The sequence below is a fragment of the Paramormyrops kingsleyae genome, chromosome 11, assembly GCF_048594095.1.
Source record: "Paramormyrops kingsleyae isolate MSU_618 chromosome 11, PKINGS_0.4, whole genome shotgun sequence".
In the NCBI taxonomy this organism is placed as follows: Eukaryota; Metazoa; Chordata; class Actinopteri; order Osteoglossiformes; family Mormyridae; genus Paramormyrops; species Paramormyrops kingsleyae.
Window position 1 is genome coordinate 30,410,471 of NC_132807.1, and position 72,089 is coordinate 30,482,559.

The following is a 72,089-nucleotide window of genomic DNA, read 5'->3' on the forward strand; positions in this document are numbered from 1 at the left end:
ATATCTCCTTTGCAGAGGCAGCCCAGACTGGGACTTAAAGAAAGCTGCAGTCATCCTACAACTGCGCTTTGTCAAAGGAAGAAAAAAAAAAAAAAACAGAGCTGGTTTTCTCCGACAGAGCGCCAGACTCAAACTTCTTGCACATCATAACAAATCAACGCATTGTGCCATTAAGCGGTCTCTATAGCTGTTGATTACTATGTCCCGGATCTCTGAGCATCACTTGGAATTGCTTGCAAGAGTCCCTTGTTTGCACACTATAATTACTCATGCTCAAAAATAAAAAACATACTGTAAGAATGAAATGAAAGTATATAGTGTGGCAGGATGAGATACTCATGAGAGGCAGGGGGGCCTCAGCGTGAGACACTTTATTGATGACAAAAGAAAACACAACGAAGTATTCAAAATAAGGCAGGGTGCTTGGCTTTCCACCCAGCGGATCCTCTTCCTCCTGTCTATCTCCTCATGGTCTGAACAGGGCCGCAACTAGATGGCTTAATTCGTTGCCTGCCATGGAAATTTACTGTGTGGCAATGCTGAGCCTGTTGTTTCTTGCGGGCACCAATGAGATGCCCGTACAGCCATGCTGTGACTTTATGTGCACGCTTCCCGCATTATTAGATACACCTAGTTAATACCAGCTAGGACTCCTGGTTCTGTCTAGAACCATGTCAAGGGTAAATGAGAGCAGAAGATTTAACTGAATGGTTTATGTTCATCACACCTTTCTCTGTAAACTCTAGACACTGTAGTACTTTGAGACACCCAGACGGCTGGCTATTTCTGAGATGCTGGAACCACCATGAATGGCACCAATAATAACACCACATTCAAAATCATTTAGATGAAGTGTTTTTAGTCCGAGTACATAGAGAACGCCTCGACCCTGTCTGCGTGTTCATTTGGAGCCTCATGATTCACTGTTTGGAGGAACAGGCTGTTTACATTAAACTGACCAGTGAGTGTGTTTAGTGAATATGTTCTGAAACCAAACCAGCACTTAAAGTACAATTCAATTTTTTTTATTGTTTTCTATTGAAGAGCCGGAACTTACTTTTCTGGCCATAAACATTTATGACACATTGGCCTAAAGAACAAACAAGACATTACATATTGTAAACAAGTTATTTAAATCTAAAGAAAAAGAGAGAAACAGCCATAATAATAAGCAAATTATGTGACAGAAGATTGATCTAAAAGAAAATGGGAATTTAATAACGCAGCTCCTGGATTCAGACCAGATGAATTCTTAAATTGTGTCCACAGAAACAAGAGTGTTTCTGTGGCTTCCTGTGCCTCAGTCTTATGAATAATTTTGCACAAGTTGTGCTGCTAGAGCACATTGCTAATCCCTATCACGTCACTGAGTGATTATTATGCATGTACCTTTTTCAACGCAGCAGAAGTAAGCTTGTCTTACACACCCCTGGGAGCTGATATATTTTTTTATTGCTCTGCTTATAAATCAGGCAGCGTGAGTGAACCAGAGAGCAAGTGAAGGATGGAGACAGAGAAACAGGATACTTCAGTGGTGGCAGGTGATTGTGTGTATATAATGCCCAGCGCTCATTCATACAGAAGCTCTCCTCCATACACACTTAACAGTGCACACGTGTACACACACACACACACACACACACACACACACACACACACACACACACACACACACACACACACACGGAACAAATGGATTCATGTATTTATGCTTCTTCTCCTAGATGGGAGTACCTGTCCACATGGGTGGGGCCACTTCGCTGTTCTCCCTCTGTTGGTGAGCGTCTGCAAGCAGTGATTAGGGGTGGCGGCGGATGGACAGAATTCCTTGCTAATCGTATCAATGGGAATGCCGGGGGGGGGGGCACATTGCACTCTGTTTCGCTCTTTGACTTGGCACGTAAGGGTGAGATTTATTGCACTTCATTGACATTTTTGCAGTTTTCCTCACTCCAGTCATCAGCTCAGAAACAGACATATGGAAGGTACAAACATGCACCAAACTTCCACATCCACACTCCCCCAACTAGAGCCCCAGCACTGCAGATCTATGTAGGAAAGTATAGATGACATCATGACATAATAAAGACTAAAACGGCCATCCCATACCTATCGTAAAATGGACAGGAAGGTAAGCTATGCACTTTCTTCAGGCCTCCACCCATAAATACTGAATGTAGCACCACCCAAATAACTCAGAGATTAGGACTCACAGTGGTCCCCTGTAAAGCAACTAAAAAATTGCAAACTGTATAAATAGGAGGCACATCTCTGTTGGGTCTTCTGAATGGACAACTGTCACTGCACTCAGACCACCAGCAAGAAGGAGTATGCAAAAAAAATGCTTTCCAATGTACCTGTTCCCATACCTTTACAAATGGTAAATAAAGCTTCTTTTCATTTTAGTAATTGTACATATTCCACAAAGACAAGATGGTTCTTACACAGTGAGAAATTCATGACCGAGACAGGAGTCTCATTCATATACCATTTATATACCATATATATACTGTAGCATATATATCATCTTAACCTGCGGTTTTCAAGGGAAATTTCCGAGGTGAGCTCAGTCGTACGCCCTCACCTGGCATGAGTAGAAATGGCACCCCTATAATACCCCAAGAAGGTGAAAATAGGATCTACATGTTTCTCCATCCCATAATTTCCTCCTCTGTGGTGAACTCTCAGCAAGAGGAATTCCCTAAATATCTCTTTTGGGGGGAATCTTCCAGAAACACAGAAACTTCTTGGTACTGTGCTGGGGGTCACTATGGACACAATTCCATCCCATACATCCATCTTCCAACCACCTATCTTTTGCCTGCTGCCTCCTTAGAGACACCAATTAGCTTAACTGTTCTCTCAACGTGCTCCAGCAACTCATAGACTACTTTCTATGCTCCCCCAACCTTGATCTCACTAGAAGCCTTTTCCCAACTGCGTTGCCCCTAAAACAGGCCACTGTGATTGCATGACTCTCCCTACTGGACTGGCTCTTATTGCTGGAGAATGGCCATGACTGTTCCAGGACACTTGCACATGCAAACATGTCACGCACCATCTCCAAAGACTAATCTTCAGGAGCTGACCAGCCTGTACTGGTCCCTCCAGCAAGGTCTGCCTATTATTTCCTTCTCTATAATTAGTTTATAAATTTATAGCTAATTAATTCTTCATTAGTTTATCTATCCTGAATGTGTGTCATAGGCAGTCACAGCTGTTGATCTTTTGGTTATTAAAATCTGTGCGTCGAGCTCACATGTGTTTCACAAGTGCACTGACTGAACTTTTAGATAATCTGTGAATTATTGGAAAAAGTAACCAAAAGTCACTTCTTGTTTGTTTGACATAACAGGTGGGGGCCCTTTAATTTTCTCCTCACCTTTTCAGTCTTCAGGTAAAACTGAAAATAACTTTATTAACAGTTCATCCTGCCACGGGTGTCCTCTGCCTTTTACCCCTTTCTTCCTACGATAGGCTCCAAGATCACTGCGACCTTGTACTAGATAAGCAGCCGTGGAAAGTGGTTCTATTCATGAATGTACAGATGGACTGAATAATGGATGGATGGATGGACGGATATTAACATTTTATTGAAAATTACCTGCACAATTGATTGTCCATGTAAACGACTGCTGGTGTCAGTCCCAGGCGAGAGTCTGATATTCTTGGGGGGGGGGGGGGGGGTGGGGGGGCGGCGGTTTGGGAGGTGGATGTTAAGGTCTATCTATTGGGGCAACAGGGGGGGTGGGGCATGCAAATGAATCCAAATTAAATACTGGGGGGTACACATCCTCTCCAGTTCCCTCGCCCCTGACTCTGTAGCCAGATTATCCACCTAAGCTCAGTTATTTTTCTTCTTATTATTTTTATTATTATTTTTACCGAGTTCACGTAAGAGAGACTTTTATTCAGACCTTAAGTGTTAGCAGACTTCACTGTGAACTCTGAGTCACCGGGACGCTTGGGTGACGCAGATACCCCATTACAGAGTGAAAGGTGGAAGTGTGTCGGCTATGTGAATTGCCGTGCTATTTCAAATCAGCGCCAATTGCGTTTTTTTTCCCAGCCTGTCCTTCTCACTCTCACAAACACCTGAGTTCCGTGCGTCATCCTCCTAATATTTCTCTCAAGGGCAGATCACTAAGGATCCTATTGTCTTATTAAATCAATGCCCGGATACCCTTTTCCTGGTTTTGACTTAATTAAAGCAGAAGCCATTGCAGGCCACGTACATTGGAAAAAAATGTCCTTTCTCATTTCTTGTGTGATCTTCCATGACCACTGTTCCCACTACACATCGGCGTGACCTTCTGCGTGTGAACAGCATGCATTTTTATTACAGACTGCATCTTCCATAATTCACCATTTATCCCATCACTCCATTTACTCCCAAGGTGTGCCCTGGTTTTATCTTTCAGGGTTGAATGTCTCGTTCATCATTTTCCTTTTCAAAAATGTTAACAAATAATTAATTGTATAGTTGTCCAGTGGAATGTTGCTACCATGTCACCCATGCAATTGCAATGTGTTGTATGTTCCTACTAAATCTGGAGGAGGGTGGTAGCAGAATAGGATGTGACGGCCTTGGGAAAAGAGGAAGATGCTGTTTCTGCCTGAGACCCACCCATTCATTTATGTCCATTCTATCGTTTCACTGATGTTGGGAAACGTATTTATTCCTGTTGTACACTGAAGAGGACATGCTGTGTAATTAAAAATAAAAATGAATTAGAAAAAATCTAAATTGTAAAATGTCTTATTTCCTCCAAAGACAAATAACTTAAAATTGAAGGGAACTTTTTTCCTTGGGGTCTCAGGAGGATATTTCATTTTTATACATGAGAAGCATAAACACTTATCAAAATAAGTTTTCTATCTGAATAAATTCCAAAATTTGTCAAATGTTAAAACTCGGGGAACCAAAGGGCTACGTTCAGAAAAGAATCAGCCTCCCTTAAATAAGGAGGAATTTAAAGACCTCCAAGGCCCATTTCATGATGAGAATGACACAGAAAGGATGTAAACACAGATTCACCTAAAAAAGAAAAAACGTGGTATGGAGCAGAATTGGGAGCGTCTCATGAACGTTTTTTCAAACACTTGAACCTCCTTTATGGATACAGCAGCCTGTGAATCATTCTTCGGTCCCCAGAAGGTCGTCCCTTTGGAGCTGCTAGACTTTGCCCGGGTGCGGTCGCTCCAACTGCATGCGGCTGGAAGGCACTGCTTCACCCACCCAGGACGTGGCTCTGGCTTGTTTTGTTTATTTTCATACGCATATATGGCTGATTTATTCCAGAAAGTCAGCCCACTTCTGTGCTGCACTGTGTGCACAGGTCGCTGCAAAATGGAAGTGTCGTGAACGATTGTTATCATTTCAAGGTTGCAGGATTGATTTCTCATTTGTTCCCGTTCCCATCGTAACTACAGCAATTTAAAAGATCCCAGCCTGATGATAAGCCTCTACGTCAATGATGTTTGTTCCCTTTGTTTTCCTGTCTTTATTCACCCTTGTTAAATTCTATTTAATGCGCAATTGAAAAGACACTTCCTGTAAGTAGCTTATGGACAAGCACTACTTGCTGCTGAATACTTTTGGGCATTGAGGTGACTGCCTCATTGTCTAGAACCGTGTACCATGTTTATCGATAGCTGCAGAGGGGTCCAATTCAGAGTAATGGAATTAAGCTGAAGCATTGCATTGCGTCATAAGGGGGGTGCTGTCCGCCCCGCACTCACCGTTTATTAATTGTGGTGTCAATTTACCTCCAAAGCGCTTATATAATTAACATGAGGCACAGGGGAATTTGGAAATGGATACTGATGACTGCCACAGCTCTGTCGAAATCACACCGATCGTAGCCTTAACCTTCTTCTGATGAATATATAGGCTAAAAAAATAGAAGGTGGAGATTGATCAGTGGTTATATTATCGTGAGGAAATTCCTATGACAGTGTACCCTTTACTAACTGGGGGCTATGCAAAGTGACTCACAGTGAATACAAGATGCTAGTGAAAATATAAATGGAATATAGGCCATCCACCGGACATAATTTTGCCACACAAATAAGTCAGTTTCAATGTCACTAAAATGCAGGGCATTTCTTCACTCTTAAAACGACCGGGTACGCCTAATTTAAACACCAGCTGCACCTAAAAAAGCTGCATGTGCAATTTTGAGAAATCACATGTCTGTTTTGTAAATCTCTGTGGCTTTTAGAAGCGCAGCCCCTAGCTGTGTGTGTATTTGCTTGTTCTCCTTGTTTCTGTGAGCTTTTTCCAGGTACTCTGGTCTCTTCCCGGAATTAACCAACATACCGGTAGGCATGTCGGTGTCTTTAAATTGTCCGTAGCGTGTCTCCGGCAGTGGACTGGCATCCCATGCAGGGTGTCCCCCCACCTCATGCCCTCTGCTTCCTGGGATTGGCTCCAGACCCCCTGTAACCATGTCCTGAATAAGCAGTTATGAAAATTGTTTAAACCACCAGAAAATCCACAATTTTACTATTCTCATCACTTTTCTTGTCTTTTTTTTTTGTTGTACTAATTTCAGCTGTACTCGTTTCAGATGAATCATGGTATCCCAGAGAGAGAGAAAGCAAAAAAAGTTGTATATTTGCCATTTATTAATGAAACCTTTCCTTACACTTGCGTCAGTGTGTGGCAAGCCCCTGCGTGTGCTGCTCGTGGCGACCTCCTTTGTCTTCACCTCATCCATGATTATTTAAGTCTGGAATACAAAAAATAAAAATAAATAAGAGCTTCCCTCACAGATAACAGGCCCCGCACCCTCTTTATGAAATTATGCAAGCACAACATAACGCCTGGGCTCTATATGTAAACCGCGAACAGGCCACAAACAGGAATTTTTAAATAATTCATAACAAATAATATTTTTATTATAAATGACCCCACACGTCTCCTTCAGCCTGGAACAGCCAGGCATGTTACTTTTTAGCAGGTTACAACTAAGCATGGCTGAGAATAGCAAAGTCTGCCACATGCCACTGTGCTGCAAGGCAGCTCCTGGCCACAGCCAGACTGGCTGCTGCTCGGACCAGCTTCACTGCAAACATGGGCATTTTTATATTTTATGTGCAATAAACGCAGGCACGGAAATGCCACGTTTGATTCCTAAAATTTCTCTTTAGCGCTTTGTCCTCCGCCTTTGATACATGTGCTGGCGGATTATCTCAAAACATATCAGAATAAATTAAAGATAAAAATGACATTGAGATGTGCCTCTTCACTCGCATTAGGCCTAACAAATCCTCGTTATGCTCACCATTAGGGCCAGTCTGACAGTGCCGTCTTATTTATTTCACTGGTGTGTTGCTGGAGGATTAGGAGATGTCCATTTGATAGCTTGGGAATGGTTTTCAAGGACCGGTTAACGGGTTTTCATGCAATGCGTTATTGTTTTAAGAAAAGTGCATGGGCACTGTTAATATTTAAAGCAATATCTAGTATAGATTACATTCAGGGTGCACAGCCAGTTTGTCATTCCTGTCCCACAACCCTAAATAAATTAATCCCTTTTTAGATACACTGATGTATTGTATCTATTACTTGTACCTTTATGAAAAATGTAAAATGGTTTGCCTCCAAATCTACAGCAATAGTGGCAATATCCTGGAACACTAAACATATATACAGCAAACCTCATATTTTGAGAATAATACTTCAGCAATTGGGAGAGAGAATTTGTGGTGTGGATTAAAATGTCAGTTTTAGGGTTGATGAGCGATCCAAGATGTGGCTGGCAAATGGACCTTTATATTTTTTTCTTGCTGTAAATATACCAGCTCCATTATTAGCTGATGACTTTGGTATAAACTCTAAAGCATCCATCCATCCATCCATCCATCCACCCATCTGTTGATCCAGTATAAAAATTGTGGTGTGCGGGCATAGAGGATGGGATGCCAGTTCACTGCAGGTCACATGCACACAGTCACACACTATGGGCAATGGAGGTGGGTAAAGTGTATAAAAATGTTACAATGGTCAACATTTGTACTTCTTCATAGTAACATAAACAAATTTAAGGATGGATATAAAAAGATGCAGATTTGACTGGATTCTTTATCACCATCACATTGGGTTTTCCTCATGGTTGGTTTATTATCAAATAAACGTAAATTCAGGCCAATTCAGCATTAGCTCAACAGCAACTTTCATCCTCACTAAATTTGTTATCTTAAAGAGTTGCAGTTACATCATAAACAAGCTTGGGGGGTGAAATACCATTTAGAAGATGGGAAATTAATTGCAAAGACTTGCGTAAATTGGCAATAACGATCCATTTTTATCATGCATTACATCAAAAATGGCACAATTAGAAAATCGATGTTAAATCAACAAGAGTATAGATTACATTTACAGAGAAATCACTGTTAAATGACAACAAATGCATCTTGAATGGTTTAGTAAAGTGTTTCTCCTTAAAAGCTGTGTTTTTAATATTACCCATAAGTCAACAGGTCATGTGCCATGTGCCTCGTTCATTTCTTTTCTCTGTAATTACTTTTTCATTGCTTTTTTATGATACACCCCATCATCCATCTAAATGCTTTTGATCTCTGCTGAAACTCATTTCCCTGCTTTTCTACTTCTTCACAAACATTTTATCCAAATGCATTCTTCTGCTTCCATAATACAAACCATCATTTGAGTATTTAATCTTAGGTAAGATGTAAGACGAAAACAATAACAATCAAAATTGTGTATGAAATAGTTCAAACATGGCCATGTCAGAATGATTTTTAGATACTGCTAAGTTTCATCAGAATCCGAATCCTCAGACAAATGTTCCTGCAGTAATAATGTCATTTCAATCCATTGAGTAACTGCTACTATGTACATCAGACTCTTTGCAAGTATATTCATCAGTCTGTTTTTTGTCTTGTAAAGGGAGAATAATTATAGTCCATTAATGCTACAGTGTTTCAGGCTTCAAATGTTTTTGATAGTTTCAACTGAGCTTTAAAAAAACTGATGCAGTATGTGTAGAGCGGTGATGAGCCGGAAAGTCAAACAGTGTGATAGAGGCAAAGGTGGCTACACATTAAGCCAATGTGCTTCTCTAAAAAGTGTTACTGGTAACACACTGATTCCAAAAACCTACAGAGGTCTCTGAGTCACTCTTAACACTGAAGCAAAAAGTGAAGGGTGTGAAAAGGAAACTGAAAGAACCAGGGCACCAAGGGAATGGAGGAGAATGGATGCGGAAGATGTTCTGATTTTCTGATGCGATTTTTTAAATCATGCAAATCTGCTGTGTTTTGTAAAGATGTCTATATGTTCAGTGGCCTCGTTTTCCTGCTCTGCAACAGTTTTTGATAATTATTATTTGATCAAATCCAGCTAGGTAATTGTTTAATTGTGCACATGAACAATGCAGACATCTATGTCCAAGGACATTGTATTTGTGTGGGATAATGGAGTAATTTCTAGGTTTTCTTATTGACCTGGATAACATGGAGGTGCAGCGGTTAGCATTGTGGCCTCATACCTCTGGGGCCTGGGTTACAGTCTCCACCATGGCTCTGTGTTTGGAGTTTGCATGTTATCTCTGGTGTCATGGGGTTTCCTCCAGCTAGTCTGGTTTCCCCCCCACCCAAAAACATGGTGAGGTTGATTGGTGTTACCACATTGCCCATAGTGTGCCTTATGATGGGTTAGCATCCCATCCTGGGTTGGTCCCTGCCTTATGTCCATAGTCGCTGGACCCCTGCAACCCTGCATAGAACAACTGGTTCCAGAAAATAGGTAGATGTTTTTGACCTGATTTATTGTGGTGCTTGGCTAGGAGCTGCCATAGCTTATATTTTATAGCATGAATATATCCAGGGATTTTAAAAAGTAAAGGTTAAAAGGCATTACTTTAAACAGGAAAATCTCCTGGATGAAGGTATGGAGATGCATAAGACAAAGCTGGCATGAGAGTTTATCTTTGCAAAAGAACCAATGTCCAAAGGTCAATTGATTAGCGATCTATTGTACTATTATACTTATATACTAGGAAGACCGTCTGTTATAGTGGGACAAGCAAACAAACAAGTGCCATCATTTAATTATTCTTGGACGAACAGATACTACAGGACTTCAATGACCAGCCTTTATGTGAACGTATTAGCAGGACAAGCCTATTGTGGACTGGGGGGCAGAGCATAATGCCACTCTTCTAGAAGGCATTTATGTTGTAGTACTAATATTTATTTCTACTTTTGTAATACTTGTATTGCAAGTATTCCACAGTGTGTCTCCCCAAAGCTAATAATTAAAACATAATTAGCCAAACGTAGAGCAACAAATGTCCCCCAGCACAATTTCTTGCCCTTTGCATATGCGAGTCACTTCTTCAGATCAGTGCACATACAGCACCAGGAGCTATTTAGTGCACAAAATCTCCAAAATGATCCACAAACACAGAAAATCAACATCAACGTTGGCCACTCAATTCAATTCACAAATAAAGCTAAAACAGAATCATGTTATTGATCCAAAATGTAAAAAATAAGTGTAGTTTTTGGTTTATTCATATTTTTTCCCCAATTTAGTTCAAATAATGCATAAAATTACATAATCTCATAAAAAATGCAACATAGGTCTCCCAGTACTAGGAAAGCCCCGACACTTTAAGCTATTTTTCGTTTGAAAGAATAATTCTCCCAGAAGATTACTAAACAATGTTAAATTTACCTAGGTGAGCAGATTTCTGAATATGCATATGTACCTATCTTTTTTAGCTAGATACAATTTTTTGCTCAAATATTTTTATTATTGACTTTCACAGCAAAACAAAAGCATAGTACTGAACCCCCTTAAAATGATCAGATTTACCTGAATTGCAAATGATACATATACAGATTCTTCCTGTCAGTACTTTTACTCCGAGCCCATTGTCTCACAGTAAATTGTCACAGGTAAAGGCCTTGTATTGTTGTTGGCAACGGCAAGGCAGCGTATCCCATATGTCTTTGTTCTCTTTCATTTGGAGCTTCCATGCCACTGGGGTTGATTTTGACTTTGAAAATTTACTGTTAGACACTGAGTTTACAGTGGTTAAGGATGTATATGTATCATTTGTAATTCAGGCAAATTAGATCATTTTAAGGGCTGTTCTGTTCAATACTTTTGCAAGGAACTGTATTATAAGAAGCTTCAGTTTGTGGAATTTGTTGTTTCAGAGTTTTGTGCCCTAGTCGCATCGGACATCCAGTACAACACCAGCTTCTGCCATCTGCAGAACTTCTTGGATGACTCCTTCATTGTAGGATATGTCAGCAATGGAGATGAGCCAGAGTACAAAGGACTAGTGGAGGACTACGTGCAACTCGACATCAGCAAAGCAAAGGAGTTTGTGGCAGACTTCCAGCGTGACATTACTTTATTTGTAGGGGGTATTACTGGTTGGCACAAAAAAAATATTTTTAAATGTATGCAAAGTATGGCTGTACTCTCTGAAGCTTACATTCCTACACACACAGCATTACCATACATTCTTAAGGAGTTAATAACTCAAGACAAACAAAACACAGAACTAAAAAACAACAAACCAGTGGTCCTGAATTTAATGTATAATCCAGTTTGTTTTGGTCTATTTCTGAAGACTGGACCATATAGGAACTCAATGACAACTCTAATTTATATACTGCATCAATTAAGCTTAAAAGGCATTACTTTAAACAGGCAACAGGTTAGAGGCCATTGAATCAGGACTAAATCTGCAAGTGGTGCTGTAAAAGGCTTTGGTTTAACATATGCTCCATTTATCATGCAGATAAGAGACTATGCCATTCATCTCACCTTGCTTTCTTTTTGCTCCATTGAGTTGTTTTCACTCTTTTGCATTTGTCCTCCCTGCCCCATTTAAAAGGATTTCTATTTCTATAAAGGTAAAAATGGAGAGCAATCCAAAAGCCGCCACATGCCACGGAATGACAGCAAACCCCTTTGTTCCCCTGCAGGTGACCTTAAAACTGACACCAAAAGCAAAACAAAAACCTTGAGCCTTATTGGTTCTTTCTGCCCCTTTCTATCCATTTTCAAGCGATCGGCAGATGTGTCATTTTCATACCTTAGATCCAAGGGACCACGACTGGTGCCCTGTTTTGACGTCATTGCTGCAAAAGGCTCAGTCTCTTTGATTCCGAGGCAGGGGAAATGGAAGCGAAAGACAGAAGCTTGGCTCGTGTGGCTCAAAGCCCTGCAGCTGCCTCTTGCCACACAGAGCACCAGTAAACACCAGACGTAGTGCAGACAGGATTCACTGGCAGGAACTGCAAACTGGAATATGTCAGGAGACAAACAGCATAGAACAAATTATGAATTATAATATGCTTACCATGTTATAATGCTGGTACATAAATACAGACTGTGGCCATCACCTGAGGACTAGTACAGAAAATAGTGAAGGAAGTATAGAGGGTCCTTAAGTACAATTTTGGTGTCATTGTTCGGTTAAATGAAGCCAGCAAAATTTGATCCTACCTCCTTTTATACATCTAAGTTCTCGCTACAACAAATCAGGTTAAATACCTAGATAAGCAATGGTCCTTCTGGAATTTTAATCAGTAAAGTGAAACCCTGAAAATACCCTGAAACACCTATTATTCAAATCGAGGTCCGAGCACTGCTGAATTTCCAGCCTTCCTTTACCTGTGAGCCAGATGTGAAGCTTCTGACCAATCAGAATCAGTAATTATTAAACTAACTACCTGGGAGAACTGAAAACAAGGCCTGGATTTGGAATCGAGGTCCAGATTTGAAGAGCCCTGATCTATGTTCTACAGATCTCCATAGTTTTACTCTGTAATCAGCTTTTAAATTAGTTGACTGCTGTCTTGTGCTTAAGGTCTTCAGAGCAAAGGAAACTATAATTCTTTTTCTCAACTGCCCCTCAACTGTAGAACTCTAGTGAGAGGTTCTTGTGCACTGTATCGCGCACTGTATTGTGCACTGTATCGCGCACTGTATTGTGCACTGTCGCACAGCTGGTTTGAGGAATTATTCCTATAATTATAATTCTTCTTGTTAATAATAATTTGTAATTTTTGTAATTGAAGGTATTAAAGGAGGGAAAACTTTTTTCTTTTTGGTGTTTGTCCTGTAGGCTGGTTTGAACTGGTTTCCCAATAAGATCTGATTCCTTATGGTTGTTTTTTTCCAGGTTTACAGAAATATGTTTGTCTTGGAAGGGTTGTCATTTAAATGAAGAGCAATAAAAATGTTTATATGTATAAATATGTACAGTAGTAGCAGGAGAAGTGTATATTTTTGCCCTTCTCAGGACTGTACCAGTCAAAATAGTTCTTCCAAAGAACTCTTACGCTGTTGTTTGAGTAGAGGTTGACATTTGGGGGTTGACTCTTAAGGAGAAGGGCTTGGCCTCATCTTTCAAACCCCACTTCTTAGGTTGTTGTAGCTAAGAGGTTGTGCCCCCATTACAGCAACCTTCTATTCGTCTAACCCCCACTGCAGTAAAGGCCTTGGTCGTGATTCACAGTAGAATGTACAATGTTCAGTAACACAGCATGATTGATTCTCCTCTGGACCAAGATTCACCCAGACCCTTGCGGAATCGCTCTGGATATCCAAGGACACCTGCCCTGGTGCCCACAAAGATTATCCAGTGTTTCACGCCAAAACGCCCTCTCTGTCCTCCAAGCCCACACTGCACTGGATCTGCAAAGGTTATACCACTCAAACAAAGGAGCACTGCAAGCCAACCTAGCGCCTTCCCCTCTTCAGAAAAGCAATGGTTTAATTTAATTATCTTGATTTATGTCAGCTTTCTACGCGTTTCCTTTTCTGTCACTTTTCATACTTTATCATTCGCACAATTCCACTCTTGTTCCATTTGGTGTTAGATTTCATATATCACAGTTCTCCAAACTTCTGTATGTCTCTGTCTTATTAATAAATGCTTTTGTTGGTTTTTCTTGTTCCAAACTGGACTCGGAGGATAAATAACTCATAATCAAGATTAATGCTGAATATTATTGTTAGTGTTATTAATATTTTGGACAGGGACTGTTAATTACAAACCTACATAATTGCTGCCCCTTGGGGTGAGTCTCTCTTAGATAAAGTACATAGTTACCAAAAGCCAAAAAAAATTCTCAGGTCTACATTACATCCCAGATACTGCTACACTTGAACACTTATAATTGGCATTATGTACTGTTTCACTGTAACCTTGTACTGGATAGCACTGTAGTGGTATGGAGGATGGGTAACTGGATAGATTATGTACTATTTGCTTAGTTTTTTTAATTTTTATTTTTTGTATTTGTTTCTTATTTAAAATGTGTTCTCTGCAATGGACTGGCATTCTGTTCGGGGAGTTCACTACCTCATGCCGTGAGATTCCCGGGACAGGTGCCAGGCTCACTGTGACCAAGCAAAGATAAATGATTTATTTTTATATCCCATTTATTTATGCATAATCTAAGCAGGTAACTATGGTAAAATTGGTGATAAAGTGCGATACCCAATGTCAGGTATGAGTGTCATAACCAATGTTATTTTGATTTTGTTATTTTGCACTGTATTATTAGCACCTATAAAAGTGGATCAAAATTAAGTATTGGTTTATTTGCGTAGTGCTATAGAAGAGAATTCTGCCTGATCTTCAATTCTTAAAGGTGCTGTCCACTATAAAATAGAAGAGAAAACAGTGTTTCATCCTGTCCCAGAAGAGGAGAGTTCTTCAAAGAACAGCCAACTGGCATAGAAAAGGTAAGATGGGAGAGGTGACTGAGTTTCACACTGATTTCAGATACTCTGGCCTTTGTGTCACCTGCACTGCCAGTGCACCAGGGCTGAAAGCAGTGCTGAGCTATTTAAAATAGATTAAAAAAAATAACAAAAATGCAGAGCCAACTCAAAGTGGAATGCATTTTTGTTAACAAAATTATTTATTCATATATATTTTATATTTTTCCATATTCTCTTGACCTTGTCCTGAATAAGATACTTTAGATATTTAAGTTAAATAACTCTAATAGCCAATTATCTTGCTAATATTAAACAAGCTCATAGAGATTATGAAACATGCTTGTTTTCTTTAATTTCTCCTAAAAACAAATCTAAATCTGAAATTAGATCTGATAACCTATGTTCTGTCTCTTAGCCTTTTCATTCCCTCCATATTTAGCAAAACCAGACAATTGCTTGATTATTTTAGAGAACGCTACTTAAGGAAGGCTTAACAAACAACTGTTTTTTGCCACGGGGCAAAATGATGCATATACAGTATTACTGTGTCTGGTCCAGAGCAGGAACTAATATGTTCTGTATAGGTGGAAATGTAACCTGAGCTGTGCATTTAAGTATCCAGGGGGTCAAATAATAGGAGGGTTGTGTCAGGTGGGAGTGTGGAAGGTGCAAGGGACTTTGTCCCATCACTGTGGTGTAGATGCTCTCTCCTTGTGCAATTCTCACATCCTGCAAAGGCTCCTTCCAAATATTGCTGTTTAACTGGAATGATTAAAAGAATGAGAAGACAAGGAGATGAGCATCCAGCATCATTTACAGCAACTCAAGGGAGAGAGATCCCATCTCACCAATACAGTGTAATTTATATTTTTGTGAACAAAGCTATCTCTAAATGTTGCTTCTAAATATTTAAAAATTTTATTGCAATCTTTGGCATTCTGAGACATAAAGAACTGCATAAAAAATTAAACCTTATTGTTTTTTTCTGGTTTACAAGGGAACAAGACTTGAACTTCATTGCCATGTAAAATATTATAGTGCCGGTGAGATCTGCACGTCCCAGCATGCCTCTTAGCGCATGTAAATAGCCCCGTGTTGTGGTAGCAGTTATGTTTCCCGATTGTGACGTGTATGTTTGCCCATGTCTTATGTGTACCCTGTCTGATCCTCGCGTGTCCTTAGCTCCCACTGTGTGTGCATCTTAAAGTTTAGCATCTGACCACCTTGTGTTTCCACTGTTGTATTTGGGTTCGGTGCTTGTTGGGTGCCAGTTATAGTCCTATTAAGAACTGCAATAAAGGGCATTGTCCATCCATCTATTACCTATACCGCCTAATCCATCTGGGTCACAGGGAAGCAGGAGCCAATCCCAGCATTTTCGGGCGAGAGGCAGGGTACACTCTGGGCAGGTCGCCAGTCCACCACAGGGCCAACACAGACAAACAGCCACACCTATGGGCAATTCAGAGAAGCCAGTTGACCTAATCTGCATGTCTTTAGCCTGTGGGAGGAAACCAGAGCACCCAAAGGAAACCCACGCATGCACAGGAACATGCAAACTCCACACAGAAAGGCACCCTGGGTGACCCAGGAATCAAACCCAGTACCTTCTTGCTGTGAGGCGACAGTGCTAACCACTGCAACACCGTGCCAAAAGGGCATCGTTCTGCCCTAAATAAGCCTCCTCATCATTCGCTGTCCTTCCTGCGATGCCACAGTCTGCCAGTCATCACAATATTATATAAAATGACAAATGTATTCAATAAACTAGGGAATACTGCTTTTACTTTAGCATTTTATGCTTGTCGTGTTATGCTTGTTTATCCGGCGTCTTTGTGTCTGGATGAGCCAGGTCATTTATACAAGTTTTACAAACTGATACCTTCTCAAAAAAAAAGCCAATTCTACCTCCCGTGAGCTTCTTCCTTTTGCAGAAATGTACCATGATTCATTCAGATGATGTCGACAAGGGTGAATCGTTATGGTCTCTCTGAATGACTTCATCATTCATCCGTATCTCCCATTCCTCCGGCATCTTTTGTGGTGATTTATTTTCATTTCAGTGATGCAGTCTTTCCCAGCTAAATCTGAGGACTTTTTTTGTACTATGACTCTCTCATGACTCTAAGTGTGTTCTTCATTTCAGTGGCAAACTGACAAGAGACCAATATTATGAGACTGCATTGTTACATTTGCACACTAAGCTACTATTCAAACTTTGGGTGTTTGGGGGAAAATATTTGACCTTGGGAACCAATTAAACATATGATATGTGAAATAATGGAGAATTAATTTTGCTTATATGAGTTTTCACCTAATGAGCAGCCTTTATGAAGTAAATACGCATAATGACAGATCCCTGTAATCTATGCAATGGTGAAGGGACAGCTTAGACCCAAAAAGCTGCAACTTGCTTACACCAGAGATTCCTTGCAAGGCTGTGGATTATCAGTTTTTTCACACAACAGACCACTGGGTGCAGCATTTCGATGAAGCTGTCACACTGGGTGTGAATCACCATTGAACACCCTGGAATGGCAGAGTGACACTACTGGGTTGAGTTTGAAATGATTTAGGCAAACACATACCTGTACTATAGTCACACTGTCCTGCATCTCTCCTCTATTAATACTCTATGCAGGCTATACCAAGCATCTACAATCTGGGTGAAATGGTGCAGAATGCGGCTACATTTTGCAGAAATATACAGCGACTAAGCCCACCTTAATACAATTTGTAGGGAAACTTTATATATAAATAAGGTCTTTTGGTTGCTATTTATTTACAAGATTCAAAACAATTTCTGGTCAAACATCAAATGAGTAAGATCCAAATTGTTACTTTAAAACTGCCAAGCCTTTTTTACTTCACATTTGTTTTGTTTCATTTGTGTTAATGAATAATTGGTAAAGTTCGTTGAGGGCAGAGTCACATGTTGCAACATCTAAAGCATGTGTTGGATCAAAGTGGTAATTAAGCCAGACTCTCACATCCTGAGAGCATAATTTATCACTTATATAAATATATCACAAACTCAGTTGGCACTCCTTCATTGAATTTGATATAAATAGCATAATTCATTCAATGTTACATAAAAAATACAACACTAATTAATATTTGATAAATATAGTCCATCTATTTGCATTTGTTTTGCAAATTCTAATTAGAGTTGCCAGCCCTGTTGGTGAGTGGTGATCACCTTGCAGGTAAGATCTGACTCCAAAAGACTCTCTCCTTTTATTATTGTGAGATTCTATCCTGACAACACTTCAGCACTTCAGATTCCCTGTCACAATAAAATTTTATGTATTTAATCACAAATGCACTAGGCTCTCAACCCAGTTTACTCATCAATGCCCTCTGCTGGACAGGTAGAAGACTTCCTGTTTTTACATTTACTTTTTGAAAGGGGAGGGGGAAAGATGTTGGGGGCAGGAGAGTAGTTTCTCTGGCTATCGGACCTGGCTCACACTTTGGTATTTTTTTCCCCTTTCATAGTGTTTGGTCACATCTTGTCAATTCTTCAGCTACTAGTGGCTTTAAACATGGAATTTGTTTTATCATTGAAGCAGCATACTGAACTTTTTTGGGCATTCTGACTCTTGTCTTCATTTAGAAGAAATAATGTGCATATTAAAACTACAGAACACACTAAATAAATTGTAGCAAATCCTAAAAGTAAAACTAGACCAATTTTTACAATGTGTTGTAAGAACAATTTAAGCCATTTATTTAATTTATCAAGTTTTTTATTGTACATCATACATTTCTCTTTTTTAGCCAAAAATGCTCTGTGTTTCCAGTTATTTTAATTTAACAGAGAACCAAACAGTGACATATTATGGCAAAATAGCTTCATAAATTGAAAGCAAATGTATGGCACGGGGAGCAGATCCAAGTCAAAGTAATCACACAATTATGAAGTGCTTAAATCTGAAGTGGTCTCCTCAGAGCTGCAGTGCACTACATACTGTACCATCTCAACCTTACCATCCTCTGTGCCACGAGCACAGGCCCAGAGGGACACGTCTGTGAGTGTAATCGCCAGAAAAAATAAGTGCCTAATTGCACTAAAAAGAAGGATTTCTGTGATTGGCACATCCAGAATGAAATTTATATTAGGGTACAGTAGTTTAGCACAGCCCAGAAGTTTGATTTTGTGTTGAGTGCATTGCAAGGATTAGCGTTGTGTGAGGTTGCCCTAATACAAGAGACAGAAAGAAATATTTCCAAGACAATAGTAGATGCTGTGTGTGGCTTGTTTGGGGAGCTCGTAGCAGAGGCACACGGTCACACTATTTTACATGTAGGCAGTTGGCTAATGAGGAGGTGGGGGCCTTTATTTTCAGTTTCTGTGAATAACTTTCTAGGTGGCAAAGTGGATACGCCCAACAGAGGGAGAGGGAGTGATACCCTGTGCAGAGTTGGTCCAGGGGTTACACCCTGACCTCGTCCTAGCTGAACTACAGAGACTGTTGCACCAGGATCCAAGGAAGACATTGACAGCTCTTTGTAATGAAGTCGTGGCATATAGCTAGAGGGGGTGGAACCACTCGGAGCAGCGTCTAGACCGCCAGAGGCTGCAGAGGGAAATTAGTGAGAAAGCCAAGGGGCTTTAAGAGCAAAGGTGATGGCAGAAATAAGGCAGTAAACTTGGTTAATGAGATAAGGCAACAGCTTCAGATGAGCCGGCAATGGATCGACAAACCACATGAGAACTCAATGTGAGCCAACAGCAGCCGTGCCCCAGGCAGGATCGAGGGTTAAGGTGAGACAAGCCGCGCTACCCCATCTGTGCCCAGTGTGGAGAGTCTGGCTATATTCAACAGCATTGCCCCTCCTGTCAACCTTTCTCTCGGTGCTTTGAAACCTCTCCTGCTTTTAGGGGGTATACAATCGAAGGGCACAGACCAATACTCTGGCCCACCCAGTGATGGTTGGCAGGCATTCAGAAGAAAAAATGGCTGTGAGGGGCTGACGCGTCTCCTCTATTTTGGACAATAGATCCTGCGTAACTTTCTTTAGCTCTGTTAAATTTGATATTTTTTGAGGATGTGCTGATATATCCCCCGTCTTCCTGACCTGTCTACCCCCCATAATGTGATGTTTGTATATGTATGGTCGGGTTGATAGCCAGTTTTTCGCTGGTACTTGTGACTAGTGACATGGTGTATTGCAACAGCAATAAAGGTTTCATCATCCTAATGATTTGACATGGATGATTCTGAGTGCAGTGGATGACCTTCAGTAGTCTTATGTGGCCGATGTACACAGTCCTGAACGTTGAGGTGGGGGGGTTGGGGGGACCTGGTAAAGGGTCATTATTGTAGATGACAAGTAACTCAAGTACTTCTCGTTATGAATGCAATTCATTATTGTTGGAAAGCTCCAAGCTTCCAGGGCTCACACCCAGGTTCCTCAGTCTTTAAATCAACTATTAGACTAAAGGCAAGAGTTATGTAGGGAAAAAAAAAACCCTTTACAATCTGTTGGCAGGTGCAAGTGGGGTATTTGTAGGAGTGTTTTAATAGAGTGGCTAAACTCCCTGGCTCCCCGCCTTGTTAGATGTTGGCCCAGTCAGAGACACTAGTCTGGGTCCAAAACAACCAACATGGATGGTTGTGATCTGGTGGAGGATACTGTTGGTGATGAACGAGAATATCATGCAGGAAGAGCCACGTCTGTAATCCTTATAAGTATCCTGTGGAATAACAAGATAAGTAACCCTTGATGAGGATTATGCAGAATAATTATGCAGATTGTTAGAGGTTCGGAATCAAAGGACATTGCACAAAGGTACACATGGGTGGACGTAGTTGAAGTGGGAATCCAGCAGGTGAGTGTGGATCTAATTACCCTGCTTTAAGTGTCCTTTCTGAGGTATGACTTAATAATGGAGCAGCAGACCAGGGTGTTGGATCTCCTGATGGCAAAGGCAGGGGTCACTTACTGGCCGATTACTGCACTGCTCCACCAAATTCTCAGTGCTACTCTGAGACTGCTATAGGCCAGTCCCTGCAAGTCTCTACCCAGAGTCGTGTGCCCTTGCACAAGGGGTGCTGGATAAGAGGGTAATCCTGAGAGAAGTATTCCCTGAGGTGCTCTAATTGTAATAGTGAAGATTGTAGTTGGAGGATTTGCACTGATTTCTGAAAAATCAATGTAGTGATCCATAAGGACACATTCCCAGTGTTCAAGATAGAGAAGCCCTATACAGTACAGTGCGGTATTCCATGCTGGATTTAGTAAGTGGGTATAGCAATGGGAGCTACAAATATTCAACTTTGAAAATATTACATTGAACCATTCCTGTGGGGTTCTAGCAGTTTGCGTGGATCCCTATTAGCCTATGTAATACTCCTGCAACGCTCCAGCACTGGATGCAAAGGTATGTCAGTTCCCAGAGAAATTATTTTCTTGTTATTTGTTTGATATGATTATGTATTCTGCTTCTCAGAGCATCTGCAAGAGATGCTTGATTTCCCTTTTCATCACTTTAGCGCTCCACCGGGAGAAGTGCTCGCTGTTCAATTCTGATTTTGAACTGCCCATACACCTCTGTACAGTCATCTCAGAGCTGTGCTGGCACAAAATACAAGAGAGAAATGAGTGGGTGATTGCCCAAGCAAGCTGCAGTATGGATCTAGCTGAGAAGAATGCTCAGAACTATAGTTCACTGAAACAGGAGCTACGGGCTCTCAAGTGTGGAGACACTGAAAAATTCAAATATTATCAACAGGGGGCAACCTTGAAGGTCTTCACTAATAGATTCCATCAATATGTGGACTTTGCAACGAGAGGGGAAAACACGCTGGATCTTGTTTACACAAACATCCCCGGCGCATATCGGGCAGAGCCCCGCCCCCACCTCGGCTACTCAGACCACATCTCTGTTATGCTAATCCCAGCATACAGACCACTCGTCAGGCGTTCAAAACCGGTTCTGAAGCAGGTGAAAACCTGGCCAGCAGGAGCCATCTCTGCTCTCCAGGACTGTTTTGAGAACACTGACTGGAACATGTTTAGGGTGGCTGCAACTTACGGCGACTTCACCGACTTGGAGGAGTACACGTCATCAGTGACCAGCTACATCAACAAGTGCACCGATGACGTCACTGTCTCCAAGAGCATCATCTCAAGACCCAATCAGAAACCGTGGATTACTGCGGAAGTGCGTGCATTTCTGAGGACCCGAGACTCTGCCTTCAAAGCGGGAGACAAGGTGGCCCTTAGAAGAGCAAGGGCCAAACTTTCTCGGGCCATCAGAGAGGCGAAGCGCGCACACGCCCAGAGAATCCACAACCACTTCATAGACAGCGGTGACACACGGCGCATGTGGCAGGGCTTACAAGCCATCACTCACTACAGGACGACATCACCTGCCTGTGAAGGTGATGGCTCCCTCCCAGATGCACTGAACAACTTTTACGCTCGGTTCGACAGGCAGAACGACGTGGCGGCAAGGAAGTCCACCCCCCCTCCGAACGACCAGGTGCTGTGTCTCACTACAGCTGATGTGAGGAATACTCTACGCAGAGTCAACCCACGTAAAGCTGCTGGACCAGACAACATCCCAGGCAGAGTGCTCAGAGAATGTGCAGAACAGCTGGCAGATGTTCTCACCGACATTTTCAACATCTCTCTGAGCAGCGCTGTTGTTCCCACGTGCTTCAAGGCCACTACCATCGTCCCCGTGCCCAAGAAGTCTACTGTGTCCTGTCTCAATGACTACCGTCCCGTTGCACTTACACCCATCATCATGAAGTGCTTCGAGCGGCTCGTCATGAGACACATCAAGAGCCTGCTGCCCCCCTCACTGGACCCACTGCAATTTGCGTACCGTCCTAACCGCTCAACGGACGACGCCATCTCCACTACACTCCATCTTGCCCTTACACACTTGGACAAGAAGGACACTTACGTTCGAATGCTGTACATAGATTTCAGCTCAGCATTCAACACTATCATCCCCCAACAACTGATCGGGAAGCTGAGCCTGTTGGGCCTGAACACCTCCCTCGGCAACTGGATCCTGGACTTTCTGTCCGGAAGGCCTCAGTCAGTACGGATCGGGAACTGCACCTCCAGCACCACCACACTGAGCACTGGGGCCCCACAAGGCTGTGTGCTCAGTCCCTTGCTGTTCACACTACTGACTCATGACTGTGTAGCAACACACAGTTCGAATCACATCATTAAGTTCGCTGATGACACGACCGTGGTGGGTCTCATTAGCAAGAACGACGAGTCAGCGTACAGGGAGGAAGTGCAGAGGCTAACGGACTGGTGTAAAGACAACAACCTGTCTCTGAATGTTGACAAGACAAAGGAGATGGTTGTTGAGTTTAGGAGGTCACGAGGCGACCATTCTCCGCTGAGCATCAACGGCTCCTCTGTGGAGATCGTCGAGAGCACCAAATTCCTGGGTGTCCTCAGCTGGTCTCTCAACACCAGCTCCCTACACAAGAAAGCCCAACAGCGTCTCTTCTTTCTGAGAAGACTGAGGAGGGCCCAGCTTCCACCACCAATCCTGACCACCTTCTATAGAGGAACTATCGAGAGCATCCTGAGTGGCAGCATCACTGTCTGGTTTGGGAATTGTGCCATATCGGACCGCAAGACCCTACAGCGGATAGTGAGGACAGCAGAGAAGATCATCGGGGTCTCTCTCCCCTCTATTGGAGACATCTACACCACACGCTGCATCCGCAAAGCCACCAGCATTGTGGCTGATCGGACACACCCCTCTCACACACACTTCACACTCCTGCCATCTGGAAAAAGGTACCGAAGCATTCGGGCACACACATCCAGACTGTGTAACAGTTTTTTTCCACAAGCCATCCGTCTTCTCAACAAAAACAGACTGGACTGATAATTGCGCGCACACACACACACACACACACACACACACACACACACACACACAAACATTATCACTCAGCTCACCTCATCTACCTCAAAACATTGGGACTGGACTGACTAATCAACACAAGCGCAAACACACTGACCTACACTACCAAACTATCGTACACACCAACCTGTAAATGCTCTTTAGCACAATATTCAATACTGGATTACTTTTTGCACTAATTCCTAAATTCTTGCTGTTATGTTAAGGAACGTCTACTGTTTCTCCACTACCTCAACTCATCACCTCAACACCATATTATTATGTTATGTTATGTCTTGTTTATCGCACTTTTGTTGTTGCTCTTGTTTGTACATTCGAACGTGCACTTTATTCTATGTTGTAAAATTATGTTGCCAATCTGTCTTGTCTCTGCTAGCCAGCTAACTAGGCCTCTTAGTTAGCTAGTTTTAGTTTTTCTGTTAATTTATGTTGTAAATCTATGTTGCATGTAGCACCTTGGTCCTGGAGGAACGTTGTTTCGTTTCACTGTGTATTACCTGTATATGGTTGAAGTGACAATAAAGCCTACTTGACTTGACTTGACTTAATACTCAGCTTCTAATGCACCTCCAAAACACTAAGCTAGCACTAGTGTAATACAGGTGGGAAGTTCAATTTGCTAACTCCAACTTAAAGTCTATAATAGACCCGGTGCTGACAGTCAGAATCCTGATGCATTATCTTGGATGCCAAGGGAGGTGGAAGTGAGAGGAGTGGAACTGGAGCAGCTGTACTTCCAGGGGAGTTTGAGAAGGTTCTTGGGGAATAGGACTTGGCCCCTTGGCAAGAGGAGGAAGGCTGGGGATCATTGGGGTGGCATGGAGGAGTCCTGGTAAGGAGATGCCAAGAGCTGGAAACAGGGTTAAATCAGCTCCTAGGGGTGGTACCATAGAAATTAAATGGAAGGTGATCATGCATTTCCATAACACCGTAGGCCATGTCAAGTCCAGAGATTAAGTACATTATAAAATTGTGTCTACTGGGAGAATGTGGAAAAAATCTCAAAGTGGGTGGCCCAAAATGTGTAAAAGAAGGACCATGCCATACCACCCATAGGGGAATGGAGCTGGAGAACATTTCAATAAGGTTTTGCTCGGACTTCTGAATATTTTGGATGGGGTATAGAGCTGGAAAGGCGAGTGGAAAGTCTGTCAATGCTTACACTCTATAGAAGTACGTGGCTGGTCCCACATTACAGTATGTGCTGCTTTGCAAGGCTTGCACAGCTGCTGCTTTATCTGGATTTAGGGCCCACAAGATTGAGACAAAGCAGGGATTGGTGCAAAAACATCCCAAGTACAAGAGACAGACCTGGTGCAACATTTTCGACAAGCAAAGGCAGTGCCATTGGTTCCAGGGGAGATAGTGTTTTGCCAGAATTTTGGGCAGAGGAGCAGCGGTAAATTGGACCCCCACTGCTTGCCTGAGTCCAGGGTTATAATGAGGCAGATGATAGCAGGGCACCCAATGTATGTCTTGGGACCAGAAGGTAGACATATGAAGACCCTGAACCACAATAACTTATGGCTAGGTCCAGAGGGATGGGCCACTTGGGGCAAGGTATGAGTGGCCTATAAATTTGACAACTTTTCGGCGGCCAGAGAGGGGACCTGAGGAATGAGTATGTAGGTGGTCCAGCCCAGTGATTCCCAACCCAGTCCTTGTGGAGCCCCAGACAGTCGACATTTTTGCTCCCTCCCAGCTCCCAGCCAATCAAGAACACCAAAAACCTCATATGGGTGCGCTGGGGGCTGGGAGAGAACAAAAATGTTTACTGTCTGGGGGCCCCCGAGGACTGGGTTGGGAAACACTGGTCTAGCCAGCACTATTGAATTCTCAGCCTGTTATAGGAATTGAGTGCTCTTGATGACTCCAATTTTAGTGGGGATGGAAAAGATCTTGTGCTACTATCGGGATTTACTTTTACAATTGTTTGGTGGTGGATGTGCTTTTATGATGAATTTCCCATCTCCTTTCTCTTATTAATAAAACTGATTGAATTTCACATTGGTTTTTTAAAGTGTGCTGGGCTGAAGTGTAGTGGGTCACATGTATTTCTTGTGCCACATGCTTCCCTGTGTCTGTCTGCCTGATTAGTGCAACTTCCCTGCTGAGCTGGGAATATATGCTCCATGTGACTGCTCCTATTGAATATTGAGATGAAACATAATTTAAGCTTTGGTGCATTTATCTTAAAGAACTGTACACCTTGGGCTGCCTGTGTAAACACTGAGGATCCTTATTGTAAATACAGGCTGGGTAGTATTTTAATGCATTTGGTAATGGATTTGTGTGTATAATAATTTAACTCAGCCTCAACAGGTGAATGGCACAGCAAAGATAGATGAGTTTAGTCTAATAATTATTTTGATTGCTTAGTTATATTGCTTCTGTACACCAACATTAAAACGTAGAAGGTTAAAGGAACATCTGTTGTGGCTATTTGCATTGATATTAGTTAATTGTTGCTAATTAATAATGATTTTTGTGTGTGTTTCATCAGGATAGCAGTACTACTCTTTCATTTATACTTACTGGGCCCTATGAAATGTATTTGTTTATCTATATATATATATATATATATATATATATATATATATATATATATATATATATATATATATATATATATATATATACATACAAATGTATTTGTTTACCCACGTAGAATTAAGGCAGTTCTGAAGGCGAAAGGGGGTCAAACACCGTATTAATATGGTGTTCCTAATAATCCTTTAGGTGTGTTTATATATATATATGTGTGTGTGTGTGTGTGTGTGTGTGTGTATGTATGTATGTATGTATGTATGTATGTATGTATGTATGTATGTATGTATGTATGTATGTATGTGTGTGTGTGTGTGTGTGTGTGTGTGTATATATGTGTATATATATATATATATATATATATATATATATGGCGAATTTTGACTTCAGAATCTGTGGAGGGAGCTAAAGATCAGGGTGATGGCAAGGAGACCCTCCAACCTGACAGAGTTGGAGCTCATCACTAAAGATGAATGGGCAAAAACACCAGTGGAGACATGCAAAAGGCTGGTCAGCAATTCTAGGAAGTGTTTGATTGCTATAATAGCCAATAAAGGCTTATCTATTGATTATTGAGAAGGGTATGAATAATTTTGGATTTTTGTTCAAATGTAAGTAAAAGCTGAGAAATATTTTTTTCCACAATGATGCCTCTTGTACGTCGCCTTATCTTCTGGGAGACGCCTGTGTCATTTCCAATCAAGAAGAAACTTGCTGGTTGAATAAAAGTAACTTTAAGTCAAAATTTGAAAGGGGTATGAATAATTCCGGGCTTGACTGTATATATGGGCCACTGCAAAACATTAATGTATATGTATTATATATACCCTCAAATACCCAAATATTTATACATATATACACACATATATACATATTGGGCCCCCCAGTCCAGACCAATCCAGTTATTTACCAGATTTTTTAGGGCCTCTGTCACACCAGGGGCTTTGGAATTGTCTTGACCCCCCCCAAACCCCTTACAGTTCCCATGTATACATATATATGTATGTGTGTGTGTGTGTGTGTACTCATATACACATATATACACAAACACACATACATATACAGTATACTGTATGCATATATATTGACACACATGTGGTGTATGGACTAAAGTATTGGGACACCTGACCATTGCACCTACAGGGACTTTTATGAAATCCCATTCTAAATCCATGCCACACCCTGCTCGTCCAATCCTCCTGTGTGCCACACACCCCTCGTTAACCACCAGCTGTTTCGAGTTGTTTTCATTAGTTCGGTGTATTTAAGTCCACGTCAGAGTATGTTTCCCTAATCCTGTCATGGTATTGTTTTGACGCTCCTGCTTCATATACCTCTCAGTGTGCCCATTAAAACCCTTTTTACCCAAGCCCTCATCTCCTTCTCCTGCTTCCCTGGTCTGAGCTCGCCAGGTCGTGACAATCCATAAGCATCAATTTGGAGTTGGTCCCGCCTTTGCAGCTATAACAGCTGCCACTTTTCTGGGAAGGCTTTCCATAAGATTTTGGAGCATGTCTGTGGGAATTTTTGCCCATTCATCCAAAAGAGCATTTGTGGTCAGGCAAGAATATTGGACGTGAAGTTCTGGCTTGCAATCTCCGTTCTAGTTCCTCCCAAAGATTTTTGATGGGGTTGCGGTCAGGACTTTATGTGGGCCAGTCAAGTTCTTCCACACCAAACTCACCCAACAATGTCTTTATGGACCTTGCTTACACGGAAAAGGGCCTTCCTCAAAATGTTCCCACAAAGTTGGAAGCATAGAATTGTACAAAATGTCATAGTATGCTGAAGCGTTAAGAGTTCCCTTTGCTGGAACTAAGGGGCCTAGCCCAACCGCTGAAAAACAACCCCACACCATTATCCTTCTGCCATCAAACTTTACAGTTGGCACAATGCAGTCAGGCAGGTAACGTTCTCCTGGCATCCGCCAAACCCTGACTCGTCCCTGTGACTGCCAGACAGAGAAGCGTGGTTTCCACTGCTCCAGAGTCCAGTGGCAGCATGCTTTACGCTATTCCATCTGATGTTTGGCACTGCACTTGGTGATGTGATGCATGCATGCAGCTGCTTGGCCATGGAAGCCCATTCTATGAAGCTCTCGGCACACAGTTTTTGTGCTGGGGTTAATGCCAGAGGAAGTTTGGAATTCCATAGTTATGGAGTCAACAGAGCGTTGGTGACATTTATGCACTATTCACCTCAGTACTCAGCGACCCTGCTCTGTTACTTTATGTGATCTGTCTCTTCGTAGGTGAGTTTCTGTTGTTCCTAAACACTTCCACTTTGCAATAATACCACTTACAGTATACCGTGGAAGCTCTAGCAGGGAAGAAATTTCATGAACTGACTTATTGCAAAGGTGGAATCATATGACAGTGCCATGCTAGAATTCACTGAGTGCTTCAGAATGACCCATTCTTTCACAAATGTAAACCTGACTGCATGGCTAGGTGCTTGATGTTATACACCTGTGCCAATGGGTCTGAATGAAACACCTGAATTCAACACCTGAATTCAAGAAGTGTGCCCAATACTTTTTTGTATATTGTATAGGCCTACGCATACCTTATTTGTGCCATCTCTCCCTTTTTTGTCCATTTTACCTCCAGAAACTTCAGGATGTTTATATGTCAACCACCAAGACGAGGTTTCATTCTGAGTGCTGAAATGTACAATTTCTGCATTAAAACATTATTTCTTACTCCATTGTTGTATGATATTGAATTCTTTATGAACGTATTATGGGAGTGTTATCAAGATACATCTTTTAAAAAGATCATGCACATTCTCTAACAGGTCACTTCTCTAGGACTTTGAGAAAGTCTACAAATTATGCAGGGCTGCAAACCCTGCTCCTGAAAATCTAGCATCCTAATTTAACACATCTGATACAGATAATCAGGCCTTTTGGTAGCATCTCAGAATTACAGATTTTGAAATTAAGTTGGCTCTAATACTGAAATGCTACTGAAGTGGCTGACTGAAATGCTACTGACGGACCCGACTGAAATGCTACTGATGGGCCTGACTGTATGCATCAGATGCTCTGTAGGGTGGTAGATCTCCAGGAGCAGAGTTGGGCAGCCCTGAACTACAAAGTGGAATCATGATATGCTCACAAGTGAGGGAATGGATTTGAAATCCAAGGAAAAGATTGGACATCTGTCAAAACCAGACCAAGAAATCTAAGCAAAGGCTACATTTTTTTGGAGAATATATCACTTTGAACTGTAAACAGGGCTGGTTTCATGGAGAAGGCAGCCATGAAGACAGATGGCAGAGCTTCATGTATGAAAGAGGACATCAAAGCTGCCCTAAGGAGGGGAATTCATGAATCAGCATTAGCTGGGAACTAGTAATCAAAATGGACCATTTTACGTACCATTGTTTGCTTCTGTTTTACTGCACAGACCACTTTTGAAAAATGTCTTTGTTACCAGTGCACTTTATTTATTCATTTTTTTGCAGGGATACAGCAGAAAACACGCACATGGAAAACACAGTGATACTCTGAAATAGACATCTGTTCCTCATATCTACGGCATATTTTTATCATGGGTGGGCATGGTGTCAGTTAAAAGTTTTAGGCCATTAATAACTAAAGGAGGGGCAGATGTTTGTCAAATTATGATTCCACGTGTAAGATGATGTTAGGCTATGCTCACACCATGCATAAGTCATTAAGGAGAAGCTGATTCTGGCACCAATAACTAAGCCATCAATAAACAAGAGGCCCTCATGAAGCTGCATTCTGTTTGATGTGAAAACTTCACCTTAGAATGATTCTGAGATACAAGAGTGAAAATGTCTCAGGGTTTTGCATGTACTGCTGTAACATTCACAGTAAAAAAGCATTTTATCATATAAGCTATCAAAGGTCTCTATTTTGAAAGCTGCTTCCGCATAGCAACTACAGGCCAGCATCATCTTGGCAATGCATTTGCTCTTATGTCCACCATGTTGGTCACTAATGATGATATAGCACTTTTTTAGGGGCGTTGGGGGGGGGGGGTAGGGGCGGAGGGGAGGTGAGGGGGCTAGCTGCCGTGTAACCTCAAACTGTCTGGGAGTTACCAAAAAAAATATTCCAATACAGCATTAAAGCTATAGTCAAAATGGAGCCAGTCCACAAAGAAAAATACTGGCAGTATCAAATATGAAAGCAATTTTCTCCTATGAAGAGTTATATTATTTTTTTAAACCACTCATTACATCAATCTTCAGCTCAACAGAATATTGCATAGAGATTAAAATCTATTGAACCTAAGGAAATGTAAATTTTCAATTTACCCATTACCAGTACAATGAATATTCACACCAGTAATACTTTTCTACTCTCCATCAACATTGCCAACACCACCTCAGTTATGCACAACTCTAATTATTTAACATGCTTGTTCTGATTTGCTTCAGTGACAGAACAAGCCATCACTGAGCTAGCAAGGTATGACTTGCACTCAGTCGATATAAATAAAGACTGCACATTCTTGGCAGTCTAAAAACATAATGTTCTATAATTTATTATTTGAGCCAAAGGTACTTTGTGAACAGTCACTGGCACAGGCTACTGGCATCCTCAGTGAAGATAGGAAAGAGTTAATGCACGATAAACCATGCATTATATGTTCTTAAACGCACGGCTGCAGAGGCACGGAACCACCCGACACAGAGCGGTTGCCTCTGTGGCGTGAGTTTAAGAATGTATAATGCACGGAAGTGCTTTAACCCATTTACATCATGGTTCCTACACATTTGGCTTACACTTCTGTACCTAAAGACACGAGTGTCACTATTAGTAGAACTGATTTATTCTGGCATATATTTCTTAGATACGACCCCGGCTTGCCTCGTGTTAATCCTAAATGATTTAGAATTAAATAATATAATAGTGCATTGATTTACTACTGTGATTCACCTACAGTAGCTGCTATTACTTTAGTGGTTCTAGAAAATTAATCAACTCCCTTTTGACCAATCGGATTTAAGAATTCAATACTGACATGGTAAAAGCATGAAATAATTCATAGTAGATGCATTCCCTGATGAAGATACTGAGTATGTAAAAAGGATAGCAGAATCATTAGCTAAACTCAGATCTCAGAACTTCAGGAAAGATTATACCATGCCAAATCTAAGCACTGGTGTTATTCAAAATCACTACAGTATTTAATCTCTTTTGTTATTTATTTTTTGTTACTGCAGCTTTGTTTTGTGGGGCTGCGGTAATAAAAAAATAATATTAAAGCAGAAAGTGACTTTGTAGGCTTAGAGTTGATGCCTTTGGTTGACAAAGGGAAAAATACAAAATTATGGGTGAAAAGTGGTCTAAAGTGGTTAAATGTCTTTTAATAAATGAATCTAAAGTATCAGGGGACATTATGAAGACAAAAGATGAAAATTATTTGGATTATATTTTATTAAATAATATGTTATATTCTGCGATGGGCCCCCCACCCTGGGTTGTTCCCTGCCTCGTACCCGTAGCTTCCAGGATAGGCTCTAGACCCCCCGTGACCGAGAAGGATAAGCGGTTTGGAAAATGAATGAATGAATATGTTATATTATTTAAGACTAATATACTACCAAGTTAAATACGGATACTGATTTTGTTTAATGAAAATTAAAAAAAAATATTAAGTGAATTTAGGACAAAGAATATGATTGTAATTGTGGTTAACTGTTTTAGTCTCTATCATCTATCCATCCATCCATCCATCTATCCATCTATCCATCCATCCATCTATCCATCTATCCATCCATCCATCTATCTATCCATCCAGCCATCCATCCATCTATCTATCCATCCAGCCATCCATCTATCCATCTATCTATCCATCTATCCATCTATCCATCCATCTATCCATCTATAATAGGCTATCCAAATCAGGATCACCTGGAATCTGGAGTCTATTCAAGGAAGCACAGGACACAAGGCAGGGGACACTATGATGGCTTCCATGACAAAATTCAAAGCTGTAAATACACTAAACATTAGCACGGAATTAATTAAACGAATGACCTTCATAATACAGGTTAACCCATCCATCCATCTTGCAGCCAGTTACTTTGTCAGGGTAGCAGAGTTGCCTGGAGCCTATCCCAGGCAGTGTACGGCACAGGGCTGGGATGCCAGTCCATTTCAGGGCACACAGACAACAATTTAACACATACTGTATGAATAGTTTGGTTTTTAGCAGTGGCAATTGTAGAATTTTTCATGTGGGGGCCATAAAAAAGGCCATAATTCATATAGAGGGGCAAGCCTTATAATTAGCTAATGAGTGACAGCAGAGAGGGCAACTCTGGAGGATGACCAACTTTCAGTTGGGGCCAGTGCCCATGTGGCCCCAACCTTGAATACACCCCTGACAACCACGCTGAAGTCATTATATTTATAATGGAAATGGATCTTAAGATTTCCTGCATGCCTGGTCCAAAAACCATTTATTCTGGTTAGGGTGCGCCCTTTCCAATGGAAATAATGAACATCCTGTACAATGAACCACTTTACAAAGTTCTTTTTAAGAGTAAAATCAAAGTAAATATACAGAATTGAGGGTTTATTTCTACTTATTCACAATGATTCAGATAATTCATCACATATTTGTTAAGTTATAGCTTTATTTGTAAAACCAAGGCAAGATGGCAAAACTCCACGTATCAAATTAAAGAAATGGATGCCCCAGGACAATAATAATAATAATAATAATAATTATTATTATTATTATTATTATTGTTGTTGTTGTTATCATTATTAACAATAATGATAATTATTATTATTAGTAGTAGTAGTAATCATAATAATTATTATAATTATTAATATCATCATCATTATGATTATTATTATTATTATTATTATTATTATTATTATATTATTATTATTATTATTATTATTATTATTATTATTATTATTATTGTTGTTGTTATTTAATTAAACTCTCATGACCAACCGGACTCTCAAGACAAGTTGGAGGTCTATAAACAAGTGAAACCAGCTGGGTATGATAAAGTCTGATGGCACAGGGCTGGTTTAGAGTAGCCAGCCAGTAAACATGACCTTGAAGATGACTGGCGGTCACTGAATACGTTATTCATGCAGCCATCATTAACCCTGAGATATACTGGAATTCTGCAATGGAGGGCAGGATAAGATGCCAACCAGAAATAAATGGCCAATGGATTTTCCAGGGAGGGAAAAGTCACCTGATTAAATATGTAAAACAGTTACTTTCCTCTGGCAGTACTGTACATATCACTCTGCAAGCTGGGAATAAGTCTACTACTATTTTTTCAGCATGCAGACATTTGTGCATCCTCTGATAGCAGACTGTAGGTCATTTTCAATATCCAATCACATTGTTCCTGTGCTTTAGGGTGCTTCCTCAAGTTTCTGAATGTGGTCTACCTTTTGTGTATAACCCGTGTGGATCAATACTGTTTGAACCTGTTGCACTGAACAAAAACACAGGCAACCCACACACTCTGGAGCACATAAACACACTTCTACCCACCCAGAACCAAAAAAAATACAAGTGTCAAATTTTCCCCTATCGTGAGGCTTTGTGATTTAAGGTAATCTAATAAAGATTTAACATGAGGCTAAAATGCCTGGTGACTCATAGGTCAGCAGTGGGTGGGAGGTGAGAACATTAGAGCCTTAAGCATTTGGGCCGTAATGGGGCCAGAACTGCTTTCCAGTGCCTAACATTGCAAGTTATTACTTCCTGTAATATTATAGCTCAGAGCCATTTTTGTCAGTTCACAACACCTTCGCTCACTCATTACATTCATGCGGCACAAAGTAAATGGAGAGGACATGAAATATACATCCTTTTCTTTTCTCATTTATTTGGTCGAATTTTGGTAAGGCGACCGGAAGGAATAACCAAGCCTCTCGCAGCCTTATCCTCTTCTTCCTTTGTCCCGTGTCCTGTATCTCAAACGCTACAGCAGGAGCATCTCATCCTCTGGGGATGTGAAAGTTCAAGCACGTCCAAAAAAAAAAAAAACAATAAAAATTCAGACTGCAAGGGGTCTTATGGATCAGCGGAGTGGACAAAGTACGTCCCAGACCGGTGACTGCAGGAGCCCTCAGCAATCAGAGAAAATCAGGGCGGACTGACGGTAGGAGAAATGGCTCATGTGATCTGCTCCATTTTTCATTTATTTAAAAGGCACCTGCTAAGGCAGTTAATGTGTGAATGTAAAATATATCTATTCATGTTGAGAAGCAAAGCCGATTTATCCCCATTGAATAATATTTACATTGTATATACAGTTTTTTTCTTACGGTAATAGGAGAAACCAAGTTATATTGTTGGTCTGTGCTACGCTGCACCCAAAATGTACATGGCTGGGTGCACTGCGAATAAAGGGGTATAAAGTTATGACAGTTTGACATTTTGAATGGAAAATAAAGAAAATACACCTGAAACAGTAATTCTACCATTTGCCTGCTTTGGCTGTGACAAGCATCTAAGCATCTGTGGCCATTTGATCTGTGGCAGATCTTTGATATATTCATTTGCCAAAAGGATAATCATTCTAAAGGATCGTTCTTTGGGAATCATTTTTCTTTAATACTGTGTTACAATATATAAAACAATTATATTGACATACACCAAAACAGTATATGCAATATATCAAAGTGTTAGAAATGTATTACTCCCTGAGAACTGCCAGCTGGATCAAAACAATGATATTTCAATACCCTGCGTACTGTCAGATTTGAGAGGTGATAAATTTCGAATGCTTCAGTAAAACCAGCTTCAGAGGTTTGTCTCCTGGTCAGATGTGCTCATTTCCTGGGAAGCCACCTTCTCTTTCCCACTGCGTAAATCAGGAAAGATTTGTTATGTGGCTGGGAGAGGATGCCTGGTAACCAAGAAACAGCCTCACAACATTGTAAAAGGAGCGTGTCTGGTCTCGGTAGACGGTAGCGGCCACCAGACCTCCACTGCGGGCCTCACTACCACACATATTTGACAGTTCTTAAACATTCCAAAATCAGTCATCAAAGTACAGGTTACTAGGCTTTTCATTAGTTCCCCGTAAACACCATCAAAGGCCTGCATTTCGTCTTTATCCAAGCACCATGCAGGGTTCACACATGTGCATTTCCATTGAAGCCATTATTAAAATTAGTCTTCCACACACTTTAAAAGAAACATAAGTGTGATTGGTGGGAGAGGGAACCAGTGAGAACCACAGCCGACATGTGATTGCACAGACTTGTTTTCCTTAACAAGGATATTTAGCACCCATAATGAAAAAGGATGCTATTCAACATTCTTAGGTTTCCGTGATCCAGTCTGTAAACAGGATCATTGTTATCCCGTGGATTTTAGCTGTGATGTTTACCTGCTGATGAAGACAACATTGTCTATGACCTAAACCACCTATTTTAAGTATGACCTAAATTAGCAGTTATGGGCATTTCATAAGAATGGCACTAAATTGGCAAAATAAAGTTGACATTTTAAGTTAACTCACCACAGGGTGTAATGTGGTAGAGCATCTGGCAAATGTTAGACTGGGAGAAAAATGGGTAAAAGCAGACACGTTTTTCAACTGCTTTATAGTGCATGGGAACGCAAACTGCCGAAGGGTTTCACCAAGCCTTTTCTTTAATTACAATCGCAGCATGGAGCTCTCAATATCGATCTCATCCACCCAGCAAAAATAAAACAAAGTATGGGCCATTCAGACAAGGCTATACACTGATCAGCCATAACATTAAAACTACATGCCTAATATTGTGTTGGTCCCCCTCTGACCTGCTGAGGCATGGACTCCACAAGACCTCTGCAGGTGTCTTGTGGTATCTGGTACTAAGACGTCAGCAGCAGAACTTTTAAGTCCTATAAATTGTGAGATGGGGCCTCCATGGCTTGGTCTTGTTTGTCCAACACATCTCACAGGTGCTCAAGCAGAGTGAGATCTTGGGAATTTGGAGTGCAATAAAAGAGGCCACTGCTATCAGGGAAAACCATTGTTGTGAAAGAGTGTGCTTGTTCTGCAACAATGTTTACATAGGTGGTACATGTCAAAGTAACATCCACATGAGTGCCAGGACCCAAAGTTTCCAGGCAGAACATTACCCAGAGCATCACATTGCCTCCACTGGCCTGTCTTCTTCCCATTGTTTCCTGGGTAAACAACACACATGGACCTGAAAATGCAATTCATCAGACCAGGTCACCTTCATTCATTGGTCTAGTTCTGACACCCACGTACCCATTGTAGGTGTTTTCGGTGTGGACAATGGTCAGCATGGGCACTCTGGGCACTTTGTGTTCTCATATTTTTCTATCATAGCCAGCATGAACTTTTTCACCAATTTCTGCTGCAGTAGCTCTCCTTTGGGATTGGACCAGACAGGCTAGCCTTGGGCACCCATGACCCTGTCTCCGGTTCATCACTTGGCCTTCCTTAGACCACTTTTGGTAGGTACTGACCACTGCATACCAGGAACTCCCCACAAAGCCTGCAGTTTCAGAGATGTTCTGACCCAGTCATCTACCTATCACAATTTGGCCTTTGTCAAAGTCACTTTACGCATGTCCTTTTTTCTGCTTCCAACACATTAACTTCAAGAACTGACTTTTCACTTGCCTAATATATAATGACACCCTTCACAGCTGATATTGTAATGGGATAATCAATGTTATTCACTTCACCTGTCAGCTGTTTTAATGTTAAGGCTGATTGGTGTATATATACTTAGATATATCCATCTCTTCTTTCTCATTAATAACTCTTCAGCCAATCAGTCCTCTAATTAGTAACCTGATTAAAGATTTTAAAACTTGCATAGAAAGTGGCCCTTTCTGGGTAAGGTTGGCCACTACTGCTCTAGTGTTACTTGGATTCATACAGTACCATAATTACTGTTCAGTATTTCATTTTCTATCAGTTTTCATTGATCCTAATCTAAAGATGTGCAAAAAAAGGGACAAAGAAAGTTACCGGCATCTGATCATGAGAAAGGGCATCGCAGATTAACCAGCCTGGGAAAATAAAACCTGCAGCTTTTGTAATTTGTGAGCATGTTGGTGTCCATGGGGAGACTGACACTTTGCATGTAAAAAGATCTCATTCACTAAGATATGTAGCATTTATGGGGAACATGAACAAACCGCATGTCCTGCTGTAGAAAGCATGGATACTCAGCAACTTGGTGCATTCTTATAAGCAGTAGCCGATTCTGTTTATCTGGCGTGAAACGTTCCCAGTGGTCTTCCTCATGCTGAAATTTAGTTAAAACTGGTAAAGAACGTCTGTAGACAGGAGATCTATAGATAGAAGAAAACCATTGGTGGTGTTAAAATAAGAATCCATCAATAGCCTGTTCTCTTATCTGATAAAATTACAAATTATACAACCTATGTGAAGTTGGCCCCCCCATATGTTTCAGGTTTCAACCAAACTGGTGTCAATCGTTGCGGAGTCATCAAACGCTCCACCTTCTGTTAACATGAGAAACACGAGCCTGAGCGATGATCGCTGAACGCCGATCATCTGAATCATAAACTAAGAGGTATAACTCAGAAAAAATAACAGTACGGACAACTTTTAAATGGCACAAACTATTGAGACCGGTTCGGAGGCGAATGGGCGGCTAATTTAACAGTGGAGTGACATGACCATGTAAATAAGCAATATCTGCACTGGAGCAGCACAAAGGACAGTTTTAATGGCACAAGCGATTGTCATCGGTTTGGTCGAAATCAGACACAAATGGGAGGGGGGGCAACAAGCATTAATATCTCAGAAACTAAAGCAGCACAAACTCACACGATTGCGATCGGTCTGGTGGGAATCAGACACAAATGGGGGGCCAACTTCACGCTGATGACGTCACCATGTAAACAAACATTTATATCTCAAACTAAAACAGCACAAACAAAAATTTTAACGGCACAATCCTGCACAAACGCAGCACATACGATTGAGACCAGTTTGGTTGAAATCTGAAACATATGGGGGGGCAACTTCACGCAGGTAATGGACCTAATGATGATTTCTTCCAAAGTTTACCTTTGGACCACAATGGTCCCCAGAGTTTATGAATCAGTAGATGAGTCATCGTCATTTAAAATTAGATTTGGGAACAGGCTTTAAACTTTGTAAAATTAATGTATTAAGCCGCACACTTATTACAATGGAATTTTAATCTCCTGTCATCTTTTGCATTTTGAATACATCTGTAATAATGTTATATATATAAAAAGACACAAAAATGCTTCAGAATGTACAAAATGATGACCAGGATTTTTTTCTTTGATCTAAAGTCATTATGTAATTTACTAGAAGACAAGTAAATACTTTCCAGTAAATAAGTTTTACATGAGTATTAATGTAACATGCTGAATTGAAGCTCAGTTCAAACTACGATCCAAGGGCATCATGGGCATTAAATGAACATCATTATGATGAAAAGCAACTTTGCGTTGTTCAAGAGGTTGCAGGAACTTCAAGTCCCAACTGCATTTACAGAAGGCATAGTTTCTTCATGATGAAATTTCTCCTCATTGCAGACATGCATAGGTGACTAATGGACAGCCCACATCAGATCATCAGTCATACCACTTGCAGTTCAGACCCTGTAATCTTTCTGAAGCTAAGCAGGTTTGGGCTTGGCAAATACTTGGATAGGAGATCAATTAGGAAAGCTGAGTTGCTGCTAGAAGAGGCACTGCAACAGCCAAGACAGGGACCTACTCAGTGGATCCTAATGCCTCACTGTGCTGATGGGAACAGTGTGCTGTCCTTCAGATGAGATGTAAGACTGAGGTCAAAGAACTATCCCCTGGCCTTCTTTTGAAAGAGAAGGGGAGGTACCCCAATACCCTGGCTAAACCTGTCTATCGTGGCCCTTTCTGAACCAGCCTCTTATTTAACCATCCCCTATATGTAATGCCAATTCTGTTCCTTCACCACCTTAGCTACTGAATGGTGAGCATACTGGTGCAGAATGGCTGCCATTGCATCCAGTGGTGGTTCTGTGAAGCATGTTGGGTGTCTTGAAAAGCGCTATTTTAATGTAACATTCATTCATCGTAAGGGACAAGCTAACGAGGGACATACAACATGATCTAAAGTCAGGTAGAGCTTAAGCAAGCTTTGAAAGTGGCCTGCAGCAAAACAATGGACGCTATCAGATGAGAGATTAGTTTCGCTCTCTGTGGTAAATTGGAAGCTTTGAGTCTATATTGAAGGACACACAGCCTTTGGTAGTATAAACGGCCCTTGTAAGTTCACCAAATGTGTGGCCTGATACTCCAGAATGGCGTACCATATAGCCAATTCAGTGTTAAAGATTGAGGAACAAAAAATGTTCTATATTACAGTGTTACTTGGTTGTAAGTAGATGCCCACAGGGAAAGTAACAGGCAATTAAATTGACAAATACCAAACCTTTGTAGGGCAAACAGAATAACAAGTATAGTTTGCACTGCACAATAAACACCTTGTCATTTTAGTTGACAAATACAGTATGTTACATTTTTAATGTGCGTGGGAGGATGAGACTGCCATGATCTGAGCTTCAGCATGCATCTGCATGAAGTTTAGCATGGATGTGTCCCAATCCAGTCCATGGTCCACAGACCAGTCCACAAGTACAATACAGTACCATGTGTAGATACATTAATAATAATAAATAATATTCTGTATTATTATTTTTCCAACTTACGACTTACAGACCATAGACAGTCTATGTTTTTGCTCCCTCCGGGCCAGATAGTCACCATTTTTGCTTCCACCAAGCTCCCATGGAGCCAAACCATGGACTGTCTGTGGGTCCCCGAGGACCAGATTGGGAAACAGTGCCTAGAACCACCCACCCCCACCGCTGGCATCACCTATATTGACACTAATTAATCATTTGACACAAAACTGATGTGAAGGATATGGAGACTGGAGTTGTATGGATTAAGAAGCACTGAGATGCATCCACTAGGGCATTTATGGCAGTGGTGGCTTGATGGTTAGGGTAGCGCACTTGTAATTGAAAGATTGCAGGTTCGAATCCCCCACCAGCAAATCACCACTGAGGTACCCTGAGCAAGGTACCACCCCCAAGCACTGCTCCCCGTGCGCTGAATTAGCTGCCCCCTGCTATGTCACGAAAGTCACATATGGGTCAAATGCAGAGATCACATTTCATTGTTGTGCACTGTGTGCTGTGGTGTGTTGACAATGACCACTGATCACTTAATTCTAAATTCTCACCAGAGAGAAGGTTCCAGATGTGATCTATCTCTGATTCCCAAACCTAAAAACAGTTTGGCCCAGATGTAACGCTGGCAGCCAAGAAAGTGTCAAAGAAATTCTGCTGAGAAAGGGAGGGAGGGACGACCAAGCTGCTAATCGCATCTACATCAGGCCCTCTGTTACCAGAAAAGAACTGATTACATTGTCCGATTATCCATAATCTAATGAACGCTTAGGAAAAATATTGTGCTTCTGTGTCATAACTGTAAAGAACAACACAAACATTTCATAATGAATTGTTTCATTTTTGCCTTATCCCAAAAACCAGTATTACTCCCTAAAACAAAAATATTACTTGAGTAAAAGGTAATTAAACTTAGCTGTTTGTAAGTACAGGCAACCCCAGGCTAAGACAGTCTGACTTACTGATAACTCATATCTACGAACAGACTGCTGTGAAGCCTACAGTATCATCTTAAAGATTTCAGTGAAATACAACGGCTCGTAAAAACGAGCACAAGCACTACTTTGACACTCATGAAAATATTGCATGACTTCAGCAGTTTATTATCTTGAGGTACAGTACTGTACAGCACTGTATGTATTTACTTTTATTATTACTGTATTATTATTATTGGTTTTTATTGTTATTATCATCATATTAGAATTAAGTGATCAGTGGTCATTGTTAACACACCACAGCACACAGTGCGCAACAACGAAATGTGTCCTCTGCATTTAACCCATATGTGACTTTCGTGACATAGCAGAGGGCAGCTAATTCAGTACCTGGGGAGCAGTGCTTGGGGGCGGTACCTTGCTCAGGGTACCTCAGTGGTGCCTTGCTGGTCGGGGATTTGAACCTACAATCTTTCAATTACAAGTGCGCTTCCTTAACCATCAAGCCACCACTGCCTATATACTGTATATAGTATATGGGCAGTATATACTGTATTATAATTTTTCCAACTTTCAGATTACAAATTAGGGAGCGGATCTTGTTTATAACCTGGGTACTTCCTGTACTGAATTGATGGACAGGTTACATGTACAGGTTACCACACATTACCTCAATGCACAGGTATACTCTTAAGGGAAATAGAAGCTTTGCATGCATTAGTGAAGCACAATCCCTGTCCCTTTCCTTCATCCTCTATTCAGCAATATAGAGCCATTCAGTCCTTAGCAGGTGCCATTATCATGAGTGATATGTGCATAAATATGTCTCCTTAAATTACTTTCCAAGAACCTGGAGTAAATCAAATAAATGTAATTTTTACATTGACCTTCATAATAAAAAACCTACATACTCATGTCTGTACATAGAAGAGTGATGGGTTATCATAAAAATATCAGAAAAAATGGAGCAATTTGTAGTCTCAATACCTTTAAAAAGCAATATCAAAGGCTTAGCTTTTATGCACTTTCAATTTAAACCACGTTATTTCCAGGATGACGCCTTCCCAAGTTCCATTGGGATGAGCTCCTCTATTTTTCTGAATGAAGTGCTAAAAATACATTGCCTTTTTTATGAATGAAACACTGAAAATACAACTCACATTCATCTCTCCCTCTCTCGCTCTCTCTCTTTTCTAAAACCATACTCGAGTGAGCCCAGATCCAAAGAATGACAATCATGTAGCTCAGCTCGGTCATACAAATTTCCTGGGCTGAGACACGAAATGTCAGTATACATTAACACCTGATCCATTAAAACAATGCAGAGACCGTTTTGTGAGTATTAGTCACCGAGTCCAGGGAATGCAGTTGTGAATTTCCAGTACCACCTTGTGTCTGGACAGCCAGTCGTACGTGTACAGAATTAAATGGTCTATCTTTATTCTGGCTGGAGGACTGGCTTTTACCTCACAGCTTTGACTTGACCGTTGCTCCTCAGTGACAGAAAGAAGCTACACAAGGGAAAGAGGCCTGAATGTAAACTCATCATTATTCATATTTTAGACAGTGTGGATTTCTGTTCAGTGCCAAATTTTAATAGAATGATAATATGGTACTAGATCAAACAATAAGATTAGGATAGTTAGCTGGATTGTAACAGGATTGGTAAACAATGCCAGATGTCTATTTCTAATCTTTTGGATAAAGATGAGAGGTTTTTCGAAAATATTTTTGTGAAAAAATGGAAACAATCACTGATTGATCAATGAGGCCCCCACAGTGTTACCCGTTTTTCTGTGACATAAACCAATCTGCGGCCATCAAAAGGTTGGGGACACCTAGTTTATAATCACTAAACTTAATTGGTCAAATATTTGGCAATGTATTACAGTACATTAGCTGCACTTTCATAATGCATTTACACTCACCTAAAGGATTATTAGGAACACCTGTTCAATTTCTCATTAATGCAATTATCTAATCAACCAATCACATGGCAGTTGCTTCAATGCATTTAGCGGTGTGGTCCTGGTCAAGACAATCTCCTGAACTCCAAACTGAATGTCAGAATGGGAAAGAAAGGTGATTTGAAGCCACAACACGCACAACCTTGAGGCGGATGGGCTACAACAGCAGAAGACCCCACCGGGTACCACTCATCTCCACTACAAATAGGAAAAAGAGGCTACAATTTGCACGAGCTCACCAAAATTGGACAGTTGAAGACTGGAAAAATGTTGCCTGGTCTGATGAGTCTCGATTTCTGTTGAGACATTCAAATGGTAGAGTCAGAATTTGGCGTAAACAGAATGAGAACATGGCCCCTTAGTGCCAATTGGGCATCGCCTACCTGAGCATTGTTTCTGACCATGTCCATCCCTTTATGACCACCATGTACCCATCCTCTGATGGCTACTTCCAGCAGGATAATGCACCATGTCACAAAGCTCGAATCATTTCAAATTGGTTTCTTGAACATGACAATGAGTTCACTGTACTAAAATGCCCCCCACAGTCACCAGATCTCAACCCAATAGAGCATCTTTGGGATGTGGTGGAACGGGAGCTTCGTGCCCTGGATGTGCATCCCACAAATCTCCATCAACTGCAAGATGCTATCCTATCAATATGGGCCAACATTTCTAAAGAATGCTTTCAGCACCTTGTGGAATCAATGCCATGTAGAATTAAGGCAGTTCTGAAGGTGAAAGGGGGTCAAACACCGTATTAGTATGGTGTTCCTAATAATCCTTTAGGTGAGTGTATATTACATTCAGTACACTTTCAGAATGCATTCATTATGCATTCATAGACCATTCATAAGTAGCATGTAAGTATACCATAACATCCTAACATACCTAAGCAGCTTTAATATACATAAATAACAAACATATAATGTTTGTCCTTAATGTATATTAAAGATCTTAAGGTATTTTAGGACGCTGCTTATAAAATATTCTATGAATGCATATCAGATGCAGTTAATGTTACCAAATATTTTGTGTGGGAAAGTACATGGTTGAAGATAAATTTATGGTGAATTTGTACCTGTTCAGTCTTTTGTAGAATTAGAATGGCAAATTCAAAATGTTACATTGTTGCCTCGTTGAGAGGTTTGTATCCTACATTTTCTGTGTGGAGTCTGTTGAATTTCTAGGAGCATTCTGGTGTACTCCCACAGTCTAAAACACAGTTAGGCTAAGCGGTGTCTCTAAACTGCCAGTAGTGTGTGGCTGTGTGGGGTTAACCCTGTGATGGCCTGGCATCCCATACAGGGAGTACCCCTGCATTACACCATATGCGATGTATGTATGTGCACTTAAGCAAAAGTGCATAAAGTACGGTTTACTAACCAAAACAGGATACAAAATGGGAAAACCACTAAATAAAGTTACCATGAGGGGTTAAGAACAAAACAAAGAAAAAAAAGAATTAGCTAAAAGAACCACAAAGTAACACACTAGGGAACAAAGCAAAATTGGAACACAATCATCGCTACAAACACACAGCAGCAACTACAATGACTGACTGAGGAAATGAACAAAGGCAGGCAATCAAATACACTGATCACAAGGACTAACAAGGGGCAGGTGTGGGCTATAAGGAACTAGGGCAACAAGGAGCAGATGAGGTCAATTAACAGCAGGTTTAAACACCAAGAGAAACCAAAACAAGGAAAATGAACATAATACAACCAGGGAGCAGGGAACAAACACAAGGAACTATAACCAGAATACAACCACATAATAAACCAAGAGAACATAAAATAACTAATATTAAGCAAAAAACATCCAAAGCTTACAGCATCTTTAGGGGCTTGTTTTAGTCATACTGTACTTGTTTATTGTACTGTTAATATACGGGACCAATAGGACTTAGGCTGTAATGCCACATTTTTTATTATTTTCTCAACATTTATTTCATTCTAAATTTTTTTACTCCTCAATTTCCCCCCATTACATATATTTTAAAGAACACTTTTTTTACATATGAATGACTATGAAAGGCTCACATTTTTGTGTTGATTTTAAAGTGTGGAAATTGAATAAAATGACAAACTGTAATGGTTTTGCATAAAGGTGTGATAATCTATTTGTGATATACTGTACCTGCAACAGGGTAATCTAAAGGTGGGAGGTTGTTTACTACCAATCAAACTCTTCCTGTTCTTTAAAACAAGAACAGAGATCAAGCTGAAATGTGTTAGTGATAAACAAGACTTGCATTATGTAGCACAGGAATGTTGTCATGCAATGTGGAGTAAGAAGCATGACTGTAGAGCATAGCATTAGCATAGCATTTCAAGGTTTTATCGAAGTTCTGCTCTTTCCATATGTATGAATGAAGTTTCCATTCCCTGTAATGGTGTACAGGGTAAAGGCTGTGTTCTCTGATATTAGTAAATATCACATGCAGTTTGGCTGAGGGTGAGAGCTTACTTATAAGACAATTCAGAACCTTAGAAACATTTCAGAATGTGCTTTTTGAGGTTTCCCAGAATTTGCAGTTACAGGATAACAATGCACTCTTCACATTTCTATAACTTCTCGTTACTGTGTCACAGTGTTATAGAGGAAAGAGCAATGAATTATGTTTCCTCTGCCAAGTGCCTATACCGCTCTCTTCATTGCTCTTCTCTATTTGTTAAGTCTGAGGCAATTCTGGCACAACATGGTATGTAAATATTATAGCAGATCCTGTCAGGGTGGATCTTTTAGTCATTTGTACCTTCACACAAGTATGGTGGAGCCTGGATCAAATGTTTACATTTTTTTCTCTTGGGTACTTTCCTAAATAAGGCTTTTGACTACATGCAAAGCCAAGGGGAACATCTTAAACAGTCACATATACTGCTTTATGCAGTTACTGGCTTTACATTGTTATCAAACTAATCAGCAACTGTTATTAGACTGTTAAAAGCCAGACAATTAGTAGACATCAATCTGCCATGCTAGTCTGAAACACAAGTTTTGCTGAAGAGATGCTGAAATTTTGTTTGTTTCTGGCTTAGGTGGTTTGAGCAAGTGTTTGACTCTTTATTGGTTAATTAACTTGACATTTTCAGCCCCGTGGTCAAGTTAAGTCCATCTGTGGCATTTAGGTAAAGGTCAGAAAAGAGAATGATGGGCAATTACGTTACAGTTGTTTAACTCTCATTCAAAGAAAACTATTGCAATACAATCATTTTGGAAGCTTTATCTGATTAGTTAAACATTCCATTAAGTAAGCTATGGGTGTGGTTAATGTTATTACTATTATTATTATTAGTGTTTATACTACTTGAAGACTAAAACACTTGTCATTCACGTCACCCAGGAAGTGAAATGATCTACTGTATGTCAAGCAGCACAGGCTGAACATTCTGACTCATACATTCCCAAGTACCCAAGAAGTCTTTAACTTTCTAAAAAATAAACATAAAAGTTACGGTTCTAAGCAGGGGAGTAGCTAGACATTCTGGGCCCCCTGACAAAATGTCACCCTTACATTATATGATTTTATAATTTTACGTATTCAAGGGCCCCTGTAATGTGCTGAAACCTCTGTATCTGTCAGGCCATCCAAGTCCCTCCGACTCTCCTGCTTCTAGGTGATTTTAATGTCTGGTGCATTGTAACATGGGAACCTTCTATTTACATTATTGTACCATGAGCCTCAACATTACCAGTAGATTTGATGAGATGAGATGAGATAATAGAACCCGTTATTAATCCCACAGTTTGGGAAATTTGCATTGTTACAGCAGCCAAAAGGACACAAAAGGAGGAATAAACGCAGCATAACTATATACTCAATATAATTAAAGAATGAGCCGATATAACACATCAAAATGTATTACATGTCATATTACTGGTTTAAGGTGACATTTAACAGAAATATAAAGAAAAAGTCAAGGTGCACTGCCATGGTCTGTTGCCTATTGTTCAGATGTTGCCAGCTTGAGTTTTAATATGAGATAATCAGTTAGCACTGCAGTCACCTCCCTTCCTCCTAAAGAGCTCCTATTCATTTGCCCTATACTGTATGTCAAAGTCATTCGTCCAGAAATATAGTTCAGATGCTGGTTTGACTGAATGAAACACTTTGAAGAACCACATGATATGATCAGCCTGGTGTCAGCTTTGACACTGTGCTAACTATTCTGAAGAGAATTAATCAGCAAAACAAAATATATATATATATATATATATATATATATATATATATTACACTCACCTAAAGGATTATTAGGAACACCATACTAATACTGTGTTTGTCCCCCTTTCGCCTTCAGAACTGCCTTAATTCTACATGGCATTGATTCAACAAGGTGCTGAAAGCATTCTTTAGAAATGTTGGCCCATATTGATAGGATAGCATCTTGCAGTTGATGGAGATTTGTGGGATGCACATCCAGGGCACGAAGCTCCCGTTCCACCACATCCCAAAGATGCTCTATTGGGTTGAGATCTGGTGACTGTGGGGGCCATTTTAGTACAGTGAACTCATTGTAACGTTCAAGAAACCAATTTGAAATGATTCGAGCTTTGTGACATGGTGCATTATCCTGCTGGAAGTAGCCATCAGAGGATGGGTACATGGTGGTCATAAAGGGATGGACATGGTCAGAAACAATGCTCAGGTAGGCCGTGGCATTTAAACTATGCCCAATTGGCACTAAGGGGCCTAAAGTGTGCCAAGAAAACATCCCCCACACCATTACTGTACACCACCACCACCAGCCTGCACAATGGTAACAAGGCATGATGGATCCATGTTCTTATTCTGTTTACGCCAAATTCTGACTCTACCATTTGAATGTCTCAACAGAAATCGAGACTCATCAGACCAGGCAACATTTTTCCAGTCTTCAACTGTCCAATTTTGGTGAGCTCGTGCAAATTGTAGCCTCTTTTTCCTATTTGTAGTGGAGATGAGTGGTACCCGGTGGGGTCTTCTGCTGTTGTAGCCCATCTGCCTCAAGGTTGTGCGTGTTGTGACTTCACAAATGCTTTGCTGCATACCTCGGTTGTAACGAGTGGTTATTTCAGTCAAAGTTGCTCTTCTATCAGCTTGAATCAGTCGGCCAATTTTCCTCTGACCTCTAGCATCAACAAGGCATTTTCGCCCACAGGACTTCTGCATACTGGATGTTTTTCCCTTTGCACACCATTCTTTGTAAACCCTAGAAATGGTTGTGCGTGAAAATCCCAGTAACTGAGCAGATTGTGAAATACTCAGACCGGCCCGTCTGGCACCAACAACCATGCCACGCTCAGAATTGCTTAAATCACCTTTCTTTTCCATTCTGACATTCAGTTTGGAGTTCAGGAGATTGTCTTGACCAGGACCACACCCCTAAATGCATTCAAGCAACTGCCATGTGATTGGTTGATTAGATAATTGCATTAATGAGAAATTGAACAGGTGTGTTAATAGATTGTTATAGACATGGAAATAGAAAGTGTTACTTCTTTAATCATAAATCAAAGAGTGAAATAAAATATTGCAAATTAAACTCTGAAAAGGTGTAGAAAATCCATTTACCAAGACATGGTTCTGTTACCTTCACAACTGTGTCATCTAACAGAAATCATGCAGACATAAACAGACACGAAACTTTAAGCATTAAACAAAAGGATTTTCAAGTATTTCCAAGTAATCCCAAAATATACACTAAGTTACTCGATTTTGTACAGATTTGTACCCCAAGACAGAATGCAAACTGACGAACCGAAATAACTGTCGTTTGACGTCAATATGCTATTTATAGACCATAATATTTATATTTGGGGGGGGGGGGGGGGGGGGCGATCTGAATCTGACATGAAAATGCACTTGCATACTAGTACACTAGCACACACACTCACACGCACCACAAAAAAGGTACTCACCTCACAAAAGGTGGAACAGCTCTGTGGATTTACTAAAGACCTACACTAACAACATGTTTTATATTTTGGGCACATACATAATAATACTTATAAAAGAAAAGCATAATCGTGTTTATTTATTTGTGTGTTCAGCTATTTATTTATTCAGTTATTTCTGTATTATATTTATTTTTTAGCTTATTTAATCTTATTTAAGATTAGTTATTCAGTTACGTATGCCAGAATTATATTTAATGTTTTGACCTTTTGAAGTAAGGTTACTTCAAGCTTAATTTTTCAAAACATGCTACACTGTAGGTAAATATACCTTTTAAGGTACAGAAATGACCTCTGAGGAACGTTTTTGTATCATTGGGGGTACATTAATGTTATTTGTACCTTAGGGTACAAAACTGTACCAGGGCTGACAGTGTAGTGACAATTCCTGAAGAGACCCATCAATAAAAAAACAACCAGCACAAGCATCCTGTTGGTGGAACAGAGCAGTTGATAATAGATAATAGATTTCCTGCAAAGAGAATGGAATCAATTCTAAAGCCTTTCCCATGTTATTAATTAGGACAAATTCATTCCTCATCCATTTATGTGTTTTGTCTGCATGTACAACAACTGATGGACATCTAGGATACTCAGGCTTGCATCCTCTTTTTGATGATTGTAAACCACTAAGCCATACATCATGGCCTGTTCCTGACACATGAAATTGCTTTGTTATGAGTACAGTGGGATCGGAATCCAAAATGCACTCAGGCACACTCTGTCTCATTTTCTCTCTCTGACAGTTTATGTAGGAATGGCTTTCAGGCATTAGACAAGGTTTGTCAAATGCCACCTAACCCCTTTATCTTGGGCAAATGAGCTCTGATTTTAGATTAAAAACACTGTCAAAATCAAAATACCTAGCATAGAACTATCATTGTTTCATAAGCAATATCAACAATTTTATTCATATGAATACTTTATCTATATGAATAATTCAGTATGATATACTGTAAACATATTACAGTTAATAAACAGTTAATTCCAAAAGAGGAATGAAGCTTGCATTCTGTTATTCAGTGTTTGCAGTTTTTAAATATGGTGTTTTCTGGTACAATCCATTCATCTTCTAACCACTTAACCTGTTTGGGGGGGGGGATGCAGGAGGATATCCTAGGCCCAAGTCTGAGATACACCCCAAGTGGGATGTAATGGTGTACGAGAGTGTTTTTGAGATTGGCGGGGGGGGAGACCTAACTTAATTTAAATACAGGTCTGTCTATTGGGGGGATGAATGAAGCCAAACCAAATATTTAGGGGGGGGGGGGGGGGACGCCGCCATCCCCCCTGGTTCCTACAATCCTGATAGGATGCCATTCCATAGAGCACGCACACACACAATAATACTCTATGGGCAATTTAGAGACACCAATTTTCTGCCCAACTCCTATAATGCCAGTAAGTTCCATTCAATTTTCATATTCATATGCAATAGTTAATTTGTAACATATTAGAGGAGTCTGCAGCTCAGGTCCAAACACATGAACTGATTATCCGATTTTGAGTCATCACGTGGCACACCAGAACTATGCATCATTCAGTATATGTATTAAAGACTAATGCAGCAGTGAAGCCTGCATTGAAAGAACAACGCAGAGAGGTTGAAAAGAACTTCCTTCCTCATTAATGATACACATGGGCACACAGATACATAATCAAAGTTCAGTCGAGGACTGACAATGAAACTTTTTCAAAACTGTTGCAGCACAACAGAGCTGACCTTACCTCAAGAGGTATTTGACGTCTCTCCATAGCTCCTCTCAGAGTCTGTGCTGACGTCATTCACAAACTAATCAATGTCACTCCACAAGCGAAAGCCTCGACCCTCAGACGAACACTTCAAAGCCCATCCGGGACACACTGTACATAAAACCAGCTATTTCTGCTGTGTGTTTACCACCTAAGATTTATTCACCAGCATCTACCTGAAAAAAAGTAATTTTAAACCTTGTAAGTACATAGCTTGCCATTAAAATAACAAGTAATGTTTTATTTTTTTTGTCCCCCTGTACTATTTAAATATGATATAATTTTATTAATACAAATATAACCTCAACCCTCCCAAGAAACACACACCTTTGTTTTATTATACATTTTATCTTAACAGTAAAATTTGGGAATTTATGTTCAGATGAGTTAATGTCTTGTATTAGCTTTAAGGTACATCACAGTGACAAGAAACACAATACAACGTAATAATTTCTTCAAATGAAACAGTCCAAAGTACCATCTTTGGTCAGCAGGGGGAGAAAACACCACACCCTAGGGAATTATCCTATTCATTTTAACATAAATATTTTGGGGAATAATATCTTACTACAAGTGGCATTGTGAGCATTAACGTAAAAGCTAAAAACATTATATGCTACCTACCCTTCACGTTACCATTAACAATAAACCAACCAATCAGCAGGATGTTGTTTGTTTCTGTTCCTGGTTTTCCCAGAACATTGTCTGAACCCACCATTTGCCATTTTATTTTGAAAGTAGTTAAATATTCCCTGCACCCTATCGCTGTTGTTACACAGTTGTATAGTAATCAGTTTTGCTTAAAGTAATACATCCCGAACATTTCAAGAGGTTATTTTAAGTTTCCTAGATGTGGCATATGTGTGACGGCACTTGCTAGGTAGTCTTCTCCTGTAATCCATCCATTCATCCATCCACTTTCTAAACCTGCTTGTTCAACGCAGGGGCATGGAAATCCGGAACCCATTCCAGAAGCTATTGGTCCAAGGCTTTTTGCCATAATGTAAATGTTAAATGCAAAGACTGAAAGATGTCTTAATTATATATAATTCACATTTTGCAGTATTTGACTGCCCTAGGAAATGCATTAATAGGAATGCTAAAATCATTTCTTTGGAAATCTACATTTTCCTTCGAGCCAGCTGCTATATGAACATCTTACATGAGAACATCTTACAAGCCGAGATATGAGATGCAAGACTTTGCAGCCCACACAGGGTGGCAAATACTGCATGCCGTCAGTCGTGTTTGAACCAACGGTAACAAGAAAACTGACCAATGAAAAGTGGGTTACACCTGCCATTCGCTGCCAGAATGACAATTCCAATGGGAGTCAAAGTTACAATTTTCCCATCACTATGTTCAACATTCAGAAATGTACCCAAAATGTTCAAGAACCCGCTGAATGACAAAAATGAGATCAGCTAATGAAGACCCAATTGCTTGTATGGACTGTGTGTGTGTGTGTATTGTGTATGAATGTATGTATGTGTGTGTGTGTGTGTGTGTGTGTGTGTATATACATATATACAGACATACACACACACACATACAATATCTGCAGTCAGTAGTGAATTCAGTAATTCAGTGAATTCATTAATTCAGATGTAGGTATTCAACTTAGGTGACATATGACATTGCTGCAAATCCAAAGTAGGTTGGAAATTCATATGGAAATATACATTTGTTAAATTTCACAATGAAAATTCTTGTTTTACAAGCAGTTTAGGGCAGCATCTTATCAGAGGTGATGGAGTTTGTTGTTTCCAGTTACATATACATCTCCATGACTGATGTATTCACCACAATGTATTTATAATATTAATTGTACAATGGGTGAACAGCACAGCATCTGGTAATTGACTCATTATTTCCATACTTATGACTGGCAGCAATATCATGTGTCAGCTAAGCTAAATACCTATATTTGAAATAATGACTGAAGATGACTCTGCAAGCTTGTGCAGAAGACATTACTCTGATATTAGCAAAGGCACTACATGAGATAACTCTAGGTGAAGCATGTTAGTAGGTGTTTACTCCACGATAATTTTAATTTTAACAAGCTGTTACACTTTTGTATTTTTTGTATTTCTATTGTGATCTATTATGATTGCCGTAAGTACATACATGTCACAATGACCATTAGAGTGTCAGTAGAGCACCAAATGAAATTGGCAGAGCTTGTGTGTTTCAACTTCAGTCACTTCCTTACAACCCTTTCCTTTATCTCCCAGTACCCATGTACCAGTAAAGTACCCCACCATTATCTCATTACTTTGTCAGTGTCATGCAGTGGGTAGTCTCGTGGTGGCTGTCAGGCATCTCTCTAAGCAGTGATGCTGTGAAGCACGTATGTGCCTTCTCAGCCAGTAGAAACCTAGCGTCAGGTAGTCATTATAACAAAACAGCCCCCCCACCCACCTTGCCCCGGTTTAAAGTCAGCTGGAAATGAGAATTAGCCGATAAATTTGCAACAGGTTTAAAAGGGCTAATAACCATTCTGATTCAGGATAACTTGAATGATATTTAGAAAATGAAAGTTAGAATCAGCACACTTATACTTTCAGTGACACTTTTGTAAAGGAATAATCTATTGGTTCAGTATGCTTACAAAAGTGCGTCAAATTTATAACATCAGAGTGCATCTCTGGTAACACGTTGGAACCAAATTGGATCATTATCATAATCATAAGGACTAACAATGAAACAATAGTTCAAGATAAGTTAACTGCTGTTTTATTTACAATATTTTAAATAGTTATATTTTATAATCAGTTAAATGTTAACACACTCCAAACATGTGTCCATGCTTTGGGTGTGTTCTTTTGTATTGCTTAAAATGTTATGATCCATAAAGACTCATTTATATTCTTAATAATTGCATCCTTTTTATTAAGTACAGCGCAAAACAATAATGAATCCTTTCTGAGCATCACGTTCTTTCTGCATCGCTTATGAGCAGTTTCAGTTTGGTTAAAATGAATGGCGGTTTAGCTCTGTGACTAATTCAGCGTTTGCATGTGTGCACAACGATGACAAGCGCAGTCTCTGCCAGCAGGGATTGTGCAGTAAACCTTTCACTATAACCCTCAGTATAAAATCAGGAAGTAGTGAAGGAAGAGCAGTCAGAGGATATACGGCTTTCCTATTTTTAGCTCCTTATACGGGTACCACTTAGTTTTATCCTCTATGTAAGATAAATGGTGGTCTTTTTGTTGTACAACTGATTCGGCTGGCCGATGTTGGTCTTAGGTATGCTAACATCTGCTAATGTTCTGAAGAACCCTTCTTGAATCCAAATAGAGCCATGGTCAGGCTGACACAGCCAAGGTAAGCTAAGGCTTAGCTGCATATGCTACTGAGCTTGCGGCTTTGACTCCCATTCTCACTTCCAAGCGAGGCTCTCTTCTTCTCACTCATCTATGAGCTTTGGTGAGCTGAACTGTGCTTCCAGGTGCTGGTTCTGCTAGACAGTCAATGTGCTAAGACCATAGATTACAGCTGCTTGGTTGTCTCACCCTACATCAAGCCACAATTACCACTCAAGATGAGGTGCTGTGGTGTTTATTGCTTTGCACATCCTAATGCAAGGCTGTGTGACTTTTCAGAATACAAATCACAGAACATTAATTTCCAGCTAACACATAGTAACCTCACTGTGCCTAATATACAGGTAACACTACACTATCATACTAATTGACACTGATTCATTGGCATCAGTTTCTGAATCATAACATTGTTGTCTGAATCCTTTACTGGCTAAACATATGCAGTACACTTTCCAGTAAATATTTTAAATGAAGGATGCATTGTCATCTCACCTGATACATAACACTCATTTCAAATTTTTCTCATTTACAGCATAGATGTGACCCAATGTTTGAAATACACCCAATGTGCAGCAATTTACAGGCAGCCCGAGTCGACCAAAGGAGACACGTACACTCAGACCTGCCACCCTGCCCCCCCCCCCCCCCCCACATAGCCAGTGTTTTGCATTTTAATTGTCTCACTATTTGAAGTAACTCAAAGTGAATATACGATTTGTCAGTTGATCCTTTTTCTTCCAGGCTATGAATAAAATGCTTTAATTATTGATGCACTGACGTCATACGGCTGTTTAAATGTTCTGTGTGGTTAGACTTATGTCTCACGGCGTGTTTTCACCCTGCCTCCCCTCTCAGCAGAGGTTATTAATGCAGCCGCGCTCTTACGTGGCTCCCGCTCGTAGGGTGCAGCCGTCCAATGGAAAGCGGCGTCTCTGTATGAAATCCGTGCCCCTGTGCACAAGCTGAGACACACACGAATGCGCTCTGCTTTTGTTTGTCTTCTGCTCTTACTGTGCTGCCAGAATGATTTCGAAGACAGTTTGTCAGTTAAATGCTTTCCATAATTTAATACCACAACATGCTGTTTGGAAGCATCAGCTGAAATGTTTTAACTGCATAAATCTGGAATTCATACTTTTTTTCTAGATTAATCACCCAGTGTCATAATTAACCTCAAGTGTTTAGTCTGATGTAGGTAATCAAGTACTCAAGGTTCTCATTATCTTATTATTAATTGTCACAATAATTATTTATTATTTCATTTCTACTAAAAACTAATGAAAAACACTGCAAATGATTTAATAAATGACCTGCGTGTTTTGGCAGAAAAAAATATTGGAAAGTGCTTTAAGTAATTATATAGGCAAAAAACGAGAGGCATTGTTAAATGAATGTCTTTGGACTGTGTGTCTGAATTTATGGTCTGTGTGTGGCTGACACTGGGTGATGCTGACAGATTCATATCTACTGGCTCAATCTGCCTGTTTGTCTGAATCCTGATACACACTTAACCCTGTTGAAGTTTCATATACTCTGATATATATATAGCAATGTATTTTAATTTTTATTGGTAAGGATAAATTTTCAACAACTCAATTTTAAACTGCTAGTGGAAAAAGCGGCCAGCTATTTCAGATCCACTTGGGATTTTTGCCACAAGTTGTCATATATTTTGGCATAAATGGTTGCTTTTACTTAAGGGATATGGATTTATAGCAATGTAACTCAAAATCCAGAGGGGGTGCTGCACACTGCTTGCGCGACAGTGTATTTTAAGCATAATAGAGCACCTAGCTAGTTAGTCATGTCATTCATGAATATTTTAGCCTGTTTGTCGCTTCTATTAGCTTTAATAATATGCAGCTAGTGGTAGGTGCTGAACTTTGCTTAATACAGAATCCTGGGTTTTGTGTTGTGTTAAATGACAAGAGAACAGAGAACCACATGTAGAATGTAGAACATAGACTCACGGTGAAGTCATTGACATAATCCTAGTCTTTGAGGCTTCCACCCCATGCCTATTGTTGTTTGCATATGGATTTAGTTACATAAACGTACTAATAACATATGGCCACATTCGAAAGAATTTTATTGTCATGAAACTTACAGAACTGGCTTCTAGCCATGTTAATTGGAGCATGTTGGTTGTAAAACAGTTGATTTTTTTTTGGTTATATTTTGGTTGCCTGAATGGTCTCTGTGCATGTATGGCCCCAAAGTTATATATTGGATCATATTTCTTGTACTGGGACTAACAGCTATTTCCAGCACCCTCGGTCCCCAAAACAGTCGCATTTGTTTTTTTTAATGATCTTTGAACCTTTTAAGTTTTCCAAAAGCAACATTGCAAGTTCTTTCAGTAGTGTGTGTGCTGTGAGAGCTGGCTCTTGTTTCTGTTGTTTTGTTGGTTCCATGGCCTTGTCATCCCATCATCCTGCTTTTCACATCATCCTGCTTTTCACATCACCCTGCTTTTCATTTCATTTGCGAATGCATGCGCTGGGCTTCTGGCTTTAAAGATAGGCAAGGACAATAACTGACACATAAAAACAGCACTTAGAAAGCATTCTTTGCCCTTCATGGCTCAGGTCTATCTGAGGAAGGGTTGGCTCAGCTCAACTCCAAAGTCAGGACCATTACTGACACCAGATTAGCATCTGACAAAGGCAGAGTAGGGGAGACAGACCAGATTGACGAGGACTCTCTCAGGATAGGCTGGAAGCCATGTGGGGTATGAAGGAAAAGGAGAGGGCGGGGAAAGTAAGTTTTACAAGAGACAGCCGGAAAAGATGATGAATACTGAAGCTGTCACCAGGCTCAGTCTGGAACATGCGGCCAGCAGGTTACTCATAAATAATTGATGAAGTGAAACATTAGCCTCTTCTGCTTGGCCAAGTTTCCTCGCAAGGAGCAGGTACCTGACAAGTCATCCAGTTACAGGAAGTACAAAAATGGCATTTTGCCACATCTTCCTGATGTCCACTATAGCAAAACAGATCTATACTATAATTAAAATAACCATTGTTCCAACCACTTCTATCACTGCTTTTGTAGGTATGCAATCCAGATAGGTATTAATGAACATACTGCATCCAAAAGAAATGAACTGGGATTCGATTGGCTATACCGCTACCACTGTTTTGATGAAGCAGTTGAGTCAGGCCACATGTGAACTGAAAATGAGGTCCCAACCCGATCCTTTGGGACCCATAGCCGGTCCATGTTTTTGCTCCCTCTGAGCTCCCGGCCAGACAGTCCACATTTTTCCTCCCTGCTAGCTCCCTACTGGGGGTCTGTCTGTGGGTCCCCAAGGACCGGATTGGGGAACACTGCTTCAGACTGGGCAGTGAGCTTTGCTTAGGGCTCAGCATCACTGATCTTGGAGAGAATGATTTTAGTGTTCAGCTTGGCTCAATTTGGAATCCTGTTTCTGGGCTTCCATTGCTGGTTTTATTTGTTAACATTATGTCTCCAGGTTTCTGTCATGTTTGCCAACATCTTGTTTCCAGGGTCGCGGTCGTAGTTAGTCAGAATACCACAGCTGTGGTGTCAATTTGCCAGGGACTTATTTTTAGGTTTGTATTAGTGTTTTGCGGGGGTGGATTAACTTATCTGGGGACCTGAGTTGACATCAACATGGACACTCAGGTGCTGCTGATTTAACTGAGAGTTCCATTTCTCCCAAGGCAGGGCAGGGCAGGACCCTGACGATTGCCGGGGCGCTGGGCTGTAGCCTAGGATAGCCTATGCATTAATCTGCCCCGGTTGTTCTGGTTTTCTTGTTTTAATTCATTTCTCCAAATCTGTCTCTGCCATTTCTAAGTCCAGTGTTCTCATAGGACAACCCCAGCAAAATACCCTGGCAGTGATGTCGACAGTGTAGCTCGGGGTATTTCCTGTCATACTTTGTCCAGTATATTTTGTTGTGACTCATCCAGATGTGGTGTTTTTGCTTAAATATTGGGGCATTCTGGTTTTAATAAATCTGGACCTGGAAGAAGGTTTGTGTGTGAAGGTTTTTTCCCTGTGTGTGGATAAAATGTTTCTGTAGAGCATTTTGTTTTGAACAAATGTAATCAAGCGAAACTTTAGTAAATTCAGTCATTATAATGGATAATATGTTGTATCAGCATATGAGAGATTTTTCGTATTTTATTATTCAGAAATAATGCATGCTTATCCAATACTGAACTTTTGTGTTTAGGCAAGTTTATTTATTTGTTTAATTGTTTATTGGCAACCAGGTTTAGTTTTTGGCCAGTATTATTTGTAACATTAAAAAAGTAAGGACAGCAAAAAGGAGGTGTCATTTACCTGTTATAATGACCTGAATTCACAGAAAATCTGAAAACTGTATACCTGCACTTTGTGTGTTTAATATTGATAGTGACAGTTTAGCAATAAGGGAATTGATAAAACCAGAGTGCAGAACTGAGTGCAGAGTGAGTCTCCTAGCTCAAAACTTTCATAAGTCACTCACACACCAGTCACTCACACACCAGTCACTCACACACCATTCACTCACACACCAGTCACTGACACACCATTCACTCACACACCAGTCACTGACACACCATTCACTCGCACACCAGTCACTCGCACACCAGTCACTCGCACACCAGTCACTCACGCATGCACATCTAAAACAACACATGCATATAATGTAATTACATTATAAGGTTATCAAGCATGTAAAGAATACAGAGTGTGCTTCAAAAAATTCAGCCCTCCACATGACAAAATGGGAGCAGCACAAAAGTCATAGATTAAAACTGCAAAGAAAGGGTCTAGCAGCTTCACTAGTCACAGTTAAACAAAATTAGTCTAGAATAATGATGCAGTAAAAATATTTATACATGTACATGAGGAAGGATCTTATAAAGATGGACTTTCTCATTTTAGTTATTTAAATTCAGACCACTCATTATGTGCCTCTTCGTCAGAGCAGCGCTGATAAAAGTGAGGTCATCCCTGTAACCCGTTCAGATTTAAAATCCAATTTAAATGCAAAATAGTTTTTCAATAATAAACATCTGGAATAAAATGAAACTACATGAAGAGTGTTGGCCTCCACTAAACATGCATCATAAATGTGGCAAAGGGGGGAAGCAAAACGTATAATATCATAAAACTAAAATAGCAAAGAAATCCAAGCTCAAGCTGGTGAAGATGGAAAGAATTATTAGCATGAATTGCTACACAACATTCGACATTCTCTGTAAGCTGTTTCTGCATTCAAAAAATTAATGTTTGATGTGTAAACAAGCTAAATCAGAAGTGTAAACTTCACAGCACCTAAGTGGGCAATTATGATGTGTATTACTTGGAAAATAACTTGTCTTCTGCACATAATAAATTCATATAAACTTAGAGTGTGCTACTGTCATGACATATATTCAAGGAACTGTTGCAACATAACATAATGTCAACCATTATTAAGACAAAAAGAATTTTCCAGCATGCATGACAGAAAATCTTTCAGATGGCCATATGGATGTGCATTGCGATTGTACAACAGCCGACACAGCTACAGATTTCCTTCAGACATGTAGGAGAAATTAACCTGACAAAGTGCCTGTTGCCTCCCCACATCAATAAATCTGCCCGATTTTTCTGTCGACACCATTCCCCCCATTGGTAAGTTTCATCTTCTGCCCTCCCAGTTAGTAAGTTTGGTAGTACTTTACTTGAAGGGGCACAAATATTTAGTAATAACTCAGTTACTACTGAAGTACAAATTCTGAACAAATCATGAACAAATATAGTTACTACTCAAGATAAAAGATGTTACGATTCATTGATGATGAAGCAACAGGTCCAGTATTTCACTTGTTATTTATTACTAGTTTCTTCAATAGTCCCTTAGTAATTCTTTCAGTAGTTTCTTCAGCAGTTCATAAAGGTTTACAGAATTATCAAATGTAGTAATAAATACAGTAACTGTGTGGGATACAGGATGCATCATAGATTCATAATGTTGAACGATATCAGTTTTCAACTTATTATTCATGACTTCTTCCTTCAGTAGTTCCTCATTAGTTCACAAAGGTTTACAGAATTAAGATACAGTAACAAATATAGTAACTGCATGAGATAAAACATGCATTGCTATTCATCAATGGTGAATTAACATCATTAAGATCACTCAATTCTGACCTTAAAGTCAGCTGCTGGTGTTTTCAAGCTGACTAGACCAATTCAATAGAAGCATAGTAAAGAAAAGCCCTTCCCAGTACTCAAACAGCCTATCTTTAACAACTGCACTCCCTGCAGTCAGCTACCACTAGAAATATTAACCAGTTCATAGAAATGTAATGACAAATTGATGATAGGAAAGATCTTCAATCATTCATTTCACAGAACTACTTTTAATGCGTGTTAAGCGTTTGTTAACATTGTGGTGATTGCAGTACGCATGAAGCAGATGACCTGACAAACCCCCTGTGAGCAATAAGAACACCAGCTTCACAAACAGATGAGGCTGAAATTGAACCCACAATTCTGAAATGCAAAAGAAGAGCAAAGAAAGAGCAAAGACAGAGCATGCATAATGTAATGACTTATGTAGTGTTGATGCAGCCGCTAATCTGCACAGTCCTGATTGAGGAATATTTGTAACAGGAGCAGTGAATATAAAGCATTTTTTGTGAGCACAAGAGAAGCCAGATGTCTGAGAAGGGAAAACAGAGGTGGGGTGTTCCATTAGAGGTAGGGTAGTGAGGAGACAAAGAGTCTCCCCAGTAGGCTTGGTTAGCGGTAATGGCAAAGGGAGAGAACAGAACAAGGGTAGGACCAAAGAATTCAAGATAAGCTGGGACTGAAAGGGGGATTGAGTGCGGCCTACAATATCAAAAAACATCAAGAAGACCTTAGACAAAGCAAAGAGCAGCAACATAAGTGGAGAGAAGAGACTCGATTACAGGTGTAGAACCTCTTTTCTCATATAAGAGAGGAACAAAGTCCAGACTATGAACAATCAGGGAAAAAGAGCCAGTCAATGAGCGGAGATCCGATGACAGACAGCTCATTCAGAGTCTTTTGGAAAAAAGGTAAGAGAGAGGGCAATGTGCTGGTTTTAAAGGTGTGGTTTCATTGAAAAAGTAGACCTAACTTGTGCTTCTTGTATTAACTGTTATGCTGAAAAAGACAAGAGCAGAAAGGCTAACTACAACATAAATCTCTTGCAGGCAGGGGGCCGAAAAAAATAGAAAGATTGTCAGTCAGGAAGCTGCTGGGGCCTCACTTGCAGCAAGAGACCCATGATCATGCTATGAGACAGAGTCTGGATGTGTTCCAGAGAAATCTGCCATTGTTATTTGCAATAGATTCATTTTTAAGTAAAATCGTTTATTCTTGTACAAAACAGTGTATCTGCATATACTAACAAATTCTGTGCCATGGTACAAAAAAGAAAAACTGACTCCCCCTACATTTACAGTAAATCTTATCTGTATGTGTGAGTAACAGTAAGGTTCAAAATATTCACACCCACAACTGTGTATCCATAGATGCAGAAAACACCCCGCAAATCTTAACACTATTGCATTAACTGTGTATCTAAAAGCGATAAGGCAGATTTCTTTATGACAAACTTATGGAATGACTTACATATATTTCCTCTGGGGCCTCTATGGTGTCGGTCATGCCCAGTGAGAACTAAAAATTTAGCCAATCACCTGAAATGAGAATACAGCTGGACGGTTCTAGAAAGAAAGCGAAAAAGCACAGACACGATGATGACCCCGAAATAAATAATGCAGACGGCCAGATGCTAATCAGATTAATATATTATGTTATAGAATATATCTACCTGTTCTTTAATCATTTACCCAGTACTATGTGTCTCTGGACCATGAGAGGAAATCAGCAGAACATGTAAAAAAACACATTCAATGTTACCCACTGTGCCACTATGGATATAAAGTACAACTAATTGCGAAGCTCCACTCATGACATAACGACAAAAAATATGCATATAGTGGGAACAATATATTAAAACGTGGGCACATTTCACAAATTCATTCCCTTGTTTTAATTAAAGCACGGCCACATTTTTCTCAAATGAAATTATTAGTAAAAGGTGCCTACAATTTACCTAAAACAAGGGAATGAATTAATAAAATGTGCCTATGTTTTAACTAAAATGAGGGAAACAATTAGTAAAACATGTCCACGGTTTAATTAATCGCAGGAATGATTTAGTAAAATGCGGCCACGATTCACATAATTTTTATTATGTGATGAGAAGGGCTCCGTAATATACCAATGTGTTAATCTTAATTTGAGTTTGTAAAGCTTTCTTCATAATATAAATAATACAAGTGCATTTTTATGTATTTTTCATCTCCTTTAACTGATGTGCCCTGCTACTCTTTGTAGCTATGTAGGGGGGGGTTATATGACACCTTGGATGCACTGTCACATTCATACACAATATGGCCACTTTGAAACACAAATCCAGCAAACTATACAAATGATATAATCATCCATTTGTCCTTCCATCCATCTTCTAAACCACTCTTCATATAATAAAGCATTGTGACCAGGTGACATGGTGGCCCCCACCTGTGGAGCTTGGGTTCAAATTCCATGGTGTGTGGAATTTACATGTTCTCCTTACAGACAATGGCCAATTTAACTTTATCTTCTGGGATAGGCTCTGAATCCCTGCTACCCTGCATAGGATGGATAGATTTCTGCTTGAAATTCAGTAATACCTATCATTTAAAACATTACATTTCAAATACACAAATCACTATCAGGTGAAAATGGGAACAAATATTAGAATCACATTTTCTTCTTTCACAATTTTTAAAAGAAATAATTATTCAAAACTTTTTTCAGTGGTCTGTATAAAGATTTATGCAGCAGCCTGTCAGAATTCATCTGGAAACTACCGACACCAACTGGCAGCTTGTTTGGTTGTAGAATATAAACAAAACTAAATGGTTGTCAGAGGTCTTTTTGCCTAAAAATCTGTTCCAGCTTTTTACAGTTTTATATTATATTTATATATTTTTATACATGTATATTTCATATATTATTATTTCATGTTTATCTGGAATTGGTACTAAAAGAGCAGCAATGGTTACGCTATACAAAGGACATTATACTGTATAATTAAATACAAATTTTATTTAATAGTTAATTTTATACAGCACCTTTCTCAGTATGGTTGAACGAAAGCACTTACTGTACCATAGAATCAAATAGCAGTTCCTGACATACAGTACCACAGCTTAGCGTAACAATAGAGTAAATGAATAACAAAGGAAAGCCAGAAGAAAATGGAGGTAAGGAAACAAAACTCCATAGATTGCTAGGAGAAAAATAAAATTCTGGGAGTCCAAGGTCAACCGGCTGCCCAAGCCCCCGGGCATGCTAACATTAAATAGGACAGGAAGTAGTGTGTGTGTTATTGTGTAGTGCTGTCCTCTGCTACACTGTCTGTGGGTCAGCATGCCATCTGTAGGTCAGCACTCTCTTTGGACTTGTACAGGAAAGCCTGCAGTCCTCTGCTGACCAGCAGCTGTGTCTGTGGTCTGCTATGTCTATGACATGAACTCAGTTGGTGTCCAATGGGGTAGGCTAAGCTAAAGTAATAGGTCTTCTGTCTGGATTTAAAAAGTGAGACACAATATATACCAAATTAAGAGAAGGCTGTCATTAGTTAATCTTAGTTTACCTTGTGGATTGTACATCTAGCTAATTCAGTAAGGGCATTGTGTACACACACACACACGTATGTTTGTATTCATATCTTTGTGGGGACCGTCCATTCACGTCTATGGGAAAAACCCTACAGTAGTTCCAAACTTTTTAAATTTCCTATATGTTGCATATATTTGACGATATAATACTTAGCCTGTTTTAAAGCCTTATCCTAAGAATAGTGAAATTTTTATCAGAATATGACTTCAGATTTTGAAAATATGAAAAATATATCCATTGATCCATTAATTTTCCATACCTGCTTAGCCTGTGCAGTGTTGCAGGGGTCCGGAGATATTTTGGTGTATTTTGGTCACTATAACTGGATTAGAATTAATGCATCAATTTTCAGCGCTGTTACTAAATTAGAAAAAAATTTTGATATAAAAACTTCTTAAAAAGGAAGGAGGTTCATGCTTATGTTAACATGACTTCAATGCCTAGTCTATGCAGGCGGAGTTGATACACTTAAGTTTAAATTTCAGGACTGTACTTGCCCCCAATGATTAGTGTCATATATGTGAAGCATAATCTTGTGACATATATTAAACATTAGGCACAGAGGAAAAAATGCTTTGAGAAAGATTGATGGAAAATGTTTCCACTGTTTGTGACCTTGCCTAACCACTTCTCAACTGGCTGATTAACAAATTCACTTAGTGCGTCTCAGTTGAGCGCAAATGTCAGCTGTAATGGCATTTGCTACATGAATGTCAGGACAGGCAATTAATTGCCATGTAATAATTCCCATTTCAGGTGGTCACAATGTGTTTTGTGATGTAAGCATTTTGTCCTGTTATTTATATTTTAAAAAATCCATTAACAAACTCAATTCAAGTGGAAACTCAAAGATCTGATTTTTTTTCCCACCTCACAACTAAATTGATGGTGTTTGTTTAACACGGAGAGTGATTGCAGAAGTCCTGCATTGAGATTGTTTATTAAACAATGTATACTTTTGCTTTATATGGCATATGGTTATGTATGTATATCTCTGCACTTTACCAGGAGTAGTCAGAATTTCACATGCATGATGCCATTTCCAGGGATATTATGTAGTGTGAAGGGCATCCAAAGGGTGGCCAGAATGTGGTAACTCGCTGGTCTCAGATACAACAAAATGAGCAGATCCAGAATTTAGCACTGTGGATCCTCCAGTTGGGGGCAACACAGTGGTTTGTACAGCCTTACACCTCTGGGACCTGGGTTCCGTGTATGTGGAGTTTGCACGTTCTCCCCCTGTCATCATGGGGTTTCCTCCAGGTACTCCGGTTTCCTCCGACATTCCAAAAACCTGCTGAGGGTAATTTGGAGTTACAAAACTGCCCATAGATGTGCATGCGTGAGTGACTGGGGTGTGAGTGTGCCCTGCGATGGGTTGGCGCCTCATCCTGGGTTGTTCCCTGCCTCGCGCACGTAGCCTCTGGGATAGGGGTGAATGGATGGATCCTCCGGTTGGATCATTGGGAATGGACTTTCAAAGTGTAAGTAATATTCCATAGGTTCCATGGTAAGACTGCACATATTTTAATATAATAAATTACAATGAAATTATATTTTTAAAAGTATATATTCATATATTTTTATTTTCTCATTGCAGCAAACAACTGTTAAGTACCACAAATATTTATTATTGACACAATACATCTTTACTGTTGAGATATTATTATTATTATTATTATTATTACTACTATTGATATTCTATCCATCTGTAACATATAAAAGTTACACAAAATGCAGCTCTGAAAATAGACATCTTACTGGTAAGTGATGTGCAATACTACGAGAAACTTTTATGGAAAATTTGGGTGAGTTGAACCAACTTTTTGGCAGGAACCCTAATACGATCATTGTCTGGGAGAATGAATGTACATATATAGTTTTTCTGGATAGAAGTTTATAAATTGACATTAGAAGTGACTACATTAATAACCATTTTCCCCAAAAAAATTTCTAGGTGTGCCATTATATCAAAATTGATATTTAAATGAAATCTGGATGAACAGTTTTCTGGGCCAAGGATATCCCAGATAAGCTGTGATATATGAATGGTGAACCTATTGGTGGGTAAATGGGGAAAAGCACATTTTAATGTGTCCCTAAAGCAGATGGAAATTTTCCACAAAAGCTGGATGTTAGGGTGAATGCAATGGCGTGACTTTGAGCTGCATATACACACTTTCTGTATCGTTGACCAGAACCAGCTTCAACCTCACACTCTCACATTACAAACATATCTGGGCTGTTTTTATTTCACCAACATAATACAGTCAAGTTTTCAAAATTGATGAGTCTGCACGATGCTGAAATGCTGGGCCAGGAATTCATAACTTGAAGATTAAATTAATGTTTGGCTGTCCTGTCTGGCTTTGCTTCTATGAAGTCATATGGGATGCAGCTGCAATGTGTTAGCGGAAGTAAAATGATAATCCCGCACCCTTCACTGACTGCCAGTCCAATTTAGAACAGAATACATTCATATTTCTTCACATTAAAAGCCCTGATATCTGTGAAATATTTGGCATTGAAACAATCCCTGCAACTAGTCAGCCTTTCCTGTGGTTGAAGTTGATTAATTAAGGTGATGAATGAATCTGTAAGTCAGCTGACTTCCTGACAGACAGAACACTGAATGTGAGGATGGAGAGACACATGTCCGAACACTTTACTCTTCTACTATTTCTATACAAATGACTCCATCTCAGCTGTAACCTGCCCTCCTTCTTGGATCTTTACGGTACGTATACAACAAGCGGGATCACTAGCAATTGGTCAAATCCTGCGCACTGCATCTTTCATTGGCTGCCTTTTGGAAGAGATTCTATTAACTAAAAAAAACAGGGATTCAAGACAGAAAATACTGCATTTCTCCCTGAGGGGTGGCCCACCTGAACATGTGACAGTACACAGCTGCTATGAAAAAAAGTACAAATCACTGCTTGCATGCAGTACTACACCATGCATTGCACATTCATTTACAATTGTGATTAGGGCTGATTCCTGGTTATGGAGCAGTCTGTCACATGTGATCAACAGTTTCTTCTCCATACAGTGATTTAATGCTGTCCTTGGTCTCCATTTTTTGTGTGTCTACCTACAGCTTCACCATCTTGACTGGGGTTGCACTCAGACATATGCACAATTCATTATTAAGGAAATGCATCCTTTTTGCCTCTCACCTGCTTCCCAATGGAGGTCAACACTGACAGTATCCAGATAAAAGATCTTTGCACCAGGTTGATCCAGTGCACTGATCGGCTCCCAGTGCTTCGTCTCAGCATATCCTAAGTTGTTATCAGTAAGATCAGAAGCCCTGCGCAGCACAACTGCATTTGTGATCTGCGATTATTACATTTTTATTCAGCAGTACTGCTTGTGTAGTATCATTAATGAGTTTGGAATAATGTTCAGCCTTTCCACATTGATTTTTCTTTCATTGATCTCCCTCTCATAAAACTATAGCACAGTGTCTCATGACAATGTCAGTTTTAATAGTGTTAAGTCATATAAGAAATATTAAATACCATGATCATTTGAGATAGGTGGTTGCAAGCACTAAAAATTTGTCTCCGGCTGTTATGTTCAAAATCCAAACAAGTGCACAGGAACAAGGAGATAAGGAAAAGTTTGACAAATAAGGCAGAGAAAATGCACAAGACAGCAGCCTTTGCAGGAACTGAGCAGCGTTAGAAGGTGTTGCTGGGATTGCCAAAGATGAACTAACGGCTACGGCACTCAAGCAGGCTGGCGCTCTGACTCACCATATTCTCGCGGGGCTCTTGCTGACGTCACTCTGAGAACGTGGGTCAGCCTCCGTCCGGAATGCAGGCCCGCTCACGTCAGATACGCAGACAGACTTGAGTTGAGTCAATGTTCCACAGCCTGTGACTGATCCTACTGAATTTTATATCGTGTTGCCGAGAGGTACAGTCATCTTCTTCTACTTCCTCGATCATTTAATGGGTAACTACACAGATACAGACATATTTGTACCCATACAGACATGACAAGCCTCATTATTATCAATACTACAACATTTGATTAGCATGATTGCATGATTAGAATTCGGCCATTTCCATTGGCTCGTGGCAGGTTCAGACACCCACAGGTTTTTTAAAAAAAAATTTTTATACCCCCTACAATGCTTCCACAGTTTCAATGCATCAGCTCTGATTGACAGGGTGGGGGTGGGACTGACTTCCCCCAGGGCTCTACGCTAATGAGCTCCCAGTCGCATTAGACCACTAAAAATTGAACATTTGTGGAGTGCTCTGGATGGGTCATCTCATTAAAAGTACTGATTATGTGCACTCTTTTAGAAAGTTTCCTTTGTTATGCTTCATATCGCGCTTGAAAATTTTCAGGAAAATCATCCGTTTAAAAAGGACACTGGATTTATTGGGAATTAAACTGCGAGACGGGGCAGAGGACATTTCAGGATGAGTGCACAGTTCACCTGATCCTCATTCCCACTCCTTATAAAAGACTGAATTTCATTACCGCTCTCCCAGTGACCCCTTATAGACCTTGATGCCTGTCCCTGCAGCCAATTGTTGCCTAACTGTGATGCAACTTCCATTTTGGTTTGTATATGATCTTAACCCTGATAGTCTTGTTTTCCTTTCTGTCCCCCATTGTTTTTATTACTGTTGTTAAATGCACTGAATCAAAAATGCTGGGAATATTGTTATCAAATAGCCAGTTTTGCACAATTTCAATAGAACATCTGTGCACAAATACATCTCTCTTGGCTTTTAAAATCTGCATACGTTTTTATCCAAATTCTTGGATTATTGAGTTTAAATATGTTCATGTAAAAGCCTATACTGTTCCCTATAGCATCAATACACTGTAATTATAGGTAACATACATATTTAGTGGGTGACATGGTGGGTCAATGGTTAGCACCAGTGATGTCCCGAGCCAACACCAGAGATCGGAATTGGGACAGATCCAGGCATTTTTTAATTGATCAGTATGGGCTACCAAAGCCCGATCTATTTCATTTCCTGCTTCCGCCCAATTTACGTCAGTTACGCTGATTGTAAGGTTCTGTCATATGCTGCAGTGAGCCTGAAACTAAGATCTCTCAAAGTGTCAGCCATGTGCAAATTCTTTAACCCGCCCAACAGCTACCTGCAATGTTTGCAAAGCCATCCTTTTGAGAGGAAGTAGCAGCAGAGAGTCGTTTAATATAGCAAATCAAATGAAGCCCTTGCAGGAACACTATAAGGACGTATACTGTGAAATCGCAAGGCTTACTCAAAGACCACACCAACGCCTACTGGATGTGTATGTATATTTAAATATTTATTAAAAGATCGGATCGGGATCGGACTGGGTTGATATAAATATTGAATGGTTTGGGTTGGGGTACCGAGGATTGGGACATCTCTAGTTAGCACTGTTGCCTCACACCCGCATGACAAAGCAATTGAATCCTGTGTCCAATATGTGTGTGTGGAGTTTGCTTGTTAATTCTGTCTTACATGGATTTCCTCTTCAATGACATGTGGGATAATTATTAACAATGAAGGTAACGGTCATCTCTAAAATGCCCATAGTATATCCTGTCCAGCAGGGATTCTAGCTTTTGGCCCTGTGCCACCTGGGATAGGTTCCAGGCCCCCACTGACTATGACCAGGATAAGCAATTGGAGGATAGATACTGAACTATTTTTATCAGCATTATCTAACCTGTGGTATTTGTGACCATCATGATCATGAATCATATCCCCTATAATGTCTTCCCTTATGTCAATTTCAAAATGTATATGGCATGTATTTATTTGAGTGCATTTCAGTGAAAGTATTTACCTGTCAGGGGCCCTAAAAAATTTAGAACACAATTGGATCGTTGAAGAGACCACTGCAGCGAAAGGCAGGAGAGACCATTGTATCACAAGACTGGGGAGACCACTGTATCACAAGACTGGGGAGACCACTGCAGTGCAAGGCATGGGAGACCACTGTATCACGAGACTGGGGAGACCACTGTATCACAAGGCAGGGGAGATCACTGTATCACAAGGCAGGGGAGACCACTATCACAAGGCAGGGGAGACCACTATCACAAGACTGGGGAGACCACTGTATCACGAGGCAGGGGAGACCGCTGTATCACGAGGCAGGGGAGACCGCTGTATCACGAGGCAGGGGAGACCACTGTATCACGAGGCAGGGGAGACCACTGTATCACGGGGCTGGGGAGACCACTGTATCACGAGACTGGGGAGACCACTGTATCACAAGGCAGGGGAGACCACTGCATCACAAGGCTGGGGAGACCACTGTATCACAAGGCAGGGGCGACCACTGTATCACAAGGCTGGGGAGACCACTGTATCACAAGGCAGCAGAGACCACTGTATCACAAGGCAGGGGACACCACTGTATCACAAGGATGGGGAGACCACTGTATCACAAGGATGGGGAGACCACTGCATCACAAGGCTGGGGAGACCACTGTACCACAAGGCAGGGGAGACCACTGTATCACAAGGCTGGGGAGACCACTGTATCACAAGGCTGGGGAGACCACTGTATCACAAGGCAGCGGAGACCACTGTATCACAAGGCAGGGGAGACCACTGTATCACAAGGATGGGGAGACCACTGCATCACAAGGCTGGGGAGACCACTGCATCACAAGGCAGGGGAGACCACTGCATCACAAGGCAGGGGAGACCACTGCATCACAAGGCAGGGGAGACCACTGCATCACAAGGCTGGGGAGACCACTGTATCACAAGGCTGGGGAGACCACTGTATCACAAGGCAGGGGCGACCACTGTATCACAAGGCTGGGGAGACCACTGTATCACAAGGCAGCGGAGACCACTGTATCACAAGGCAGTGGAGACCACTGTATCACAAGGATGGGGAGACCACTGTATCACAAGGATGGGGAGACCACTGTATCACAAGGATGGGGAGACCACTGTATCACAAGGCAGCGGAGACCACTGCATCACAAGGCTGGGGAGACCACTGTACCACAAGGCAGGGGCGACCACTGTATCACGAGACTGGGGAGACCACTGTATCACAAGGCTGGGGAGACCACTGTATCACAAGGCTGGGGAGACCACTGTATCACAAGGCTGGGGAGACCACTGTATCACAAGGCAGGGGCGACCACTGTATCACAAGGCTGGGGAGACCACTGTATCACAAGGCAGCGGAGACCACTGTATCACAAGGCAGGGGCGACCACTGTATCACAAGGCAGGGGCGACCACTTCATCACAAGGCAGGGGAGACCACTGTATCACAAGGCAGGGGCGACCACTTCATCACAAGGCAGGGGAGTCCGCTATCCTTGACATCTATGACATGAAACCTGCACAACACCACGAGAACATTCAAACTGAGTGAGTTTCAAACTCGTTGCTGTTCTGAGGTACTGTCATATCATATTCCCTGAATAAAATAATAAAAATACTTCTGACAAAAAATCCACAGCACAGTTGGGTATTAACCAAATGTTTTTTGTTTCTTCATGAAGTTCCACATCCGCTCACACGGATTCATCTCCAAAATTCTGGTGCCTGTCTGAACATTCTCATTTATAAAGTTACCAGCAAATGCTCATGATTGACTAAAGTACCATTTAGTAGTCCTCATATCAGTGTACTGCAACATCACAGTATCATCTTGTCAAGTTCCAAGTACATAATGTCTATTCAATCCAACAAAACCCAAAGCGCAACAATTCTTTGGTACCCTCTATCAAACTAATCTACCCAGCTATAATTAATTTCTACATAGATGCTATCTTCTGGGAATTTGATATTAATAAGGGAAGCTGGCTTGCAGGAAAATTAGAATGTAAGCCAGCAGAGTCAAACTGTGGTAAAGTAAATGTGCCTGGTAAGCTCACTCCAGCTGAGTGTCTGTATGCCTGTGGTAAATTTAATATCAATTTCAATTCCCTTCCTCACCTCAGCTCCCAGTCACTGCCCTGTAAATTCCAGGCACGGTGTCCGTGTTGTCATGGGAATGCTGCTTCTCCCACTAGTGGTGGCACATGCTTCAAAATGCGTAAATAGATATCAGGATGTTGGTAGGGTAACATCTCCAAGCTATTCTGTCCAGAGGCAATAATAAAACAAAATTATTATTTTGACAAAGGCCTCGCCCATTGTTTTAGTGTGTATAAACTCATCAATATCATCAAACTTTAAAACCCTGGGTTTACCTTTAAAACCAGAGCTTTATTTTCTTTAAAAGAGCTAATTAGACAAGCTAAAGACTACTTAAATATGGATTGACCTTTGCTGGAGTCATTATTTCGGCACTGTTTAAGTGTGTGTGTTCTGTGCATTTCCTGTGTACCTTTTTCCAGATATTCCCGAAATAAACCTGCTGCATCTTCACAGTGGACTTAAGGCCACGTTTTTTTTTTTATCATAACTACAATCTGAAGCTTTCACTTAACTTTCACCCCCCTATAAAATCAAATGCAACATCACTGGATTAAACAGGGATTCAGGCTGTCTCAATATTCAAACTTCTCCCATGAGTCAATCAGTTGTCACTGAAGGTCAGTTTTCTTATGGAAAACTGTGAGAACTCTG

General features: G+C 40.4%; 1 long non-coding RNA gene across 1 annotated transcript; it reads right to left on the reverse strand.

Moving 5' to 3' along the window:
* Positions 1-6,630: 6,630 nt before the first annotated feature.
* On the reverse strand, positions 6,631-50,564 carry LOC140593473 (uncharacterized). Its single transcript, XR_011993885.1, has 3 exons — positions 50,444-50,564; positions 12,087-12,295; positions 6,631-6,734 (listed from the first exon to the last, which is right to left on the reverse strand). It is a non-coding gene; the product is annotated as an uncharacterized lncRNA (long non-coding RNA).
* Between the last annotated feature and the right edge of the window lie 21,525 nt (positions 50,565-72,089).